Below are 72,089 nucleotides of genomic sequence, written 5' to 3'. Positions count from 1 at the left end.
AGCCATGCCAGCACGGAGGGGATCCATCCCGGATGAGGCCCGCGGGGACAAAGGAGCTCCGCTGGTGGAGGAGGTGCCGCAACGTGGTGGCCTCATGTATGACAGACCTCCATAAACACGCAGCAATCTGGAATGTTAATGTAGCCGCGCACTTAAAGCCCTGTATACTTAGTGCAAGAGCCAATCCACATGTTCTTCACAATTGACAATTTAGGGCATTTGGCAGACACTCGTAATCCAGAGCGACTTACAATAAGCAAGGTAATACGTCAATGCGTCAACATCACTGGGCATTCACCAAATTCGAATATCAAAGTCACTATTCGACGTTGTTCACCAAAGTCGAATATTCGCTCATTTTATTTTTCTATTGTTTTCTCTTTAAAAGAAATATATATTTATTCATGGTTTATAAAGCTTGGCTAGTAGATAGGAAGTCATAAGAACCCTGACAAGCACTTGGAATTGTAGGTATTACATTTAATGTTACTCGGTTCCGCAGATAAATATTGTGAAAATAGCAGATCTACATGCTCACAACGCCTCGCAGCGCGAGGCGTTGTGAGCATGTAGATCGGCTATTTTCACAATGTTCGCCTCTTGCTTACTTAATATCTGACAGTTTGGCCTGTTTGGCCAGTCCTGTCGAATATTCGACTATTCGAATACTTTGAGGTTGAATAATTAGAATACTAAAAAAATCACTATTCGTGAATGCCCTACTACAAAGTAATATACATCAATACAAAAACAAACATATATAAACTTATAAAGACGGCTATCTAAATTACATCTTAGATAGCAGTTCTTTAACTCACTGTTTCCCAAAGAGTGGATCAGGATCCATTTGTGGGTCACAGACCAATTTTATTTTCCTACATTATATAAATGTAGCCTATATATTTTAAAACAAACAAACAAACCAACGAAAGAAAATCCATTAATAAAATAATAAAAAATAATAAGTAGTGAAAATAGACGATCTAGATCTGGCAAATCTCTTTAGTTTGGGTCCCAGCCAGGCGTCTAATCTCTCTTTCGGGTCTCGACCTGAAACCTTTGGGATCCACTATGGGCTCTTCTTGAGCTCTTCCTAAAAGAGCTCCTTCCCAAATGTTAGTGTTTACCGGGAAGGTTTGTCCAAAAAACACCTTTAGTGACACTTCTTTCTATAAGTGCCAACGGCGTCCTCCTCGGCCGTCGAACAAAGCCCTGGTTCTGTCGTTGTGGTTTCGTGACGTGCCGTCGTGTGTTTCCTCGTGGTCGCCGCGGCGGCGAGGCGAGGCCCACCTCGGTGCCCGTACCAAAGGTCAGAGAGAGTAGCCATGGTGAGGGAATTATAAACACCTGTTGTATACCTTCCTCCTCACCCTGGCCCTGATAGCAAGCTTTGTGGCCACCTGGGTGTGTGGAGGGATTGATTGATTGATTGAAGACTTTATTGGAAGTTTGCATATAGGAAAAGGTAGCCTACAGTTTCATGACAGTACAGTTCACCGGTACAAGGTCAACTAAAAGGAGATTTAAGAAAGCCTACGGCTTATTTACACTGGAAAGTTTTTTTTTTTACTCATATAACATTGAATGACAGACAGATAGAACACAGTACTATGCAGAGGATATCATCGAGAGAAACAAAACTGTTGTAAAAACAAGATAAGAAAATACAAAATGAAAGGTATTTACCGTAGGAAGGGGGAGGTAAGGATAGGCATTGTCTTTTACCAGTTGCGAGTAGCAGCCGCCTGTAAGTGAGAGAGCGGTTTTAAAGGAAGTTGGGGATTTACACTCCTTTAAAGGGATATTCCGCTTTCAAAAAAACTTTTTGTCATTGTATAATCAGGCTTGTATGAACACCCTGAACAGTTTTTAATTTTCTTCATTCAGTATTTAGATATTTGATGTAAATGTTATTTGGCCCTCCAGGCTCAGGGCCTCTCCCCTCACACTCCATTTTAACCGTGATAGATTATTTAAAAACACACATAATTCTCATACTACCCTCCTAATACGTGAGCAGGCCGTATTTTTGGAGCGGTGAAAGCGCTCCCAATAGACAGGTATGTCCGTGGGTGGCTATGTCTCTGGGTGGCTATGTCTGTAGCCTGGCAATACCTTGAGTGGCCACACAAGTTAAAGGAGGGGCGCTGTTGTGCAGGCACACATACACACACACACACACACACACACACACACATGCAGCAACACTCACCCCCCCCCCCCCCCCCCCCCCCCCACGCACACACACACACGCACGCACGCACGCACGCACACACACACACACACACACACACGCGCACGCAGCAACACTCACCCCCCCCCACACACACACACACAACATCATGACACCCCCCCCCCACCCACACTCACGCAGCAACACTCACCCCCCCCCCCCCCAACACACACACAACAGCATGACACACACACACACACACCCCCCCACCCACACTCACTACACAAACGCACACACACACACACACACACACACACACACACACACACGCGCACGCACCAACACTAACCCCCCCCCCCCCACACACACACACACACACACACAACAGCATGACACATTAAAAAGCTAGCAACATCACTGCATTATAGATCTAGGACAGAATTCATAGATTTAAGAACACATAGAATCAAAAACATAGACCTGGAACTGCTCAAATTCACCCGCTCCACTTCGAACCAAGGTTTGATTTTTTCCATAACGTTTATCATGTATTTTTAATAATTCTTGGGAAAATGGAAAACAAATAATACAATAAAAATATATAAAAAATAAATGAAAAACGTTATGGAAAAAACACAGCCTGCTCACGTATTAGGAGGGTAGTATGAGTCACCAGAAAAAATAATGGGTGTCTATCATGGTTAAAATGGAGTTTGGAGTTACAATGAGTGTGTGTGTGGGGAGAGGCCCTGGGCCTGGAGGGCCAAATAACATTTACATCAAATATCTAAATACTGAATGAAGAAAATTAAAAACGGTTCAGGGTGTTCTTACAAGCCTGATTAGACCATACAATGACAAAACGTTTTTTGAAAGTGGAATATCCCTTTAAGGCTTTCGGTAGGGCGTTCCACATTTTAGTGGTACTGTAGGTATAGCAGGAGAACGAATATTGATCCTTTTTTAGATCTGGGTTGAACGTGATCTGGGGGGGTTGCCCTGGATTGGATTTGCCCCTTATATCAGTAAACCTTCCCAGGCCGTGACCCCCTCCAAAATAATCATATTTGAACTGACACCCCCCCCCCCCCCCCCCCACACACACACACACACACACCTCCACCATGACACGCACTTGGAATGTGGCAGTTGAGGCATTCAATTGTGTCTGACTCAGTTTGACCAGTTTAGTTAGTGCAGTATATTTTGTTCTCTTGGTCTTTTTTCTTTCCTTTCTTTTTGAGGTATTAAAAATATCTTAAAAGTCTTTAAATCAGGGGTCTTCAACAGGGGGTCTGGGACCCCTAGGGGGTTCTCACCTCAGTGTTACTACAGGGGGTCCTCCAAATCCTCCAATCCTTTTTATATTAACAACCTGAACCCTAGTGTCCATATTCTGAGAATTGTAGCAAAAAATAGCAGATCTACAAGCTGACAACGCCTCGCAGCACGAGGCGTTGTGAGCTTGTAGATCAGCTATTTTCGGCAAAGAGGTTTGGTGTAGAGGGGAAAAAGAGCAGACTAAGTACAGGTTGAAAGGTCAAGTTTATTAAGTATTGACGGTTGGTTAAATATCTGAAAACACAAATTGACATAAATCCAAAATACACTGATGATCGTGCTGTCAAACAATGAAACTATATGGAATCTATGAAAAGGTTGTGGGGGGTCCCTGCTTCATCTCTCTCTCAACTAAGGGGTCCTTGGCCTGAAAACGTTGAAGACCCCTGCCTCAAATTGTCATTTCAGTGTCCCCCCTCACCCCCCGCCTTATAGGGCCAGCGGAGAAGCCATCAATGAAGACTGCACTGAGGACGAGGGGACGAAATGACAAACGAGGGACAAACGACAACAGATTTAGCGGATTAGTGACGGTGGACGCAGTGTATGGACGAGGGAGGGACAGAGAGAGAGAGAAAGGGAGCGCGAGGGCGTTAGGGCCCTAGTGTGGCTTTGTTTGCTAATGGCTTAGGATGTGTCATTCCCCCTTTTTCTGAAACAGCCCTCAAGGTCTGTTTGCAAACAATTCAAACCATCAGACGGAGAGGATATGACCATGAGGATGCTTGATGTTTTAACTACTTAAGCCCTCTTTTACACACATGCAGGGCTACGGTACGTCTACAAACACGAAAATCCATAATCTGCAGCTATTTCAATCAAATGAGCTTTTGAATGGCAGCAGGCAACGGTACTTTGGCCATTCGAAAAGAGAAGCTCTACAAGCTCGCAACTTTGAGATTGTAGATGAATTAACAACAATGTGGTGTCGCGATAGACACCTGTGTGTTTCTCAATGAGCCACTTACTTACTTAACCACTTAAACCCTATATCCAGTACTTTAATTGACTGGGGTCCCCCAGGGCTCTTTAGTCTCCTCCTTTCTCCCTTCTCACCAAATCTCTTTGGTGAACATATAGCCGATCCACAAGATGCGGCGCGTTGTGAGATTTGCAAAGATCCATAGCGTGTGAGCATGTTGGGATCTCTTATTTTTGCTGGATGTTTGCCCTTTTTGTCCTGTAACCTTTAACTGCTGTACCTTCTGGGTAACTTAATTTCCCCCTTGGGATAATAAAGGTATCTATCTATCTATCTATCTATCTATCTATCTATCTATCTATCTATCTATCTATCTATCTATCTATCTTTATAAACCAGAACTAGGGACACTCGGGCTTACATGGTCAACACGGCATACAGGTCTTTATACTAGGATTGTGACGAAAAACGACATGAACATGTGTCAGCAAATGTTTCAAATTAAACTATTCATATGGTTGATGTCTCATTCATACAAGCTTTTATTTGTGGTGAAACATCTTTAATGTCTTTACCGGTAATTGCGACCGAAGGTCTCAGTATACCATGAGAAATGTCGTGGCTTGTCCGTCCTTCAGTAAAGGAAGTGATGTCACGTGACATCAGTCCTGCAGTCAGTCTTTCAGTCAGTACAGGAAGTGATGTCATGTGACATCACCTCATCAAAGATCAAACCCTGGATATCCATACTGTGTCAGTCAGTCAGTCAGTCAGTCAGTCAGTACACATTTTTACAGTCTATGGGTTGGTTCCCTTGTCACTGTGACATCACCTATGTAAAGGTCCATATATGGGTATCCCTTTTATGCACATATATAAAGATCCCTGATGTCACTGATATACATCACTGGCCGGATGACAAAGGCATGGCCCGTATCTGTGTGCCTGGTTCAGATAGGGATCTCCATGTATGGGCAGGAAATATATTGTATGTATGGATACATATATTATTAATACAAGATAAAATAAAATAAAAAGTCCATATATGGTCATTCCCAGGAACAAAATCCCTTTTATGCCCATATATGGAGATTTCTGAAGTCATCAATCCCAGGTCGCATGTCGCCCTGAGGCGTCTTACTAGTATTCATCTTCTGTGTGGATGACGTAGCAGTTATAAAAAGATATACAGTATATTTTCATGCTAAATAAATCAAAGGAAAAAGAGTGGATGTGGGTAAGGACCTTTACTTAATTAGTACTTACTTCACTCTTACTCTCTCACTTTCAAACATACTCTCTCTCTTACCTATATATACTTACTTACTTACTTACTTACTTACTATTACTTACTTACTTACTTACTTACTATACTTACTTACTTACTTACTTACTTACTTACTTACTTACTTACTTACTTACTTACTTACTTATTTACTTACTTACTTGAGTGCTAACTTACTTACTATAGTAGGCCTATATCGTATATACTCTTCAAACAATAGGATCAGGCATTGGTCATTCCACGACCGAGGGGCATTAGGACATACAGTTCCACACAGACGACCTGCACTTAAATTACACATTCTGTTTGTTTTGCTTTCCTCTCCTGGCACCGTCTTACATGTGAGCAACACGCATGACCTTTCGCCACGACCTTGCTGGCAGTCATCCCATCAGCGTATCCATCAGTGGGGTCCTTTAGGGCATGTTTTGCAAGTCAACAGTTGGCGTATAAAAGCCACCCCTGGGCTGAGCAGGGCAAATAGTCACTTATTCAGCCTTAAAAAAAAGAAAGAAAACCAGCGGATTAAGGAATCAGGAATTCTGAAAGGTCCGCGCATTGGACGCACACACGCACACGCACAGGGGTGTCACAAGTGGGGGGAAAGTGGGACTGAGTTACTAGGGCCCAAGGTGGAGGGGCCTTACTTATTTTATACTTTAGCTGTTGAAAAATAGCAGATCTACAAGCTCACAGCGCGGCACCGAGTGCCGCGCTGCGAGCTTGTAGGTCTGCTATTTTTGAAAAGTCGTGAAAATAAGTGCAAATCTTTGAACACATGTATTTTTTAACATTTATAACTCAAATGTTGCTTCTGGGAGGGTCCCCGGAACAAAATATTTTGAAATGGGGGTCCATGGCCAAATACATATCATTTTGGGGGTCCTTCACATGAAAATGTTTGAGCACCACTGACATAGAAACATAGTTTTTTCAAAAAACCTTAGAAGGAATTGAAATATTCAAAGACACTATTTTTCAGTCGTTAAAGCACAACATAAAGTGTAATAGTGCGTCCCCAGTCTAAATGGGTTAAACCCGTCCCCCTATGAAGAACATTCATGAGGAGAGCCCGCAGTGAATCCTTGTACCCAGGGCCCAGAATTTGGTGCGACACCACTGCACACGCACATGTGTGTATGCATGCGTGGACCTTTTAGAATTCCTGTGTGTGTGTGTGTGTTTGTGTGTGTGTGTGTGTGTGTGTGTGTGTGTGTGTGTGTGTGTCACATACACAGCCCCGGGACCCCGGAGTTGGTTGAGTTAAGCGCCTTGTGAACGCCACGCAGAGACTCCCACACAAAGGTAGCGTGTCACTCACGCACCAGAGAAGGGGAGCGCTGACGTCATCCAAGCTCATAAAAAGAGACGTTGAGCCTTAAAATATAACGGGGGGGCCGTGACACCCCCCCTCCCCTCTCTGCTGAGAGCCACTGGTAGAAGAAGTAGCTATAGGCTACTCTGAACTGAGATTCTTTACCCAAATAAATATATTAATACCACCAGAAATAGTCATGCGTTCAAACTATTACTTGAATAAAAAGCTCGTTGTACAAGTGGCATCAACCAAACATAAAACGAATGGTCCATTAGTAATGCATTACCGTGTTCATTACTTTGATGCTGCAGCTGTTACAGGTGGTTTTAACGACTTTATGCGTCACTGGGTAGATTAACCTGCAATATAAATGCATCATTATTCATCACTTAATGTATGTTTTGCATTATAAGCTACACCTGCAACGTAACTAGCAACCAAAGGTGTCACAATTACTTGTAGTGCATTAAAAAGTACAATATTTACCTCTGAGATTTACACAGTGGAGTAGAAGTAAAAGTTTTGGACGTATGTGACAGAGACAATGTGCTATATTAGGGAAATATAGTCTTCATAGGTCTGGGTACATTAGTATAATCTGATTTTCAGGTAGGAATTGAAGGAAAGAAAAATTGTCTCACATTAGGCAATGATAGTGTCTTCCTATATAAATACCGGTATATGCACAGTGTGATAGGTCAATATGTAGTGTGTTTGTATAGGTAAATATCGAGTGTGTTTGTGTATTAGGTACATATATGGTGTGTTCCTCCAACATGGGTGGCCTGTCCAGAAGAAGACACACACACACACACACACACACACACACACACACACACACACACACACACACACACACACACACACACACGCACACAGCCACCAGGGCGGCTGGTAGTGGTGTCCATGGAGATGTCCAGGACTCACAGAGGTATCCGGCTTACTGGAAACCTGCTTTATGGTTGACTTTCAGGAAGGGGAGGGGAGGGGGGGCTGTGTCTGAGGGCTGTGTGCGTGTGTGCGTGTGTGCGTGTGTGCGTGTGTGTGTGTGTGTGTGTGTGTGTGTGTGTGTGTGTGTGTGTGTGTGTGTGTGTGTGTGTGCGTGTGTGGATGGGTGTGTGGGTTTGTGCGTGCGTTGGGGTGGGTTGATAGTGTGGACACTAAACTGCGCATTCACTCTTTGTCACCTCTCCCAGGTCAGGTGTGGCCTCCAGTGCACATTATAATATAATAATATAACGAAATAACCCTGAGAGGATACAAATGTAACCAAACGGACCGCTTGCGGTCCAGTGTCTTTGCTAAAACATTTGATTAACACATTGGTAAATTGATGATGAGGATTTTCTCTCAGTGGTGTAAAAAGCATTCAATTTCTTTTAAGAATTACGGTAAATCAAAATGTACTTGAGTAAAAGTAGAATTGGCATCAAAATATACTTAAGGTACCAAAAGTAAAGGTACTCATTATGCAGAATGTCGCCAAAGGTTAAATAGGGCTGACATGGTCAACTTATGTTTTGAAATAATAATAAAAATCTACAAAAATTAACTAGTAACTAAAGATATCAAATAATTGTAGTTTGGAGTAAAACGCCAACGATACAGTGTTTGTCTCTGAGATGTAATGGAGTAGGGGAGAGCGGGGTAAACTGAGACACTTTTTACATTTTCTCCCCTATAGGCGAACTAAAAGATATATCAGTAAAAATTTACACATTTACCAGTAATTTGGGATGTTTTCTAACAATGGAAGTTATCAGAACATATTCAAGACAAAAGGCAGAGAAAATATGATTGTTTTAAAAAAAAGTGGTCTTGTGTCTCAGTTTACCCCAGGACCGGGGTAAACTGAGACAGACCAGAGAATCAACGGGGTAAAGTGATCCACTCACTTTTTTCACTTTAAAACTACCATAAAAACACAAAAACCCAGTTAACCAGGTTAAATATGCACAACACAAAAATGTACATAGCATAAAGTCTTTTAATAGGGTTTGTCCTGTCATTTCCACCCATGTGTCAAACAATGTGACACATGGGCAGAAAGAAAAAACTAAAACCCCTATAGAAAGTTGATAGAAGGGTTTACCAAACCTTCCTCAGTTGATCCTTATGTAATTTCTCCTGTAGAATGCATTTCTGCAAAGTATATTGTTGTATTGTGCATGACTAAGGAGATAATTAGCAAATTTAGTCCAATATGCTAATTATCTCATTAATTATGCACGGCAGTATACAAATATATATCAGAAATGGAATCTACAGGGAAAATTACATAAGAATCAACTGAGAACAGTTTGGTACACCCTTTAATCAGGTTTTTACAGCTATCTCCATGTCTATCATGTTGGGTTAATGTGAGATAGTGTCTCACTTTACCCCGAAGCAAATGTCTCACTTTACCCCACAGCCACATTTTGGGAAAAGTGATATATTTTATCAATTCAGGGTAATCTCCATCTAGCATCTATCACATGGATTTATAAGTTGGTAGTTCATCAACATGTATGATTTAAAATGTTGTCCCTGCATCAATTTGCTTTGACACAACAGTTGATTATGTGACAGCAAGAAAATTTACTTTTACATGCAAAAAACACATTTTTGTGAAAAAAGCATGTTTTCTACAGCACTATCAGGTTTCTCTCTTCATGGCAAGTGGGAAATTCAAAGGGCTTGAAAATATAATGGGCACATGACCACAAATGTGTTCCATTGCCAAGATAAATGGAGTGTCTCAGTTTACCCGGTGTCTCAGTTTACCCCGCTCTCCCCTAGAAGTAAAAGCATAGAAATATTGACAGATTGTATTAGGCCTACAGTACTTGAGTAAATGTACTTAGTTACTTTCCACCACTAATTTGTATTTGTACTGTGCAGGCGTGCAAAACATGCAAGGAAACAGACATGAACTCATCAGTGTTACTCACAATATTACAATTGTAGAAATACCCTCACAGTTACAAGCACAAGTCATATTTTGAACATTTGACTTGAGTGAAAATACATAAGTATTGGCACCAAAAGTAAAAGTACCCATTATTCACAATGTTCCATTTCATAACGCATAGTGAGATTTTACAATCTGATATTTTCAAATATCTGAAGTATATGTGGTTAATCTATGTTTTGTAATAATAATACAAATCTGTAAAAAAAAAAAACATGGTAACTATGCTGTCAGATATGTAGTGGAGTAAAAGTAGTCTGTAATGGAGTGTAGAAGAATAAAGCATCAAAGATTTGTTGTAGCTAGTGAAAGTAGGCCTACCTTAAAATGTAGGCTACTTTAGTAGGCTACAGCAGGCTACTTGAGTAAATGTAGTTTACTTTTAACAACACTGGAACTCATGTCACAATTAGCATACAGTCAGTGCTGCACTACACATTGTATAATTGACTTTAAACTTCACAATTGTGACATTATTTGGTGCATGGAATACAGACTTCTATAGAATGTACCACATAACAGAGAACACAAGAATGAAGAATTATTGCCATGAAATAATTATGCTTGTATTTTCATTCAAACTGGACTAGGCCTACTCCTCTTTCTGGATTTCAAACACTAGTTTACAAAGACTGTTCATTTTTCTTCCCTTACTTAAATATTGTATTGCATAGTGGTAATCAGCTACACATGTTGGGTATTATAGAGAAATACTTGCATTCATAATTTCAGTTAATTAATTCCTTTCTTTTCACCTTAAAACAGCCTGTTTGTTGAATCACTAAACTAATTAAATAGACAAAAAGAATAAATAATATGTGCAATCTGAATTACGTTCTCATAACCTTCAGAATCACGGAGACTACTTTAAAACCATGTTTTTAAAACGGCGAACCTTTAAACTATTGTAACATCCCTAGAATCAAACAGGTTGTTCAGTCATTCAGAGACTGTAAATCTTGTGCTTTGGCTCCCTCTAGTGACCATGTCTTGGTACCAAAATGAACACAGTTGAAGCATCCTGATATGAGGAGAGGAGACAATAATATTGAAATTAATTTATCTTCTGTAATTTATTTAAAACAACAACAACAATGAATGATGCAACTAAGAAATTAAAGAGGCTAAAAACGAGAACAGACTTCAAGTGAAAAGGACCTTTTCTTTGACGATGGCTATGGCTAGCCAGAAAGTATAAAATATACCTGAAAGTACACATGATGTTGTACATCATTGCCCCAAAAAGACTGGATATACTGGTTTTGTAGCAATTTGTAGAACATAGACCTTTATTTTCAAATGATAATCATCTTCTAATCATTTATATTTTACTTTGCTTAAAAGCATTTTTTTAACAACACAATATGGAGGGGAAAAAAAGAAAAGAAAAGAAAAAAAATCTTCCTTTTCCCACTGTATTCCTCAACACTCACTGCACTAGGACCCTGAGGAGAGTGGAGCAGTGAGAGGATCAACCCAGAGCAGTATAATCAGAGAGTGGTGTCACCGCGGGGTCAGAAACAGCGCTGGTCACGTGGCTCATTGTCACTTTACACCTCATAGACTTCAATGCATTTTGTAAACTTCCGGTTGGCCGTTTGTCACTATACGCCAATAGATGTGTGCGTAGAAGACCTGGCCCCATGAAGTGAACGGGAGTGACGCAACTCTCCATTCTATTCTAGGGCTCTGGATCAACCATGTAGGGATGGGATTTATGGTTCTATGAAGTGAGCCGGATCTGTGGGATCCGTTCCTTTCAAAGAGCCGTTCAAAAGACTGGCTCATTTGAGTTACTAGTTACTTTGTAGATTTTGATTTATAATTACTAATAACTTCAACCCTATTTATTTCTGACATACATTGGTTATATAGGCCTAATTGCCATTTGAAAATAGCCGAACTACAAGATCACAATGCGTCGCGTTGAGCTTGTAGATCTGCTATTTTCAAATGATTTTTCTACATTTTATTCTTTGGAAAACCTGTGAAACAGGACATTCTGCATAACGAATACTTTCTAATATTGGTACTTTGTAGGCTACTTTAATTACATTTTGATACCAATACGTTTGTACTTTTACTCAAGTAGGTCTATTAACGTTCCAAACTTCTGCTGCACCACTGTTCATTAGAAAGGAACGGCTCCCTGCTGCGAACCGGACCCGATCGTTCATTTCAAAGAGCCGTTCAAATGACTCGATTCGTTCGCGAACGTCCCATCTCTACAAACATGGCGGACCAAAACAAGACAGCAGCAGTGCATGCAGCTGAAGTGGAGTTCTACTCTGAGATGTTGAGGTACACATGTTCTATAACTATTATATAAACCTCACTGACACCTTATAAAACACCGTGGTGTGCATGGAACTGACCAGGGGTTTATATGAATGGCTTATATTTCGCATAACGTTACTCAAGTTAACTGTTGAAATCAGTGTGCTACAATACTGAAGCCTCATGCATAGGCAGCAGTTCTCAAACTTTTTCATGTCAAGGACCCCCAAATTGACTCTTATTAGCTCGCGGACCCCCATTTGAAAAGATATGACACAGGTAACGCCATAAAGTAAGATCTTTACGGCTGTAGCAGTGATTCTCAAACATTCTAATGTCAAGGACCCCCAGTTTGACATGCATTTTAGTCTGTGGACCCCCATTTAATTGTATTTCTATCTGAGACCCCACTTTGTCTTTGTGTTGTAAAAATCGATATTAATTTAACTCTGAGAGTGTACAAATGGAACCAAATGGACTTGATTCCATTTGTACACTCTCAGAGATACAGAGCCATCTTTAATTTAGCTGGGGACCCCCTGGAACTCTCTCAATGACCCCTGGACCCCACTTTGAGAACCAACGATGTAAGGTGTCGCTTGCCAAAAAGAACACATCTACTGTATATGCATTGGTAACTTGTTACAGTTCTGATTGATTGATTGATTGAATACTTTACGAGTTTATGTTGTACAGTGGGGACGTTATGTCCTATAAGGACCATAATGTTATTTTGACACTACAACTTGTAAAGTGATGCTCTATGGATTCTTTATGAATGAATGTTTTCTTGCAGGAATGAGGTCTATGAGTTGACATGTAGAATTACATTCAGTTATTATGTCAAGTAACAATGTTTACGTTTTGTGGGTTTTGGGAACTATCACATATTGCAAGGTCTGGGAGACTCGTGCTTGGCACGTACGTTTCAGTGACAACAAGCATAGTTGACACATTTTATGAGATTACACAACAAATTTTCTTCAAACGACCGCATCTAGAACTCTGTGTAGCAAGCAAACAACTTGGATATCATGATCAATCATCTATGTTCGTTTAAGTTTAAGTACAGTGACTACAGTCACAGTGCCAATATATTTATATTTCACATTTTTCAATATTGATATCTGCACACAAAGATTTCTCATCCTCAGGTTAATGAATGGTTTTATTTATTTATTTTGAGAAACAGAAAAAAAATGTTATTGCACGGAGCTGATCTACAAGCTCACACTTCACAAGCTAAAAGAAATGTGAAATAATTTTGGACGAGATAAATCGTCTATCGGGGTTCCCTCACTGGCACAAACATATTCTCAGATCGGGTTCCTCAGTCAAATACATATCCTAATTTGGGGGCCTGTGTCTGATACGCTCTGGATAAGATCGTCTGCTAAATGCTTAATTTGCAATAGTAAAAAGTGTGAGAATGGTTATGGTTGAACTTGTGTGACTGCAGTCCCTCGGAGCTTTTTGCGGCACGGGCGCGGAGCCATAAGATCCCGCTGCGCGGCCAGAAGGACTTCTTCCCAGACGACTCGGAGCAGCAGAGACGGCGCTTAGAGCAGAGCTTGGATGAACACTGGAGCCTGGTGTCGGAGGAGCGGGTGGAGAGACTGTGAGTGGACGGAGTTCTGTGTGCATGTTGGATTTCGAGAAACACACAATGCGCTGAACCACGTTGACGGCGACAATTTTGGCACGTGTGCTTCATCAACACCTATTATGAGGATTCAAAGTTTGGAACTTTACCGTAGTGTCACTAGTGTGAGGAACTACTGGTCGCTGCATGGCAATTGCTACTTGCACCTTTTTCTTATTCGTGTTGTTATCTGTCTTCATTTCCATATCGGCAAGTTAATATCTTATTTTACAACAGGAGTCTATTTGAGTGGTGTGATTCCCTCTAACTCTGGATGTGTCAAGATGTGCCTGATTTCGGGAACTGATCCTGATTTTGGAGAGTCCTAGAAAACCAATTAAAGAAATCAAATAATGGCTGATATGTTGTCCAAAGTGATATATCGGACGAGCTCTGAATGCTTTTCTCTGCGTTCCAGAGGTAACCTGGTGAAAGCTGTGTGGATTCCGAGGGAGAGAAGGGTGGAACTGCAGTCTCCTGCTGTGAGTACATCACACCATGATGGGAGAAGACAATCTCCTTCCTCTATTACCCATTCATCACATACGTTTTGTCAGATGCACATTGATAATTACTGCTTTTTTTAATCTAATCCACACAGGGAAAGTTTTGGCAGACGATGGGTTACTCTGCCAACGGGAAACAATATCTGCTCCCAGAGGAGGCTCTGTACCTGATGGAATGTGTGAGTGTCAAATACTGTGTGTGTGTGTGTGTGTGTGTGTGTGTGTGTGTGTGTGTGTGTGTGTGTGTGTGTGTGTGTGTGTGTGTGTGTGTGTGTGTCTGTGTCTGTGTCTGAATCAACATCAATATAACAACAGATGTCTGTGTCTGAATCAACATCAATATAACAACAGATAAGGCTTTCCCCTCATAGTGTATTAATCAGTCAGTTTGTTATTAGTTGACCAAGACTTTATTTTCCTCCCCCATGGACATGTGTTGTAAACTCTAGATAGAACCATGTAATTCTCCCAGTCTATAATATAGACCAGTGTCCACTAGGCATTGTTAAATCTACATTAGAATGTTCAGTTCTTAATATCACCTGAAAAGCCTGGTCTCTGCTAACTGGTTGATTAGTAGAGACATTCCTGTGACTTCAAGTCACAGGAAAGTCTTCAGTGACTGAGTAAGAGATTAAGGAGCGCTGTGTGCGTCCGTGATTATATCCAACTGAAAACCAGGGTGCTCTTTGAAGAGGGATGTACAGGTATGGTGAGATGTTAGCCTGATAAATCAGTCCGCACATCACCACCCCCTGTTGGTGGGTGGTGTGTAGTGTGGACTGAACCCGGAGATATTTTATTTTATTTCAAGCTCGTCCGAGGAGCGGGCGAATTGAATGGGCCAATCAGGGCTGTAGACTTGAGGCACGTGGTAGGCTGGTCCGGTCCCAGCCCCCCCCCCCCCCCCCCCCCCCCCCCCCCCCCCAGCCCCCTCCCTTCGGAGCTGTTCTGCCCACGTGAGAGTCCCTAGTGGACTCTTATTGGTGCTCTTGTGCCCACGTGAGCCGCTAGTGGACTCTGATTGGTCCGTGAAAACTGTCATGGCGGAGTCAGACTCGACTCTAATTCTTTTAATAAACTATACAATAGTGCCGTTTCATTACGTTTTAATACCATTTTGCACTAACGTAAACATGCAGTCATATAATATGTTATGAGAAATAACGTATATTCAGTAGGCCTGTCCTCTAAACATCGACGAATCGACGCGTCGTTTTAAGCCCCGGGAATCGACGCCAATTGTTTGAGTCGAGGCGAAAATATATATATTTTTATATCACCAGTTAGCCTACTACTGCGGTGCACTGCTGGACTGGTGTCATGTACTTCCTATGAGAAGTAGCAATTGGCGAACAGTTATTTATTGTCTCGCACCAGCGTAGGGGTGAAAGTGAGACGGAACGGCCAGAACGGTTCAGAACCGCGGCTTCGTTAAAACATTCGGAGCCGGGAAGGTGTTCCGTTAAGAGGAGGGAAGCACGCTGTCAAAATCCCATATTAAATAACCTGCCACAGCACAAACGCACGTCCACGAATTAAACAATCTTCTAAAGTCAAATTAACATACACAAGTGTAGGCTACAAGTTACATTTTCTAATTAAAGTGCTTCTGAATTGTTCCAGTGTTGTAATCCATGATGAATGATTATGTTTCGCTGTGTTTGCGTCCATGACCTGTCCACACTGCTGGCTCTAGCGGGAGCTGTGCCTCCGCCTGTTTATGATCCGTTTCTGAAATGAATCCGTTCTCGACACTGACTCATTACTCTGTCAGTGCTCTGTGTCCCGCGACTGCGGACTGGATCCCATCGTTCATTTAAAATAGCCGTTCAAGAGAGTGGAATCGTTCGCGAATGTCTCATCTATACTGCACGCTGCCGAGAGACGGGGCAGAGTTGAAACAGCGGAGATGTTTTATTTGTACTCTATGGTTGTACACTGCTATGCAGATAACATTTGTGCTCGCTCACCGATATCACCGAAAACACTGTGTATTCAATTCATCTTAATGTATTTATTGTATTATGTTGACGTGGTTTAAAGCAACACTTTTTTTTTTCTTTTTTTTTTTACACAAAGTAGACTATAAAACGATTAGTCGACGCGTCGGATTAACCCCTGCGACTCGAATCGACTTCATAAATCCTGAGTCGAGGACAGCCCTAATATTCAGTAATTAATTCAGTTTTTTTTAAGTGATGAATTGAAGAAACAAAGGTAGGGTGGAAACAAAGGCTTTATAATGCGATAGTCATTACTAGTGAAATATGTTTTTCATCATGCGTTATACCTTTTTGTAAAAACATTAAACCATTGTAAGAATTTCTTCAGTCGAGGATATTTCTAAAGAACAAATCAAAGGAAGAATATGAGTTGTAGTGAATTGATTGAATGAATACTTGATTAACAATTTGCAAACGGTACAGCAGGGATTGACACTAATGGTTGTCTGAATGCCCGGGGCAGGTAAATAAATGGTCGGGCAGGTGAAGTTTGCAGTGGCAGAGTGGCTGGCTAGCTGCTACGTGAGCTCCGTCAAAAACAGTCATAGCTAAAGACTTGTTTCCCCATTCACCTCACGTTCGCACAATGAGGCATGCCGCTTGACGTGAGATTCCAAGTGGCCAAGAGGGCAAGTAGAACATGACCTGTACTTGCCCGTTGGGCAAGTACCTCTGAGACCTTAGTGTCAACCCCTGCAACAGTAACCGAATATAATTATTTTAAATATTATTTTTTGTTGATTTTTTTATTACACAATAGGTTTAATTACCCTGACTCTTGTTTGAATCCTGCACCTGAAAAATAACCAAAAGTATTATACGAAAGAAACTCAAACTAACACTAAAACAATATATAATTAAAACGCGTTAAAAGCGTTTTAACAAAAATCAAAAACTAATAAAAACTCACAATAAAAACGAACTGAATTAGACTAATTAAACTAACAAAAATCCCAAACTATTAACCTTGATAGGGCGTCACACCGTTTGCTGGCTGGTGTTGGTAGGACTTTCCACCTCTACATTCTGAAGAGTGAACCATGAGGCCTGAACGGTTGTCTTGTGCCTTGTGTTTTCAGGGAAACCTGCAGGTGTTTTATCACGACCTTCCTCTGTCCATCCAGGAAGGATATGAGAGGTTTCTGTCCTCCAAGACACTCACACTGCAGGAGTACCAGGTATCAGGGATGAGGGGAGCTTGTGGGTTCAAATCCAGCTTTGTCGGGTGTGGGAAGCAGGGCTGGGAGGGTGATTTTGGTCACTGGATGTATTCCTAAGGGCGGGAACGAGGGAGAGTTTGGTAGGAGGAGTAGGGCGAAGGCCCTACATCCTCCCGGTGGGGGCTCCTCACTGGCAGGTGAGTCAGTAGGATGCAACAGCAGTGACAACAAAGAAATGTGTGTTGGCATAACGACTGTATCGGAGAGAAAACAGTTGGCTACTCTAAATAATAAAAAAAGAAAGGGATGAGGGGAGCACTGCTTATGTTAACAGCAAAGTATTTCCTCTCAACTCAACCTGATGTCACAAACCTTTTCATCACCAAGGTGTTTGGGCATTTGAAGAGACTCGGCTACGTCGTGAACCGGTTCGATGCCAGGTAAATGACTGCTTGCTAGTGACGCGTTCTTACAACGTCATGCTTGACCTTACAATGGGGGTTGTGGAGGAGTTGGAGGGGACAATGATTCTGGGTCTCTTCACAGTACGGTGTCGTCCTCATACGAGGACAAGCTGAACCTGCCGTCTTCGAACGACCAAGCAAGGAGGCATCAGAAGAGGAAACGCAGTGACAGCCCCTCCCCTGTGCCAAGGTACAGTAAGCACAGTGGATGTATGGAGATCTGCTATTTTCATGTATGTGTTTAATTTTTGGACGCTGTTGGTTAAAAAGCTGAACAAATCGGCTGCTGCATATAACTGCAGATGTTGTCGCCAAAAAGACAGATGATGAACAATACTGTATATCAGCCAAACTGATAATCTAAACATTATCATGTATTTAAATCTATGTAGGCCTATACATTATTTAATGTAAAACCATTGCTTACTGTATGTAAATAGAACTCCTGTATCTCCAGTAGAGAGGTGTTTACTGACTTAAACCTTTTGTGTCTTTTTTCAGCCAAACAGAAGCTGAGGAGGGATCCGTCTGTGACAGAACAGAGGTGGATGAACATGACAACACAGATGAGAAGGATGAGAAGACCCCAGAGTCTGCTGCAGACCCTCCAACCCCTGAGACCTCAGAGACCCAGAACCTGCAGCAAACTGACCCCAGTGTAGGCCTTTCACTACATCACATAATAGCCCGAGAGCAATTATTGTTTTGCATAATCGTCATAATTGGTTGTATTCAGAAGCTTCAGAAGGAAGATGAAAATATGTCTCCAAATGCGTTCCAACATGACACGTTTTTAGCTTGTAGATCTGCTATTTCTTTTTTAACCCATTAGGCCTAGGATTGTTGAATGCTTTAACTGTTGAAAAATAGCAGATATACAAGCTCACAGCGTGGCACCGAGTGCCACGCTGCGAGCTTGTAGATCTGCTATTTTTGAAAAAGTCATGAAAATGTGTGCAAATCTTTGAATATATGTATTTTCAAAGTGAACGTTTGTAACTCAAAATGTTGCTTCTGGGTGTTCCCTGGAACTAGATATTTTGAGATGGGGGTCCGTGGCCAAATACATATCATTTTGGGGGTCCCTCACATGAAAAGGTTTGAGAACCACTGACACAGTAGTCTCTCAAGAACAGACTAACTGAACTCCAGTTAAGTGAAAAGGACCTGGCTGGCCAGATTGCTGACATAGAAATACATAGGTTTTTCAAAAAATCTTAGAAGGATTCAAAAGACACTTATAGAATTGGGTAAAAATTCTAATTTTCACGATTTTTCAAAAATAGCAGATCTACAAGCTTGCAGCGCGAGCTTGTAGATCTGCAGCCGCGCTGTGAGCTTGTATATCTGCTATTTTTCAATAGTTAAAGCATAAAATAATGATACAAAATAACGTGTACCCGTTCTAAATGGGTTAAAGAATAACATTATTATATACATTTATTAAAACAATTCCAATGCTTAGTGCCAAAAACACAACACACACACACATGTATTACGCTTATTTATGTGACAATGAATCGTCATCTAAACTGTAACTGTGGTGCCAGGCCTGTCCCTGCAGCGAGGGCAGGAGTTGGTGGGAGACGTCCCTGTCAGCGTCCACAGAGCGGGGACCAGCAGAGCCTCCCCCCAGCAGGCCCAGGGCCTCCTGCTCCTCTTCTCCACGCTGGGACTTCCACTCCATTCCCTTCCCAGACCTGGGCTCCAGGTGGAGCTCCTCCACAAGGTTGGCCTCCCCGGACCCTTCCCTGCTGCCCGGGGCTCTGGCCGTGGGCCGCTGCGACGTCGCCCCCTGGCTGCACAGGCTGAACCTGCGCCAGGTGAGGACCAGTCATGGACAAAGTACTCAACCCTAGTACTGACTGAACCACAGTGCTAGAGTCAAAGTATAGATATTGTTGGTCAAATATTACTCGACTACAAGTGAAAGTTGCTCTGTTAAATTTGTTCTTGAGTTAAAGTACTGGAGTATTTACTTTCTAAATATAATTAACTCTTTTACCGCTTTGGACGTTCCCGTTCGCCCCATTTTTCATGGCGGCGCGATGCCAATTGTACGTTCTTTGGCTCGTTCTTTTGTACCTTGTTTTGATGTCTGTAAACTGATGAGGGGTCGCGCGGGTGTGTACCGTTAACACATCTCCCGTAAAAGTGCTCTCAAAAACCCACTGGACGTTAGCATCAATGGAGTAACAAAACACTTCCTTGTTATTTTCTCTGGGTCTATTGCACTGTAGCGATTCAGTGGTATGGACGGATGGCAGCCGGCCGCGGCCATTTCACATTAATTCTTGCATGAGGCTGCCCTCTACTGCTAGTATGACCAAAGTGCACTATGTAATGAGGAAAAAAAAAAAAAAAAAAAACGAATAGATCTTTGTCTATAACCTCGCAAAGGTAAGCTGCTTTTGCTGGCACAAGACCCAATAAATAAATAATAACATCTGGCAGTAAAACTGTTAAGCACTCAAAAGTACAAATTACAAAGAAAGTAAAATTTCTTTATTCTCCAAATAAATTCAAAGATCTTCCGTAATGTGAGCTTGTAGATCTGCTATTTCCACTATATTTGAAATGGAGCTTGAGTGATTAATTCCCTTTTTTCCCTAACATCACAACATCATAATTTTACATATTGTGTTAATTGTTCAGGAATCAGCACTAGTGTGTGAGTGGGCTCCTTTTCATACTGTTTCACAAATCACACATTAGGACGTGAGCAGGCCTGAAATGTCGTCATTTTAGGGGCAAGGCCACATTGGTATTGTCCATTGTTTGAGGACACAAAGGCCAAATGCCAGGGCAGGAAGGCCATCAAATAAAACAAGATTTTGGTTAAGATTTAACATTTTATATGTAGACTATCTGCTGTGAAATAAATAAATTGGTATTTACAATCTGATCCATGCTCAGCCCTGTATCAATCAAAGATACTGGATTGGTTTAAAAATTGGTTGTTGGGGACTCAACAAAAGACACTGGTCCACATGACAAGAACGATAGACTGGTGTCTACATGTTGGCAAGACAGAGGAGAAAGTGGTACTAGTACTGACTGAACCACAGTGCTAGAGTCAAAGTATAGATATTGTTGGTCAAATATTACTCGACTACAAGTGAAAGTTGCTCTGTTAAATTTGTTCTTGAGTTAAAGTACTGGAGTATTTACTTTCTAAATATAATTAACTCTTTTACCGCTTTGGACGTTCCCGTTCGCCCCATTTTTCATGGCGGCGCGATGCCAATTGTACGTTCTTTGGCTCGTTCTTTTGTACCTTGTTTTGATGTCTGTAAACTGATGAGGGGTCGCGCGGGTGTGTACCGTTAACACATCTCCCGTAAAAGTGCTCTCAAAAACCCACTGGACGTTAGCATCAATGGAGTAACAAAACACTTCCTTGTTATTTTCTCTGGGTCTATTGCACTGTAGAGATTCAGTGGTATGGACGGATGGCAGCCGGCCGCGGCCATTTCACATTAATTCTTGCATGAAGCTGCCCTCTACTGCTAGTATGACCAAAGTGCACTATGTAATGAGAAAAAAAAACAAAAAAAAAAACGAATAGATCTTTGTCTATAACCTCGCAAAGGTAAGCTGCTTTTGCTGGCACAAGACCCAATAAATAAATAATAACATCTGGCAGTAAAACTGTTAAGCACTCAAAAGTACAAATTACAAAGAAAGTAAAATTTCTTTATTCTCCAAATAAATTCAAAGATCTTCCGTAATGTGAGCTTGTAGATCTGCTATTTCCACTATATTTGAAATGGAGCTTGAGTGATTAATTCCCTTTTTTCCCTAACATCACAACATCATAATTTTACATATTGTGTTAATTGTTCAGGAATCAGCACTAGTGTGTGAGTGGGCTCCTTTTCATACTGTTTCACAAATCACACATTAGGACGTGAGCAGGCCTGAAATGTCGTCATTTTAGGGGCAAGGCCACATTGGTATTGTCCATTGTTTGAGGACACAAAGGCCAAATGCCAGGGCAGGAAGGCCATCAAATAAAACAAGATTTTGGTTAAGATTTAACATTTTATATGTAGACTATCTGCTGTGAAATAAATAAATTGGTATTTACAATCTGATCCATGCTCAGCCCTGTATCAATCAAAGATACTGGATTGGTTTAAAAATTGGTTGTTGGGGACTCAACAAAAGACACTGGTCCACATGACAAGAACGATAGACTGGTGTCTACATGTTGGCAAGACAGAGGAGAAAGTGGTACAGTCAGCTGGGGGCATTAAGGCCACTGTGGCCTTCATGGCCTCCCTGAAATTCCTGCCCTGGTCGTGAGATTGAATCATGAGTACTGTCCTCTACGTTCCTGTCCCTGACAGATGAAGATGTCTGCGGGGGAGCGGCGGAGGGAGGAGGACGGGGACAGGTACAGGCGGGACGTCAACGAGGACAGAGAGGTGAGACGCTGCAGCAACTGGACAGAGTACCACCAGCTGCAGGAGGGGAGGAGGAGGCACCGTCGCCACAGCAACAGACCCCCCCACCTATGGGAGGGCTCCGTCGTTCCCTTACACAACCCCAACCGCTACACCCCCACTGGTACGACCACACTCTGACCCATGTTAGAAAGACATTTTACACCCTGACTGGTACGACCACACTCTGACTCCATGTTAGAAAGACATGTTACACCCTGACTGGTACGACCACACTCTGACTCCATGTTAGAAAGACATGTTACACCCTGACTGGTACGACCACACTCTGACTCCATGTTAGAAAGACATGTTACACCCTGACTGGTACGACCACACTCTGACTCCATGTTAGAAAGACATGTTACACCCCCACTGGTACGACCACACTCTGACTCCATGTTAGAAAGACATGTTACACCCTGACTGGTATGACCACACTCTGACTCCATGTTAGAAAGACATGTTACACCCTGACTGGTACGACCACACTCTGACCACATGTTAGAAAGACATGACAGAGTTTCGATTACGATGAACAAAAGTTATCGTTTTCCTATTATGAGAGTGGGTCAGCAGCACTACAACGTCACCAGGTGTTTTGATGGTCTGAAATAGTTTATTAAATCTACTAAAACCGGGAAAGCCGTCCCGTGATGCGAGCTTGTACATCTGAAACATTTTGGAAAAAATCTTGAAAGTGTGAGAACTACTGGTTTTGTAGAATCGGCCTCAGGTCTTAAGTTACATTTCTGTGGCCCAAAATGTGAATATTATGCCCAGACCATGTCTGCACAAATCACCCGCTCACCATGTTATGCCTCAACATGGTTATGTCTGATATCAAAGGGAGAGATGGAGAGGGAGAGATGGAGAGTGAGAGTTTTTGCTTGTAAGATATGAATAAGAGAGTGACATTTCTTTGTCTCTTTTCTCAGCTGAGCTGCTTGAAAAAATCAGCGTAGTCAAATCATCCAACTTGCTGGATGGAGCATCCAGGTAATGTTTTTAACTTTTGATTTCAAATGTCACAATGCATTTCACTTTACATCCATTCTATTATAAAACAAAGCATTATTGAATGAACACTACAGCTACAGTATGAGTGTGTATTACTATGATTTCATGAACAGTATTTTACCTGAGTGACTTAATACATACAGTAATAACACAGTATTGGGAAAACAAGGTGACTTTGTGCTTTGTGTGTTCAGGTTGACAGCTGACGAGGAGTGGAGGATTAGTTTCAGTGTTTACCAACCCGACACGGTGGCCGACTTCAAGAAGAGCAACCCGGGGAAACCCTATTCCCGCCTGTGTGTCTGTAGGTAAGAAGTCTGCACTAACTGACACATGTGTGTCTGCAGGTAAGAAGTCTGCACTAACTGACACATGTGTGTCTGCAGGTAAGAAGTCTGCATTAACTGACACATGTGTGTCTGTAGGTAAGACGTCTCCACTAACTGACACATGTGTGTCTGCAGGTAAGAAGTCTGCACTAACTGACACATGTGTGTCTGCAGGTAAGAAGTCTGCACTAACTGACACATGTGTGTCTGTAGCAGTGTTGATTTTGTCGACTAAAACTATGACGAAAAATGTTCGTCGACTACCTTTTTTCACTGATAAAAACTAAATAAAAACTAAGCTATGGCGACTAAAACTATGACTAAATATATTGACAATTTTGTCAACAAATAAAAACTAGACGGACTAGTGGAGAAGAGATCCAGTAGAACTAAAAGACAAGTAATTTTATGTTTGGCTACAAGCTCACAACGCGTTGCATCGCAACGTGTTGTGAGCTTGTAGATTGGCAATTTTCAGAGTGCAACAAAGTGTGTAAAATCAGCCATTACGACACCATCAAGGCCCGCCAAAAATGTTTTGTCGGCTAAAATATTATGATATTCAGTCGACTAAAACTAGACTAAAACTAAAACTTTTCAGGTGACTAAATTATGACTACAACTAAGTGACATTTTAGTCAAAAGACTATGACTAAAACTAAATCTAAATTTGCTGTCAAAAACAACACTGGTCTGTAGGTAAGAAGTCTCCACTAACTGACACGTGTGTCTGTAGGTAAGAAGTCTGCACTAACTGACACATGTGTCTGTAGGTAAGAAGTCTGCACTAACTGACACATGTGTCTGTAGGTAAGAAGTCTGCACTAACTGACACATGTGTGTCTGTAGGTAAGAAGTCTGCACTAACTGACACATGTGTCTGTAGGTAAGAAGTCTGCACTAACTGACACATGTGTCTGTAGGTAAGAAGTCTCCACTAACTGACACATGTGCCTCTAGGTAAGAAGTCTGCACTAACTGACGCATGGGCTGTTTGCTCAAGATGAGCTTAACTGTAAACAATTGACACTAGTTGAACAAAATAAACATTGCCTTGGATTTAAGCGTGTGCTGCTTTCGTCTCATGGTTCATGTCCTGTTCAAAATGTGACTGTGCCTGGAAAATCTGGGTGGGCCTGAAGTTTTTTAAGATTAGATATTATAATTACGGGTCAGAGCATGTGAGCGGAGTGGAGCGGCAACGAAAGCCGCTCCGCGCTCCAGAGGGCTCTTGTCCCGCTCGCTCGTCACTCTGGTCGGCCACCGGGCCGCTCTGCTCTGTGCCGCTCCGTCGCTCACCTTGATTTGCGCATTTGACGCTCCGCGCTCGCTCCACGCTCCGCTCAGGGTCGTCAACAGCCAAAATAAAAAAAGTATTTTGCTACCATGCCCGAAACACTTTCTCCTTTGCTTTGCCACAAGTGTTCCCAACACAAATGCCTGCTGTAACGTGAGCCTTTGATGGAGAGCTGCCTTCAATGTTACACGCCATCTAAGGCATTGTATTTTTTAATAAGACGGGCAATATTAAATCCAGTTGGTTATTGATTAATCACCACATTCGAGAAGTAGGCGACTCGTGGTGTGTGTTTTTCATCAGTCTCACTTGCATTTCAAATCGTATCCTTTGACTGGCTGGTGATAGGCCTATATAACTTAACTGACACAAGGTAGGCTATTTATTATAAACATAGCCTGAGTGAAATCTTGATAAAGGTTTGCTCTCCTCTCCGCGCTGCTTTCTCCCTCCTGCAACATGGTTGCACTGCCATGGACTGCACTCGGCAGTCGGCACTGACACGTTTTGTTGGAAACATGCGGCGCGCTGCCCCAACAGGGTCGGCTAGGAGCGGAGGAGGTCGGCGTTCCAAGGAGCGGAGGAAAATCCTTGCTCCAAATGTGTGGATGTGTCCTTTGATCCTGATTCAAGTTGTTAAACTGACATCAGTCAATTCAAGGATTTGATTATTGCATCCACTAACATCAATGTAAACATTCTTCTTTTACATTTCAATTCAATGTAGGAATTTGACATAGTGTCAACTGAATAGGCCTACCATCCATACAAACAATTGAGTAAAAACAAAGTGACATTTCAAAAGTGCAATGTGACATATTTAGAACCTCCAAGTAAGCTGTTTTAATATTTTATTATGGTGTTATCATTTTATTAACACTGTGATTCAAATGAGTTCATAGTTTACCTCACCAATTTTATAAAAAGTAAAAGAAGAAAAGTATCATAATAATAGTTTGATGCATTTCACTAAAGTATCTCAATTCCTCAACATGAAGATTACTACTGAGTTTTTTTTTTTACCATTGAACCATTATCTCAATGGTAAGCCGGCCTGCTTGCTCAGGGGATAAATTGAATCTTGACCATCAGGTCAAACTTTGTGTCAGATCCTGTGTCTAGGTGAGACATGAACTTCGACATCTAAAATACAACCACCCCAATTGTTATATTGTATTAACATTTACCATACAGATTGGACAAAATAACATTTTATTCATACAAAGAAAAGTTACAAAATGCCGCTTTAACATGATGAATAGAAAGGATAATGTGAGAATAAAAGAAAATGCATTAATACAACACTGATCTAAGCTGTCTATGAAATCTATGAAAAAGTTTAATCTGCTACACAATTGTATACAATATGTAGTGGGGGTCCCTGCTTCATCTCACACTCAGTGAAGGGGTCCTTGGCCTGAACAACCTCAAAGACCCCTGTTCTAGGGTATAGAATGTGACTGTATTTGGAAACTTTCTTGCACAATACTGATAATAATACATGTCTTGTATAGTTGTATATGTTGTATAATAACAGTAATTTGTGGTTGACATACCTGGGCTTGACCAGTGTTCCTTGTTTGGAAGACACTGGTGTAGACAACACTAAAATGTCATAATTCATTCACTATGGAACATTCACACCACCATGCAGCACAGTATTGACAAATGAGTAAATAAGTGCAGAGCTCCCTGTATGAGCTATAGTGTTTTCTTTTTCTCACTTGTGTGCCTACAACTTGCATGTCCATAGTAAAACCTAACCAACTTAATAATGTGATTGTGTCCATGTGTCCACAGCTTCCAGGGTCCAGTTCCTGACCTGCAGACTGTCAAAATGCTGGCCTTCCAGAGCAGGGACGTTCCTGTCACCTTTGCTGTGGTGGACCATGGTGACATCTCCTTCTACACCTTCAAAGACTTCCATCTGCCCACTGACGTGTTCCCCTGAGGACAACAATCCTCTGGATGTTCTATGAGGACAACAATCCTCTGGGATGTTCTATGAGGACAACAATCCTCTGGATGTTCTATGAGGACAACAATCCTCTGGGATGTTCTATGAGGACAACAATCCTCTGGATGTTCTATGAGGACAACAATCCTCTGGATGTTCTATGAGGACAACAATCCTCTGGGATGTTCTATGAGGACAACAATCCTCTGGATGTTCTATGAGGACAACAATCCTCTGGATGTTCTATGAGGACAACAATCCTCTGGGATGTTCTATGAGGACAACAATCCTCTAGGATGTTCTATGAGGACAACAATCCTCTGGGATGTTCTATGAGGACAACAATCCTCTGGGATGTTCTATGAGGACAACAATCCTCTGGGATGTTCTATGAGGACAACAATCCTCTGGATGTTCTATGAGGACAACAATCCTCTGAGATGTTCTATGAGGACAACAATCCTCTGAGATGTTCTATGAGGACAACAATCCTCTGAGATGTTCTATGAGGACAACAATCCTCTGAGATGTTCTATGAGGACAACAATCCTCTGAGATGTTCTATGAGGACAACAATCCTCTGGGATGTTCTATGAGGACAACAATCCTCTGGGATGTTCTACCACACTGACTAGTACTGTACAAACTGTACACACTGTACAATACACACTGCATCTGAAATAACAGCTCCTTATGGTCTTATTCACTGTATATCTTTAAATACGTGCCTTTAACTACTTAAGACCTATTCAAAGACTTTCCAAAATAGCTTGTCTACTGTACAAGCTCCCAACATGTTGGGACAATTTTTGACAATTCCCAAGCAGAAGCATTGCACATATTGTAGTGTGGTCCTTCATATTGGAGCAGGAGGTATCAGGAGCTTTTCAAAGCACTGGGTGAAGGCAGCAACACAACTAATGGTTGTATTTGTTATGTCTGCCGTTCACAAACCACTGTATGTAGGAACTGAACTACTCTGATAAGTAGTGAGCATGGAGTCTCCTCAGTGTTTTGATGTTTTGACTTTTGTTGAAAATTATACTTTCTGTTTTACAAAATAAAATCTAAGAACACTGTTGTCCACAAAACTACGATCCTTTGCTGATGTCCACAAAGCTACCTCCCTCTTAAAATAAAGATACAAAGATAAAGCTATCTACTGGTCTCTATAGTGTTTATGATGTCCATGTTCTAGTAGTTTAAATCAACTAGTGATAGACATGTTGTTTATGACAGTGTAGAAGGACCTACAGTAGCTGTGTAGAACAGAGGTTGTATGAGCTGCATGTATAGCTTACTAGAACAAGAACACTACACCTTCACTGACACTAGAGGGAGCCAACAGCACACAAGGTGAGGCTGAGGACTGGCAAAATTTGAACACATTTTATTCTTGTACTCTTGTAAGAAATAGATTTGCACACAGTAGCTACATTTAATGTTTTTATAGACATCCTCCTGAGTTTGGAGGAGAAAGCTCTTCTTCAGACTCCAAAGTCAAAGTGCAGTAAGAAGACAACAATTATACTGATGAATTGGGCTTTGAAGTGTTTCTACTGTCAGTCAATGGTTCCCAAAGCTTTTAGCTCAAGGCCCAAAAGAGAAATTAGATGTTATGAATAGCAGATCTACAAGCTCACAATGTGTCGCTTCACGCCATGCCACGTTGTGAGCTTATAGATCTGCTATTTTCACTACTTCTTAAACATATTAACTCGGCACAAAAAGAAAGGAAACTTGACTTCAGTCCATATCTCCCCTTCAATAATACCAATTTGTATTGTGTTTTATATCATTTTTATTGTTGATTTGTGACCTTTACAAGGAGGTACAGTTTGTAAGCATCAGGCATTAGTGGAATGAGCACTACAGCCAAAAGTGTGGGTAGACCCAAAATTTCCATTTATCTCCCCTTTAATTATGCCAAATGGTGTTTGATATCATTTTTATCGTTGATTTGTCACCTTTACAACAAATTGTAAGGATCTGGCATTCGTGGAATGAGCAACACAGCCAATCGTGTGGGTAGCGCCCGGCGCCCCTCTAAAAATGGCCTGGCAGGCCTGCAGTACTGTTCTTTTGGTGTTCTCGGTCCGTGTACCTTTTGATAGTTTGTTATTGGATTTGGTTTTTAAGAACGAAAAACGAAAAAGGAGACAATTAGTTCTGGTTTGCCGTTTTTTGTTTTTAATTACCAAATCGAGGAACGGAATACCAATCCCGGACCGTCCATTTCCACTCTGTTGTTTACACGTGACAAAACCAAAATAGCCAATGCAAAAACTGCGAAACCACTCCGCGGTCCGTTCTGGGTCCTGCTTATTCCGTGTATCATTCTCATAATGAAAAATGAAAGAATGCAGAACGGAAGCAGCAGTGACGTAAGTGTCACGTGACCGGAAAATCTGTCGCGGTTGTAGTTCTTTCAGGTTTTTTCCGTCGTGGACTCGTGTACTATATTAAAAGCTTTTATTTGTAGTAGATCTACACATTGTGCAAGTAAGCAGTCATATGGAGTGTAATTTTATTATAGAATTGACCCGATAATTATAGGGGAGAGCCGGGGAGGGAGGGTAGAAACATGGGGGCTTAATCTATTAAGTGCAGCAGGCTAAAAGGTCAGAATTGCAACATTTGCAACACACGTTTCCACTGCAGTTTCAGATGATAATTATATTCATGGCCCTGACCCCTACAATATAATTATATTCTAGTAGTGTATAACAATATGGGCAACTATTCAGGCATTTAGCAGATGCTCTTAATCCAGAGCAATAAGCAAGGTCAATACATCAATCAAATGCATAGAAATAATATTCTAAGGAAAACAAACAATCCCCTTGTCATACAAATGAAGATAATTCTTACATAGTTTAACAATTTATTTAAAGTTTACATATTCTTTAAACTGATGACACATGGTAGGGTCTACATGTGTATAAATACATAACTGGGTGTGCACATTTAATTAGAGACAATAATCCCATTTAGACTGGGAACGCATCTTTTTATGTTAAATTCACCTCTTGAAAAATAATACAATATTAAAACATTTGAGCAATATTAATCTTAGAAACAGTTGTTCCTGAAAAACATTAGGATTTAGATTTAGAAGAATTCTTTGTCATTTTTTAAGCTCAAAGCTGTGAGCTTGTAGCCTAGATCTTACAGAAATAACAGGAATTTAAGAGACTTTTTTGTGTGGGCGCTCAAAAATGTAGCACATTCAAAAAATAATTTGAGAATATTAGACATATTCACTCATATAACATTGAATGACAGACAGATAGAACACAATACTATGATAGATATTTAACTCATATAACATTGAATGACAGACAGATAGAACACAGTACTATGATAGATATTTAACTGATATAACATTGAATGACAGACAGATAGAACACAGTACTATGATAGATACAGTATTTAACTCATATAACATTGAATGACAGACAGATACATGTAGAACACAGTGCTATGATAGATATTTAACTCATATAACATTGAATGACAGACAGAACACATTACTATGATAGATACAGTATTTAACTCATATAACATTGAATGACAGACAGATAGAACACAGTACTATGATAGATATTTAACTCATATAACATTGAATGACAGACAGATAGAACACAGTACTATGATAGATATTTAACTCATATAACATTGAATGACAGACAGATAGAACACAGTACTATGATAGATATTTAACTCATATAACATTGAATGACAGACAGATAGAACACAGTACTATGCATTATATATTTTAAATTTACACTCCCAGTAGGCTATAAAGTTAGCAACATTTGGCACATGTGGCCCATCAGAACACTGGTTTTCAATCTATCAATTTGGAATGATCAATCTGAATGGCATATTAAAAACTTATATGTATTTTTGACAAAATTCTGTGACACCATGTATGTACAATCAAGTCTATTGTGTGTCACCTATGAAGCACCACATCCGAAACATTACAAGAAATTAAACAAAAACAAGAAAATATAAAGTACAGAAAATGCTGCAACCAAAAAGGTCTCTATTTGGAAGGATGAAAACATAAATGACCAACAGCACTATTTTGATTGACAGGGAAGGTCCCGGATCCAATCAAATAGCTGCCGGATCCAATCAGAGACGACAGAGAGCTCAAATTAAGCACTTGGTATTTACAATAGAAAGGTCAGGGGAGGTCAAAATTAAGGCTGCCATACAGAGGCATGCAATACACTGACTGCTGAAGATGCTAGGCTCTACAATATATGATCACACATACTGTATGTGTATTTCCCAGTCAGATTTGTTTCTCAGATCATAAAAGTTGATTTCACTGACACTGGCCAGGAGTTGTACATTAGGGATTAAGGTGTCTGAGAGAATCAGTGTCAGTCTCTGAGCACCATACAATTAAAAAAGGGAAGGGCCTGACACTGTGGTTCCCCTGACACATCACTGTGACATCACATGTCACAGTGGGGAACCACAGTGTCAGGCGTTACAGAGATACGATTAAGCTGTGACCGTTCGCATACTAAACTGCGACCTACAGTCGCAATGACCAGAAACAAGGTTGGTAATCATGTTAAACAAGTCACTAAGGGCACATTTCCCCCTGATGAAACAATGTTACAATTGTCACCAAGTCAAAGTCAATCCACTTTTTGGAGAACAAGGCAAGAAGACACCCAACAGCAACTCACATTCATAGATTTTATAGCATTTCATGCTTTCATAGGGGCAGATGATGCTCTTGACATGTCAAAGCAACATCGCTGTACCTCAAAGCAGGTGACGAGCTAGTCATTTCACTGCAGATACTTTCTCATCATGCCACCGATACTGTACAGCTACTGTAATAGGCCTATTACTATACTTGTGAAAGTGAGCTATGCTGGCATCTGTCCTGTCCTGCAAAACCATGGCACAGGGTGACACATTTGACATCAACAGTCCCGTCCTCTTAGGACTCTATGCACTCTTTGTATTTTTGCATGTTGCCTACTATAATGTTATGTCTGAGTTATCTACTGTGAAGTGAATTATGTCCTGCCTGTGAAGCACTTTGATCTGCAACCCTGGATAAAGATGATTGTTCTAATCTAAACGGATAGTGCCAGACGATGCAAGTTTATCACTGGAAAGGACCTGGCATGTAACTTGGGTCTGTGCAACACATTAGGATCACTGATTTTGATCATTGACCACTGATGATTAACACCATGATAGTCTCTCTATTATATTGTATAACCTCGAAAAAATATGTTTATGAATTGAAATAGGTTTAATTGTTTGTAAATGTGCAAACATTTCTACCACATTCTTATTGTAATCCAAAGTATACTTTCCAAGACAATACACAGGAATGACGGTCCAGAATTAGCATGCTTTGGGGCCTACATCAGGGGTCTTCAACGTTTTTAGGCCAAGGACCCCTTGGCTGATAGAGATGAAGCAGGGACTCCCTGCACATATTGTATAAATGCGTGATGCAGATTTTCATTAATGTCATAGATAGATTCATAGACTTGTTAGGTGTCCGAGCCTATGTGAAGTCAGCTGCATTAGCGTTAGCTGCAATAAGACTTCCGGTGCCGATCTCTTCACAATAAGAGTACCCCCGAGGCAATTGAAACATGTTGAGCGAGTAATTGTCCCATGATATGCACATTCAAAACATAGATTAAGCATTTAAACGAACACACACAATGCTAATTATGTTTCTGGGTAAAAAGAAAAGTTTTATTAACATTAGAAAAACATTATAAATGGATAAATGCAGTTCGCTGGAGTGCATAGCCTTTACAAATTGGGCACTGGACAGGAGGCGGCTTTTTGTGTCGGCACTTTGAACACACGCACGCGTTCGGGGAGACCTCCTCTATCACACCACACTCTCCGCTAAGCAGGAGAGGTGTAAAATCTATTTCTGTTGGCTTTCCAGTGCAGCCACTCACTCAAAAAAGTGAAATTTTCAGACATTTTCAAACTCTAGTTGGCGCTGGAGAGCAGACGGCTCTTTGCGTCGGCACTTTGAACACACGCATGCATTCGGGGAGACCTCCTCTATCACACCACACTCTCCACTAAGCAGGAGAGGTGTAAAATCTATTTCTGTTTCCAGAACAGAAGGCTTTCCAGCGCAGCCACTCACTCAAAAAAGTGACATTTTCAGACATTTTGCTATGCATTCTGTATGTTATGACTCTAAGACAGGGTGGGCAACTTTGATGCTGAAAAGGGCCACTACATTTTCACACACACTCCAGAGGGCCACAATGCATATACCAAAAATAGAAGATCTACAAGCTCTGCTATTCTGCTATTTTTGCAAATATTTTAATTGATATCCTTAAAAGTAATTGTTTTATTTAATGTCAAATGCATGTACAGGTCAACTTATGTTCTTACTTTATGAACTTAATCACAAATGCATTTGACAAAAAAGACTAGTAATAGGCTACTAGTCATCAAGAAGATACTAATATACAGTCGACTGACATAATGAAAGTGGGTCATGTTTTACATTTGGAATTATAACAGCAGAAATCAATATTATATCAGTATTCTGATATTTGCCTGTGGGCCGCATTAAGTGTAGGGCCTGTATGCTCTAAGAACTCATTAATTCTCATTATACTGTGACATGGTTTATAATTAAGTACAACTTGATAGAACATCTGTGTAGAACATATTTAAAATAACGTTATACTTGATGTTTAACCACTTGATCCCAAATTGGGGGGAATATTAACCAAAAGTGTCCAATCTACTAGCTCACTGTAGATCTGCTATTTTGGCAAGGGAGCAGAAAGTGCATTCCAACTCTAGCCACATTTAGGGTACTACTTTGTGTGTGTGTGTGTGTGTGTGTGTGTGTGTGTGTGTGTGTGTGTGTGTGTGCGTGCGTGCGTGCGTGCGTGCGTGCGTCTGTGCGTGCGTGCGTGCGTGCATGCGTGCGTGCGTGCGTGCGTGCGCACCTGTGTGATGTAGCCCTTGTTTCATATCTAACAGGACTTAATATGGGAATGCCCATATACCGGTATGGAGGAAGACAGCCCAAATCTGTGTGGCTGGTTCAGACAGGGATCTCCATGTATGGGCATAAAATGGATTGTATGTATGATGTCAGATGTGATAGACGTCATAGGATTTTCACAAATAACTGAGTAAGCTTGTTTGGGCTCTCACATCATATCTATCATATCATATACAGTACATGGATCTCGAGTACAAGGTAACTGGTCCGATATACATCACTGGCCAGATGGCCAAGACATGGCAAGACTTCACCCTTTAGGGCGAGGTCGCTTGTCTCCCCCCGGGCGTCTTACTAGTTTTATTGGTTGGACCTTTAAGGAGGATTAACATACTGACAAACAGATATTTGTTCTCATTCAGATTAACATCATTATTTATCTTCATTTCGGAAACTATGTCACCGGACATGAACATTTTGTTCTTCCCTTTTTTAATTGTATGGTGCTCAGAGACTGACACTGATTCTCTCAGACACCTTAATCCCTAATGTACAACTCCTGGCCAGTGTCAGTGAAATCAACTTTTATGATCTGAGAAACAAATCTGACTGGGAAATACACATACAGTATGTGAGATCATATATTGTAGAGCCTAGCTGAGCATCTTCAGCAGTCAGTGTATTGCATGCCTTAATTTTGGCCTCCCCTGACCTTTCTATTGTAAATACCAAGTGCTTAATTTGAGGGGGAACATGTTCCCCCACCTCTCTGTCGTCTCTGATTGGATCCGGCAGCTATTTGATTGGATCCGGGACCTTCCCTGTCAATCAAAATATTTTCTGTACTTTATATTTTCATGTTTTTTTTTTAATTTCTTGTAATGTTTCTGATGTGGTGCTTCATAGGCGACACACAATAGACATATGATTGTACATACATGGTGTCACAGAATTGTGTCAAAAATACATCTAAGTTTTTAATATGCCATTCAGATTGATCATTCCAAATTGATAGATTGAAAACCAGTGTTCTGATGGGCCACATGTGCCAAATGTTGCTAACTTTATAGCCTACTGGGAGTGTAAATTTAAAATATATAATGCATAGTACTGTGTTCTATCTGTCTGTCATTCAATGTTATATGAGTTAAATATCTATCATATAGTACTGTGTTCTATCTGCCTGTCTTTCAATGTTATATGAGTTAAATATCTATCATAGTACTGTGTTCTATCTGTCTGTCATTCAATGTTATATGAGTTAAATATCTATCATAGTACTGTGTTCTATCTGTCTGTCATTCAATGTTATATGAGTTAAATATCTATCATAGTACTGTGTTCTATCTGTCTGTCATTCAATGTTATATGAGTTAAATATCTATCATAGTACTGTGTTCTATCTGTCTGTCATTCAATGTTATATGAGTTAAATACTGTATCTATCATAGTACTGTGTTCTATCTGTCTGTCATTCAATGTTATATGAGTTAAATATCTATCATAGTACTGTGTTCTATCTGTCTGTCATTCAATGTTATATGAGTTAAATATCTATCATAGTACTGTGTTCTATCTGTCTGTCATTCAATGTTATATGAGTTAAATACTGTATCTATCATAGTACTGTGTTCTGTCTGTCATTCAATGTTATATGAGTTAAATATCTATCATTAGTGTTCTATCTGTCTGTCATTCAATGTTATATGAGTTAAATACTGTATCTATCATAGTACTGTGTTCTATCTGTCTGTCATTCAATGTTATATCAGTTAAATATCTATCTTAGTACTGTGTTCTATCTGTCTGTCATTCAATGTTATATCAGTTAAATATCTATCATAGTACTGTGTTCTATCTGTCTGTCATTCAATATATGAGTGAATATGTCTAATATTCTCAAATTATTTTTTGAATGTGCTACATTTTCGAGCGCCCACTCAAAAAAGTCTCTTAAATTCCTGTTATTTCTGTAAGATCTAGGCTACAAGCTCACAGCTTTGAGCTTGAAAAATGACAAAGAATTCTTCTAAATCTAAATCCTAATGTTTTTCAGGAACAACTGTTTCTAAGATTAATATTGCTCAAATGTTTTAATATTGTATTATTTTTCAAGAGGTGAATTTAACATAAAAAGATGCGTTCCCAGTCTAAATGGGATTATTGTCTCTAATTAAATGTGCACACCCAGTTATGTATGTATACACATGTACCATGTGTCATCAGTTTAAAGAATATGTAAACTTTAAATAAATTGTTAAACTATGTAAGAATTATCTTCATTTGTATGACAAGGGGATTGTTTGTTTTCCTTAGAATATTATTTCTATGCATTTGATTGATGTATTGACCTTGCTTATTGCTCTGGATTAAGAGCATCTGCTAAATGCCTGAATAGTTGCCCATATTGTTATACACTACTAGAATATAATTATATTGTAGGGGTCAGGGCCATGAATATAATTATCATCTGAAACTGCAGTGGAAACGTGTGTTGCAAATGTTGCAATTCGGACCTTTTAGCCTGCTGCACTTAATAGATTAAGCCCCCATGTTTCTACCCTCCCTCCCCGGCTCTCCCCTATAATTATCGGGTCAATTCTATAATAAAATTACACTCCATATGACTGCTTACTTGCACAATGTGTAGATCTACTACAAATAAAAGCTTTTAATATAGTACACGAGTCCACGACGGAAAAAACCTGAAAGAACTACAACCGCGACAGATTTTCCGGTCACGTGACACTTACGTCACTGCTGCTTCCGTTCTGCGTTCTTTCATTTTTCATTATGAGAATGATACACGGAATAAGCAGGACCCAGAACGGACCGCGGAGTGGTTTCGCAGTTTTTGCATTGGCTATTTTGGTTTTGTCACGTGTAAACAACAGAGTGGAAATGGACGGTCCGGGATTGGTATTCCGTTCCTCGATTTGGTAATTAAAAACAAAAAACGGCAAACCAGAACTAATTGTCTCCTTTTTCGTTTTTCGTTCTTAAAAACCAAATCCAATAACAAACTATCAAAAGGTACACGGACCGTTCTCGTTTGTTGCTTGGTTCATTGAATGATTGCACTCTCCGACAGGAATTAGAAAAAGAAAAAACAGCACATATTGGCTATTTTTACACTTAATTTTAAGGTCAGTGTCAGGGAAGCCCAAAACAAGAGTAAATGCCAGCAGAACAGTAGGCCTATAGACAACATTCCTGGCCGATTGCAGGAGGGACGCCCCGCCCCCAAGTCGAAAGGGAACTTCCGGGTTCTCTCTGTCAGGCATGCATATAAACGTGTTGCCAAGTCAATTTATTTACCTAAACTATCTTGTTTTTTTTGCTTATTTATATTGCAAGAGTTGGCTTGTTTGGCTTATTTCTCTCACAAATTTTGGCAACACTGCCCAGCGCTGCAGTAAAAGATTATGACAATGAACTGAAAGGGTTAAACCAACGGAGTTTTTTTTTCCAGCTGTCAGATGGTGCGGTGACTGCGGTCATGGTCTCTTGATATGCAAGCGCACCGCTATCTTCGATGTTTTTATTCTATCTACACCAGTTAATAGTATTGATGACATCCTTAACATATCCTAAACTCAGCAAACTCCCCAGAGAAGCAGCACGACTCACAACAACAACAACAACAACAACAACAACAAGGTAAAACTCTCATGCTAGCTAATTAGCCTTGTTAGCTACGATCTTTTACTGTATGGGGACTACTCTTGTTACAACTAAGTACAAGTTATTTTCACTTGTGACAACACAACATTGATTATAATTGAAATACAAGCTCTTCGCTGTTGTGTTGTATCTGTGTATGCAATTGTTTTCTGTCTTTCAGACCTGTACTGTACGTCCAGGACCAATGAAGCCAGATGTGAGGGTCTCCTCATCATATTTATTGCAATAAAATATTTATACACACTTTTCTTTGACTTGTCCATGCCTTTTTTTTTAACTGTTGAGGGTTTCAAATGTACTGTATATTGTGTTATTGAGATAAGGAATGTTCCCAATGATGCTTTGAAGGAATGCTTTTAAACACTTGTCATTTTCAATTAATCCAGTTTGTTTTTGTATCTATTAAAGCCAAATGTATTCATTGTTTTGACGTGACAGTTTAGGATTTAATGATTAAATGAGCATTAAATATGAATGGATATTTATATTGCCTTGATTAGGATTAAATCGATGATTTACAGTGATATAGTGAAATGAACACAGCATAGGATGCACATAATAGGTGGGCTAATGTGTATTATGTCTATTCTGGAGTGGGTTGAGTTGTTGACAGGCCTATTTGTAAAAACATTAATGCATATCACACAACACAAGCCAACTGTGACTTCATCCCAGAACAGAGGAGAATGGAGATGACAACGTTTGACATGATCAACCAGCGTTCTGAAGGGAAAAGGTTTGCTAGCTAGAAATCATACAACATTCGCTTCCATGAAATACTGATTAGGTTCAATGCTTGCTTTCAAATACACAAATCTGTTTATTTGTAGGCCTATATCAATTCAATTCAAAGGAGCTTTATTGGCATGAGAAGACATGTTTATATTGCCAAAGCAAGTGTCAAATAAAATAAAAACTGTTTAAAATGGCGAACATATAATATGACATGCAGTTGGAGGGAGTACAGCATTGTGTAAAAAGCTATGTCGCATTGTGACATTTTATATATATATATACAGGGTATAAAGCTTTTGAAACAATTTAAATAGCGTTATTTTTTAAGAAGTTTGCATATGAAAAAAGGTAGTTTCATGACAGTACACTAGTACAAGGTCAACTAAAAGCATACGCCCAAGAAAGCCTATGGCAATTGTTTCAATTGAGATCTTTTTTTTCCCCTCCAACTCATAACATTGAATGATGGCAGAACAGGTGTGTATCGTCACAACTCATTTATTTATCAGCAGAGTGGATGAGTGTTGCCATTAAGTGACATTGTTAACATAAGTTACAAAGTAAAATTACAAAGTAAAACAATCCCGTCTCATTAGTTAAGAGGAGAATCAGATCAGATGAACGTAAACAGGAAATCGCGCTACGATCAAGCCCAAAAAAGGGCTTCCGGTCGGAAGTAGGGGGCGTGGCCAGGCATGTTGTCTATATTGCAAGCCATTTTGGCAACAATTTGGTCGGTGCTACCCACACGTTTGGCTGTGGTGCTCAATCCACGAATGCCCGATGCTTACCAAATATAGCTCCTTGTAAAGAAACCAATCGTTGACAAATCAATGCTAAAAATTATATAAAACACACTACAAATTGGTATTATTAAAGGGGGTTACACCCCGCCATTCCGAAACACCGCTATTCCGAACGTTGACTTCTAACCCTAACCCTACCCCTAACCCTAACCCTTACCCTAACCCTAACCCTAACCCTAACTAACCCTAACCCTACCCCTAACCCTACCCCTAACCCTAACCCTAACCCTAAACCTAACCCTAACCCTGATTCGGAATAGCGGTGTTTCGGAATGGCGGACTGTTGCCATTAAAGGGGAGACATAATGGACCGAAGTCAAGTTTCCTTTCTTTTTGTAGCTATTGAGTTTATATTTTTTTAATGGAAATTATTAGACTTTTTTATTTATTAAATACTTTTGAAATGCTGCTTTTAATAGTTGTTTTTACTTGATGAAAAGCTTGGAATTGTTTTTACTTGTTTCAACTCTCTTAAATCTTTTGAAATAATTGTATATATTTTTTCATGTAGGAACATATTATGGAACATAATATATTTACTTGCGACCATTTCTATGAATCCCCTAATATTAATTACCATTATTGTTTGCAATTGTACTATTAGTAATATTGTTAATACATTACATCATCATGATCATGATCATCATCATCATCATCATCATCATCATCATCATCATCATCGTGTTTAACAACATGGTTCCAGAGTTACACTGATCTTCCATGGTAACATCTTCAGAGGGACAGTACGACCAGTGGCAATGAATGGAAAGAGTGTTTCAGTGAAAGTGTGTGTGATGGTGTGTATGTGTGTGTTAGTATCAGGATCAGAGAAGGACAGCTTTCCTTTGTTCCAGTCCAGCTGGACTCTGATTTTCTTGGGGTTCTGCTTCACTGAGAGATCAGTGGATGACCCTGGTGAGGAGATTGCTGTGTATTTACCTTCACATAAATATATGCACCAGTATTGACCCCCTCCATTTCCCTTCCTCTGATAAGACTCTGCTGACACACCCAGTGCCCACCATGTGCTGTCTCCAACCTCAACATCCCAGCTGTGAGTCCCAGAGTTAAAGCTCTCAGAACCCAGGACACGCCCCCAGTAGTCAAACCTCTCTGGGTTGTCAGGAAGCTGCTGTGTCTCTCCATGTCTCACACTGGTCAGATCATCAGACAGGATGAGTTGTGGATGGGCAGTGTTGGGGTCCAGAATGACAGGAGTGTAGGAGACAATGTCCTTCATCTTGTCCCAGACTCTGAAGGTCAGGTTCTTCAGGTGTCTGGTCTCGTCTATCAGTGCTCCTGAGACCGGCTGTGGGTCCTGCAGTGTGAGCTGGACTCTTTCCACTGTGGTCTTGTAGTTCTGCAGGAATGAGATGTGTTCAGCTCTCAGATCCTCCTCTATGGCTCTGATTGTGTCTGAAAGGGTTGATATGTCTCTGTTCAGACCCTCAATCTTCTCCTTCATCATCTGAGTCTTCTGCTGCTCTTCCTCCCTCAGTGCAGTGATCCTGGCCTCCTCTTCCTCTTGTAGAAACTGATGCATCTTCTTAAACTGTTCCTTCATCTGCATCTCTGTGTGCCGGGCCTGGACCTTAATGTTTTTTGCTGTTTGGTCACAGTTTGTTTTAACTTTATTAAAGACCTCCAGTTTCTCCAGTAAAGGCTTCAGTAATTTCTGGACTTCCTCCTTGTGATCCAGTGCAGCTTCATCGATGGGTCTGAATCTGTGGTTGATGTGTTTTTTAGAATCTCGACACACAAGACACACGGCCAGTTGACATTCCAGACAGAACAGTTTGAGTTTCTCAGCATGCAGACTGCAGAGAACCTCAGACCCTGTTGAAGCTCTCTGATGTCTCTCCTGTATGAAGGCCTCACACAGGTTCTTCAGAGCCAGGTTTCTGGGTGGATCCACTGAATGTCTCTCCTTACAAACTGGACATTCTTTTATTAACTTCTCTCTCCACCATTCCTGCAGACAGGCTTTACAGAAGCTGTGGCTACATGACAGGATAACAGGATCTTTAAAGATGTCATGACACACAGGACAGGAAAAATCCTCTTCTGAGAAAGATGACTTGGATGCCATTTTGTCCCTGAATGAAGCAACAAACACTCTGCTCAATAAAGGAAATCAGCCAGTCAGTGGTGGTAAAACTCCCTCTAGAATGTTCCCTGAAGTTTACTTTCACTTTGAACGGTGGTTCTTATTAAAGTCCATTCAGCTTACATAGTCAGCAGCAGGTTCCAGTGGTCTGGGTCAGTATTCCCTCCTGTAGCTGTGGAAAGACTGTCTGTCCTCCTCACTGGAAGTTGTGTGCTTGATCTGAAGCTGAATCGTTTGTCTCTCGGTCTGTCGACAGAGAGGAGTGTGCTGCTGTGCAGTAAGTTTCTGTTTCCTGAGTTCTCTGAGTCAGATAGGGGTGGAGCTTTTACTCACCACAGATCTGTTGCAACACTCACACATGCAAGCACGTACGCACACGCACACACACACACACACGCACGCACGTGCGCAGGCACGCGCACACACACACACACACACACACACACACACACACACACACACACACACACACACACACACACACTTTTATTTATTATTCTTTTAGTATATAGTGGGGGAGCCAATCAAGTGATTCTGCTGGTTGTAATTTTGGAATGATAATTGTTGGAGACATGTATATCTTCATTCTTGGGGTTCTCACAATGCCAAAAAAACATGTCTTCAATTTTTCTTTTTGGGTTTAGCATGTGTAATTAGCATAATTAGCCAATTAATTGCCAAAAACGGGAAATGGCAATAACTTTGCTTCTAGGTAACTTATAAAGGTGATCTAAGAGTCTAAGTCCATGTTTGTGAGGTCCAGAAATTCATATGTTACCATTGTGAAGTCATACAACCTTTCATAATTAGCATAATCAGCTTAAATTATACAAAAACAAGTTGAAAATCAGGAAATCAGTTCATTTTTCACATTTAGCTGACTTTGGAGAGATAATCTGAGACTCTTATTGACTAATTGAGTATGTTTACATGTCCAGAAATTCCTATCCTGATGTAAGTAAATCATGCAACCTTTTGTCATTAGTACAATCTGCATACATGATTTATTAATTAGTCTGAAAGTAGGAAGTTACCTGTTTCTTTTTCTGTTAGTATATCCATAGATTAATTCTTGTCATAATGAGTCAAGCAACTGTGCTTCAGCTGTGAGGGATCACAGCTGATAAAGCTAATCATAGTTATTGAAATGGTGTTACTGATATACACTTTCATGCGTGCTACCCGTGATGGCCTCTGGGAACTTCATCTTTCTTCCCTGGATGAGCTATGCTAATACTTCTTTGCTCATGACAAGCAGAAGTATGCCCGGTTGGTTCCAGTCTACCTAGCAGAAATGAAGGCCCTGCAGACCACAGATCACACAAACAGCTACACAAAAGGAGCACCATGACTTGTCCATTGCTGTCTGGACAAGGCAGGAAAAGAATGTACTTCGATTGAAGCATGTGATCAAGTCATCTTTGAATCCTCTAACATATGATGGCAAAGACCTACCCAATATCATCACAAAAGTTGTGATGCCACCCCACGTGGAGAAAGATGTATGCAGCCAAGACGAAATTGGCCAGCAGAACTATGTTGCTTTTGTGAAAGCACGCAATAACAAAAATGAAGTCAGTGTCTGGGCCAGAATGAAAAAGGTTCAACTGAAGATGTGGAAGAGTGCAGGAAAAGTTGTGAAACACAAGCTCGCTGACCAGGTGGTGGAATTGAAGGATGACAGGTCATTGTTTGCTCGAATGCTGATTGTTGCTCGATCACGGTCAGAGATCAACCTCAAAGAAGCCATTGGCCAGCACGAGTTCACTGCCAAACCACGTGCTCTCTTCACAGTGACTGGTGAGCTTCGGCCCTGCACAGACAAGAGCAAGCTCATGACCATTCTCGAGGAGCTGCAGAATGAGAAGAGGACTGGTGACGTTGGTGTTGATCAGCAACCACAGAGTGCTGTCACTGACAGTTGTCCCCTGCCATCTAAGAGTGTAACTGTCATAGATGGAATGGCATTGGTACAGGCAATGGGAAAGCCATCATGGATCAAGATATGTTCCCAGTGGGCTGACCACTTCATAGCCATACTGGACAGGGAGACCAAAGAACATAGTGAGACCCATGTAGTATTTGACCGCTATGATATCGCATCTTCACTGAAGGAGGCCACGCGTAAGCGACGCCAGGGTGGCAAGCCCCCTACCACTTATCATGTGGAAGACAACACACTGATAGGGAAGGTGTCTGAAAAACAGTTCTTGCCAGGTATCCACACCAAAGATGAGCTGACTGTCTATCTTGTTAAGAAAGCCCTCCTACACTTCCAGGGGAAACCCAACGTTTTCATAATCACGTCAAGGCAAGATGTCCACTCAAACTATATCGATGTAAAACATCTCCACACTACAGCTCACAGGAAGAGGCTGACACAAGGATAATCTTGCACAGCCTGCTGTCTGAAGAGGGCAACACAGCTCTACATTGAGTCCCCGGACACTGATGTCTTTGTTCTTGCAATCCGACGGTACAATCAGCTGTGCAAGGACACCTATTTCATCACCGGTGTGGGAAACAAAAAACGTATCATCTCACTGGAGCCAGTAGTGCAGGCACTGGGTAAAACAAGGACTTCAGCCTTACCAGGGTTCCAATGCCTTCACTGGAGCTGACCAGACAGGCCATTTTGCTGGAAAGGGAAAGTTAACCTGTTGGCAAGTCCTACACCGGTGTCCTGTGGAGGTGGTATCTGCATTTGCTACTTCAAAAAAGCTCAGTTCTGACACAGAAAAAAAGATTGAAGCATTTGTTTGCCAGCTGTACGAGCCCGGTACAAATCTTGTGGATGTTGGTGATCTCAGTCTCAGGTGGAGGTTATTCACAAAGAAACAATTAGAAGCAGAGAAGCTGCCACCTACACAAGGAGCATTACATCAAGCCATTGCCCGTGCCCATTACCAGGCAATGGTATGGTATCAGGACCATGTACCTAACCCACAGATGCCACCAGCAACTGAATATGGATGGGAGGCTGAGGGAGATCATCTGGTGCCAGTCACAACATGGGATCCCCCAGCTCCAGCCACCATTACTCAACTGATCAAATGTGGCTGCAAGAAATCCCAGTGCATGTCACATTGTTCTTGTCGATCTCAAAATTTGAACTACTCTGAGATGTGCATGTGTGGGGCAGATGAAGAGGTGTGTTGTAATGTAAGCAAGGCGCAACTGTTGGGGATTGACGATGACGACGACGAAGATGGAGACCCTTCTATTTAAATGTGTTTACAGAACTTTCTGTACATATTAGTATAAACGATCTGATAATTCTGTGACCATTTCTCATATTGTTCTTTATTTTATATGAGGGATATATAAAGAAATTTAGAAATATATATTTCGGTGTGATTATTACATAATTATTACACAGACAAAAGGTTGCATGATTCATGTATAGGATAATAATAATTCCTGGACTTGTAGAGTCTGTGAGAAGCTTTCAAAGTTGACTAAAACAAAGAAATGCAGCAATTTGCTTATTTTCACCTCGTTTTTGCGTAATCTATGCTAATTATGCTAATTAGGAAAGGTTGTATGACTTCACAATGGTAACATATGAGTTTCTGGACCTCACAAACATGGACTTAGACTCTTAGATCACCTTTATAAGTTACCCAGAAGCAAAGTTATTGCCATTTACTGTTTTTGGCAATTAATTGGCTAATTATGCTAATTACACATGCTAAACACAAAAAGAAAAATTGAAGACATGTTTTTTTGGCATTGTGAGAACCCCAAGAATGAAGATATACATGTCTCCAAAAATTATCATTCCAAAATTACAAAAATTGATAGGCTCCTCTACTAATAGGAAACAATAGAGAGAATGTTTTTTTATTGTCTCAAACGGAACTGTGACTGTTCAAAGTAGGCTACTTTACAGTGTAGGCTAAACATGAACTCTTTCACACACTGACAATAGCGACAGTCCTGCTCATCAGGGGCAGTCAGGGGTTCAGTGTGTCGTTATAGTCTGTACAGTGGTTTGTAAACAGTTTGTGCCTACAAGCACATTTACTTAGTTCTAGGGCTTAGAATTTACAATTCAGGCATGTAGCTCTTAATCCAGAGCAATCTACAATAGCAAGGTAAAACATCAATACATCAAATGTTTAGAATCTAAGACAAACGTAGGAAGCACCTGTTCAGTAAAAACATCAACAGGGGGTCTTCATGGGTCCGCAAGATCTTTGTAATATGGGGAATATAAACCAGAATAATTTCCTGCGAACATAGCCTCTAAAGTTAACTGTAGAGGGAAGGTAACTGTCTGAAATGACTACACTAGTCCACTCTGAGAGTGGGCGGGGTCTATGGTCTGGAACCAGGCAAACACTATGTAACCCTAAAGCACTATGTAACTTTCCTCTTCTGTCCTGGATTTGAATTGTTTCTTTTTTACCATTGAACCATGAGCTCAATGGAAAGCCGGCCTGCTTGCTCAGGGGATAAATATAATCTTGACCATAAGGTCAAACTTTGCGCTTAGTAGTGCTGTCCCCTCACAGCTAGAAGGTCCTGGGTTCGATTCCCAACGGGGGATGCTATGGGTGCTGGGGGCGTGTTTTCTCCTTCGCGTCATCAGTGCCCACACCCGAGGTGGGGTTGGCGAAAGGGCCTTTCTGTGTTGAGTTTGCATGTTCTCCCTGTGACTCCTAGGATATGTACCCTCACAAAAACATGCAGTAATCCTGGTATCTATACTGCCTCCCCCTGGCCAGCCGGGGCGCCTGATGGAGGGGAAAGAAACTGGTTGGAATAACGTGTTCCTCCCAAGCTCCCCCTGTCAGGTGATAAGAAGTTGTATGTTGTATAATAATTTGTGGTTTTCACACCTGGGCTTGTTTCAAGGCAGACCAGTGTTCCTCGTTTGTAGACAACACTAACATGTCATCATTCATTCTCTATGGAACATTCACACCACCAGCACAGCGGTGCAGTATTGACAAATAAGTAAATAAGTGCCAAGCTCCCTGTACGAGCTAGTGTGTTTTATTTTTCTCACTTGTGTGCCAACAACTTGCATGTCCATAGTAAAACCTAACCAAATGTGTGTGTGTGTGTGTGTGTGTGTGTGTGTGTGGGTGGGTGGGTGGGTGGGTGTGTGTGTGTGTGTGTGTGTGTGTGTGTGTGTGTGTGTGTGTCCACAGCTTCCAGGGTCCAGTTCCTGACCTGCAGACTGTCAAACTGCTGGCCTTCCAGAGCAGGGACGTTCCTGTCACCTTTGCTTTGGTGGACCATGGTGACATCTCCTTCTACACCTTCAAAGACTTCCATCTGCCCACTGACGTGTTCCCCTGAGGACAACAATCCTCTGGATGTTCTATGAGGACAACAATCCTCTGGGATGTTCTATGAGGACAACAATCCTCTGGATGTTCTATGAGGACAACAATCCTCTGGGATGTTCTATGAGGACAACAATCCTCTGGGATGTTCTATGAGGACAACAATCCTCTGGGATGTTCTATGAGGACAACAATCCTCTGGATGTTTTATGAGGACAACAATCCTCTGGATGTTCTATGAGGACAACAATCCTCTGGGATGTTCTATGAGGACAACAATCCTCTGGATGTTCTATGAGGACAACAATCCTCTAGGATGTTCCGACACTGACTATATGTACACTGTACATACTGTACTTACTTTACATACACACTGCAGCTGCAATAACATCTCCTTATGTCTTGTTCAGGATATACTGTATATATCTTTATATACATGCCTTTAACGGTCCCATCCTCTTTTACAATACACTTTAAGACATAATAAGACATAATAAGACAGAATAAAGCCATAATAAGAAATAATGTGTTGGTAATTAGAGCTAATATATTTTATTAGACAGAAACAAAGACAGAATAGTAGAAAGAGCGAATACATTATCTGGCACTGGCACCTGCCGCGGAGCTGCAGCGGCAGACACTGCTGCACGACCGGCAGTTTGACCAGCAGTCGCACTGCATCGCCGGCGATAGGACCAGCAGTCCCGGCAGTAGGACCGGCGGCCGCCCCACGGACCGGCAGGTCCCGTAGCGGTAAACTGCCCGTCTGTGCGGTGGTGGCTGCCGCGGCAGTTACCAGCGATGCCGGTCCTACCTACCGTTCCGTGCGGCGGCCTACTGGCAGTCTGGCAGTCCCTACTGCCGGGACTGCCGGTCGAACTGCTGGTCCGCGCGGTGGCCGCCAGTTCTATCAGCGGCAATGCAGCGCGACTGCCGGTCGAACTGCTGGTCGTGCGGTGGTACCTGCCGCTGCCAGATAATGTATTCGCTCTTTCTGCTATTCTGTCTTTGTTTTTATCTAATACAATAATATTAGTTCTAATTACCAACACATTATTTCTTATTATGGCTTTATTCTGTCTTATTATGTCTTAAAGTGTACTGTAAAAGAGGATGGGACCCCTTTAACTACTTAAGCCCTATTCAAATCCTTTAAAAAATAGCCGATTTACAAGCTCCTAGCTATTTTTGAAATTATTTTTTACAGTTTTTGACATGCCCGAAATAGTGACACCAAGGTGATCAGTAATTAATATCCTGCTTTCTAAAATCTCCATTTATCTGCCCACAACTATATAGATTTTCTACTAAATTAGGGTTGTCAGTACATTGGCAGTGCTGCCAAACTGTTCAGTATTGTGAACATTGTCAGAATATTCCAGGTACATTTATCCCATTGTTGTTCTGAGATGTTGGTGTTCATGTAACCATAACCAGTGACTCTCTTGTTAAAAGTGCCAGAGCTCTCAGATTGCAGTTTATTTCTCCATATTAGTGCACATAAAGTGGAGACTCTCATCACAGCTGACAGGCCTCCTAAACATTAGCAGTGTTGTAGTCTCACCTACAGCCACACCATCACATTCAAAGCATGGAAGGAAACAATTCCCACAAGCAGAAGCATTGCACATATTGTAGTGTGGTCCTTCATATATTGGAGAAGGAGGTATCAGGAGCTTTTCAAAGCACTGGGTGAAGGCAGCAACACAACTAATGGTTGTATTTGTTATGTCTGCCGTTCAGAAACCACTGTATGTAGGAACTGAACTACTCTGATAAGTAGTGAGCATGGAGTCTCCTCAGTGTTTTGATGTTTTTTTTTTGTTTTTGTTTTTTTACTTTTGTTGAAAATATTGAGTTGACATTTACTTTCTTTTTTACAAAATAAAATCAAAGAAAGCACCAAGTTGTCCACAAAGCTACCTCCCCCTCTTAAAATAAAGATAAAACTATCTACAGGTCTCTATAGTATTTATGATGTCCATGTTCTAGTAGTTTAAATCAAATAGTGATAGACATGTTGTTTATGACATGGTGTGGAAGGGACCTACAGTAGCTGTGTAGAACAGAGGTTGTATGAGCTGCATGTACTAGTATAACCTACAAGACTGATATCTATTGAACAACACTACACCTTCACTGACACTAGAGGGAGGGGCAGGAAGGCTATCAAATAAAACAAGATTTTAGTCCATTGAACGAATGAATTCAATGTAAAGGTTAAGGTTGATTTTACTCTGCAGCTAAACAAATAAATAATGGTATTTACTTATCCATGCTCATCCCAGCACCAATTAAAGTCACTGGATTGGTTTTCAGTGTAAAGAAGGGTAAGAATTCAGAATCTCAACAAAACACTGGTGTCTACATGTATTCGGGCCACTGTGGCCTCAGAGCATGCCATTTATTTGAGGGACACATGAAGGCCAAACTGAGGGGCAACGACGGCCATGGCCTTCGTCGCCTCCATGAAATTCCTGTCCTGGTCTGTATTAATACTGGGGGATTCATGTAGAAATTAAATTATCTCAGCAGTAAACATGTTGAGGGATCTATATGCTTTACTATAAAATGTATCAGACTATTATTACGATACTATTACACTGATGTACTGAACTTGAACTGTACTTTTACGCGATTTCCTAATATATAATCACCATGTTGGTGGATGAATCTCTTTATGACATTATAAAACAGTTATACGATGGTTAGCAGAGGTCAGTATGATGTACCGGTATGTATCGTAAATATTAGTTTTATGGCTGAGGTAGACTATGAACCCTGCAGTCACTTGAATCACTGATAATAGCTTGGAGGAATTGTGGTTCTAAATATGTAACATATCCCTTTTGAAATGTCGCTTGACAAAACAGTTATGTGTTTTTAACTAAATTGTTTATCCCATTAAAACCGTGCGGCTTATGTAATTTAAAATTTTAGTGGTTAGGTCAGTTCTCAAAAATACCAGATATACAAGCTCACAGTGCGTCACCTTCATAATGTGCTGCAAGCTTGTACATCTGCATTTTAAAAAAATCTTTTGAAAAATCTCGAAAGTGTTTGAAAAACCCCGCTCCCCAATTTTGGGGGGACAAGTAAATATCACCTTTTGTTTTTTATTTCTACATTTTAAAAGTTATACTAATACTGTATTATTTCAAATGATTTAAGAGAGCTGAAACTAAAAAAAAAACAATCACAACTTCAACAATCAATTAAAACCAACTATTAAAAGAACATTTCATTCAATTCTAACATTTTCAATATTTCATAAATAAATAAAAAATATAATAATGTTTCAGAATAGTGAAAATGGCAGATATATAAGCTCACAAATGGCGCGAAGTGACATGTTGTGAGCTTGTAGATCTGTTAATTCGTAATGTCTTATTTCTCTTTAGGGCCTTGATCTAAAAGCTTTGGGAACCACTGACTGACAGTAGAAACACTTCAAATCCCAATTCATCAGTATAATTGTTGTCTTCTTACTGCACTTTGACTTTGACTGGAGTCTGAAGAAGAGATTTCTCCTCCAAACGTCACTCAGGAGGATGTCTATAAAACCTTTGAATGGAGCTACTGTGTGCAAATCTATTTCTTACAACTTGAACCTGAGCATTCCTTTTCTGAGGGGAACATTAACAGAAAATAGCAGATCTACAAGCTCACAACGTGTCGCATTGTGAGCTTTTAGCTGAAAGAGACAACAGAACCCCACTACATAATTGTATAACATTGTGTTGCAGATTAAACCTTTTCATATTCATAGATACAGTTTCAGTTGCTTCATACACTTGTATTGAAAATCATTACCCACTTTTTCTATTAATATGTTGGGGTTCCTGTTAATGTGTCTTTTCTGACATTTAACACTCTACCAAAAATAGCCGCTCTACAAGCTCAGAGGCCTGTTATCCCTGTTTTTTAAATGTTATAATAATTGTATCTAAATGGATGTGAAGTCAAACACATTGTTTTGCTCCATCCAGCAAGTGATTTGACTATGCTGATGTTTTCAAGGCAGCAGCTCTGCTGAGAAAAGAACATGAGAACAATGGGAACAAACTGTCACTAATCTACTGTCTGAGGAGACAGACCTACTATTATATTCTATTTTGGTTGACTCAGTCCTGGTCAAACACTCACACAAGCGTGCACACGCACACCGATACTTGAACACTATTAAATGAATGTAGGCCTACATGTATGCATTGTACATTTGACCACGTGTCTACATTAACTCAACATTGTCTATAATAACTTTGTAATTATTGATTATTGACAATAGACAATAAATATGAACCATAACATGTCATCGTCGTCGTCGTCATCATCATCATCATCCTCATCCTCATCATCATCATCATCATCATCAACAACTAGCTACATGGTTCCAGAGTTACACTGATCTTCCATGGTAACATCTTCAGAGGGACAGTACGTTGAGTGCCAATTAATGGAAAGAGTGTGTCAGTGAAAGTGTGTGTGAAGATGTGTATGTGTGTGTTAGTATCAGGATCAGAGAAGGACAGCTTTCCTTTGTTCCAGTCCAGCTGGACTCTGATCTTCTTGGGGTTCTGCTTCACTGAGAGAACAGTGACTGACCCTGGTGAGGAGTATGCTATGTATTTACCTTTAAATGACCATATGATCCAGTGTTGACCCCCTCCCTGTCCCTTCCTCTGAAAAGACAAGAATGTATTGTGTCCAACCTCAACATCCCAGCTGTGAGTCCCAGAGTTAAAGCCCTCAGAACCCAGGACACGGTCCCAGTAGTCAAACCTCTCTGGGTTGTCAGGAAGCTGCTGTTCATCTCCATATCTCACACTGGTCAGATCATCAGACAGGATGAGTTTTGGATGGGCAGTGTTGGGGTCCAGAATGACAGGAGTGTAGGAGACAATGTCCTTCATCTTGTCCCAGACTCTGAAGGTCAGGTTCTTCAGGTGTTTGGTCTCGTCTATCAGTGCTCCTGAGACCGGCTGTGGGTCCTGCAGTGTGAACTGGACTCTTTCCACTGTGGTCTTGTAGTTCTGCAGGAATGAGATGTGTTCAGCTCTCAGATCCTCATATGGCTCTGATTGTGTCTGAAAGGGTTGATATGTCTCTGTTCAGACCCTCAATCTTCTCCTTCACCATCTGAGTCTTCTGCTGCTCTTCCTACCTCAGTGCAGTGATCCTGGCCTCCTCTTCCTCTTGTAGAAACTGATGCATCTTCTTAAACTGTTCCTTCATCTGCATCTCTGTGTGCCGGGCCCGGACCTTAATGTGTTCTGCTGTTTGGTCACAGTTTGTTTTAACTTAACTAAAGACCACCAGTTTCTCTTGTAAAGGCTTCAGTAATTTCTGGACTTTCTCCTTGTGTTCCGGTGCAGCTTCATTGATGGGTCTGAATCTGTGGTTGATGTGTTTTTTAGAATCTCGACACACAAAACACACTGGCTGTTGACATTCCAGACAGAACAGTTTGAGTTTCTCAGCATGCAGACTGCAGAGAACCTCAGACCCTGTTGAAGCTCTCTGATGTCTCTCCTGTATGAAGGCCTCACACAGGTTCTTGAGAGCCAGGTTTCTGGGTGGATCCACTGAATGTCTGTCGTTACAAACTGGACATTCCTTTATTACCTTCTCTCTCCACCATGTTTGCAGACAGGCTTTACAGAAGCTTTGGCTACAGGACAGGAGAACAGGATCATTAAAGATGTCACGACACACAGGACAGGAATAATCCTCTTCTGAGAGAGACGACTTAGATGCCATTTTACAAACGCACTGCTCAAGACACAAAATCAACCAGTCATTAGTGATAACACTGCCTCTTCTAGAGTTTTCAGATGAAGTTCATTTTCGGTGAATCCAGGTTCTTGTTAAAGTTCATTCAGCTGACAAAGTCAGCAGCAGGTTCCAGTGGTCTGTGAGGAGTGTGCTGGAAGGTTTCTATTTCTGTATCCTATTTCTGTCTGCTGAGTTTGATGGGGAGTAGCTTTGGTACACAACAGAAGTTTTGCAAAGTTCATAGACATGCACGCACGCACACACACACACACACACACACACACACACACACACACACACACACACACACACACACACACACACACACACACACACACACACACACACACACACACACGTCACGCATCCAACAAGCTTTAAACTGAGCAGATTGGACCTTGCGTTCCAGAGATAATGGCCAAAACATCTTGAAAGCGGCCATTAAAATGATGATTTTGTTTTATTGTGGGCTCGCCTATAGGCGAGCACACTTTAGTTATTGTCATTATTGTGGGCTCGCCTAAAGGCGAGCACACTTTAGTTATTGTCATTATTTATTTATTTCTATACTAGATCAAGTAGACCAAAAACTTCGGTTCCGTTCTACTCCTACATACTTAGTGAGAAAATGAAAATAAAAACATCAATGTGTTCAGTTTACAGTGGCGAAGTGTGCTATTATTTTCTATAGCAATCGGCCAAATGGTGGCGCTGTAGGAAGCCTTCGAAAGTGCGATCTTTGAACAGGTATAGGTCATGCTGTGTTTGAGGTACAGCCATGAAACCTGTATACACGTATGCGTCTCCTCATGCCGAACAACTTTTACCCTCTAACTTTTGACCTCTGACCTTTAGGTCTCCCACAATTCGGAATAATATGAAAAACAGTAAAAATCTATCTCCTCCTGGGATTTTTGCGATACGCGCATGAAACTTTTTTCACATGAACTTTGGACCAATACGGTCAAACTGTCTTCACGGATTTCTTTTAAAGTGAAATATAATTTTTTAATAATTCAATCAATATTGCGGTTTTATGCAAATTATTCTTCGCCCTCTAAATCATACATGCAAAGTTACACGTTCATGGCATTTGGCAAAGATGTGGAGGGTTAGTCAAAGTATCACTGAAACCGATTTTATTCCAATCGGCCAAAGGGGGGCGCTATACGAAGCGTTTGAAAATTCAAACTTCAAACGGGCATAAGTCATGACTCGTTTTGTTTGAAGACACGCAACTTGTTACACGCGTGCTTTGACTCGAGCGGAAGACATCTGTGTCGTTGTTAAGTAAGCTCCGCCCTTTGATTTTCCGCCATTTTGAGCAGTTTGTAAAACGTGTAAACCCGCTTTTATTCTGGAATTTTCGCTCCACGTGCACAAAACTTTTTTTTACGTGAACTTTGGACCGATATCTAAAGATCTGGCAGATCGGATTTCTTTAAAATTGAAACATGCTTTTTTAATAAATCAATGAATATATCATTTTGAGCAGTTTGTGAAACGCTTAAACCCGTTAGGATTTTTTTTTGCAATTTGCATGAAAAATTCTACACACAATCTAAGGACCTTTATCTAATATGCCTATGAAGTGCACACACACAAAAAAATAATAATAATGAATATAGCTGCAAGCAGCGATAAAGTGGCCAAAGCCAAAAACACCTCAAATCATGAACACAGCCTGCAATGTGCGTGAAATCTTGCAAGCACATTCCCAATAGGTCAAGGAACAGATACCACCCTTCTTACATTGGCCTGTTATAGCGCCACCAGCGGGTCAACTTTTGCACAACACATTTTTGGAACAAAATGGACCGATCTTTGACGTCAGTAACGTCAAAGAGAGCACTGCCAGTGATCTTGACATTTTGTACTTTTATAGACATTGTTTTCTGGCTTGAAGCGAGCCCACAATTGTTTCGAAGGAACAATATTTTTCTAGTTATTTATTTATCTATCAGGCAAGCAGGCAATCAGTAGACGGGAACTTCGGTTCCTTTCTACTCCTACATACTTAGTGAGAAAATGAAAATAAAAACATCAATGTGTTCAGTTTACACTGGCGAAGTGTGCTATTATTTTCTATAGCAATCGGCCAAATGGTGGCGCTGTAGGAAGCCTTCGAATGTGTGAACTTTGAACAGATAGAGCTCATGCTCTGTTTGAGGTACAGCCATGAAACCTGTATACACGTATGCGTCTCCTCATGCCGAACAACTTTTACGCTCTGACTTTTGACCTCTGACCTTTAGATCCCCCAGAATTTTGAATTATATGAAAAACAGTAAAAATCTATCTCCTCCTGGGATTTTTGCATAACCCGCACAAAACTTTTTTCACATGAACTTTGGACCAATACGGTCAAACTGTCTGGTCGGATTTCTTTTAAAGTGAAACATTATTTTTTAATAATTCAATCAATATTGCGGTTTTATGCAAATTATTCTTCTGCCTCTAAATCATGCATGCAAAGTTACACGTTCATGGCATTTGGCAAAGATGTGGAGGGTTAGTCAAAGTATCACTGAAACCAATTTTATTCCAATCGGCCAAAGGGGGGCGCTATACGAAGCGTTTGAAAATTCAAACTTCAAACGGGCATAAGTCATGACTCGTTTTGTTTGAAGACATGCAACTTGTTACACGCGTGCTTTGACTCAAGCGGAAGACATCTGTGTCGTTGTTAAGTAAGCTCCGCCCTTTGATTTTCCGCCATTTTGAGCAGTTTGTAAAACGCGTAAACCCGCTTTTATTCTGGAATTTTCGCTCCGCGTGCACAAAACTTTTTTTTACGTGAACTTTGGACCGATATCTAAAGATCTGGCAGATCGGATTTCTTTAAAATTGAAACATGCTTTTTTAATAAATCAATGAATATATCATTTTGAGCAGTTTGTGAAACGCTTAAACCCGTTAGGATTTTTTTTTGCAATTTGCATGAAAAATTCTACACACAATCTAAGGACCTTTATCTAATATGCCTATGAAGTGCACACACACAAAAAAATAATAATAATGAATATAGCTGCAAGCAGCGATAAAGTGGCCAAAGCCAAAAACACCTCAAATCATGAACACAGCCTGCAATGTGCGTGAAATCTTGCAAGCACATTCCCAATAGGTCAAGGAACAGATACCACCCTTCTTACATTGGCCTGTTATAGCGCCACCAGCGGGTCAACTTTTGCACAACACATTTTTGGAACAAAATGGACCGATCTTTGACGTCAGTAACGTCAAAGAGAGCACTGCCTGTGATCTTGACATTTTGTACTTTTATAGACATTGTTTTCTGGCTTGAAGCGAGCCCACAATTGTTTCGAAGGAACAATATTTTTCTAGTTATTTATTTATCTATCAGGCAAGCAGGCAATCAGTAGACGGGAACTTCGGTTCCTTTCTACTCCTACATACTTAGTGAGAAAATGACAATAAAAACATCAATGTGTTCAGTTTACACTGGCGAAGTGTGCTATTATTTTCTATAGCAATCGGCCAAATGGTGGCGCTGTAGGAAGCCTTCGAATGTGTGAACTTTGAACAGATAGAGCTCATGCTCTGTTTGAGGTACAGCCATGAAACCTGTATACACGTATGCGTCTCCTCATGCCGAACAACTTTTACGCTCTGACTTTTGACCTCTGACCTTTAGATCCCCCAGAATTTTGAATTATATGAAAAACAGTAAAAATCTATCTCCTCCTGGGATTTTTGCATAACCCGCACAAAACTTTTTTCACATGAACTTTGGACCAATACGGTCAAACTGTCTGGTCGGATTTCTTTTAAAGTGAAACATTATTTTTTAATAATTCAATCAATATTGCGGTTTTATGCAAATTATTCTTCTGCCTCTAAATCATGCATGCAAAGTTACACGTTCATGGCATTTGGCAAAGATGTGGAGGGTTAGTCAAAGTATCACTGAAACCAATTTTATTCCAATCGGCCAAAGGGGGGCGCTATACGAAGCGTTTGAAAATTCAAACTTCAAACGGGCATAAGTCATGACTCGTTTTGTTTGAAGACATGCAACTTGTTACACGCGTGCTTTGACTCAAGCGGAAGACATCTGTGTCGTTGTTAAGTAAGCTCCGCCCTTTGATTTTCCGCCATTTTGAGCAGTTTGTAAAACGCGTAAACCCGATTTTATTCTGGAATTTTAGCTCCACGTGCACAAAACGTTTTTGTGAACTTTGGACCGATATCTAAAGATCTGTCAGATCGGATTTCTTTAAAATTGAAACATGCTTTTTTAAATAAATTCAATGAATATTGCAGTTTTATGCAAATTATTCTTCTGCCTCTAAATCATACATGCAAAGTAACATGTTCATGGCATTTGGCAAAGATGTAGAGTGTTAGTCCAAATATCACTAAAACCAATCTTACCCCAATTGGCCAATGGGGGGCGCTATATCATTTTGAGCAGTTTGTGAAACGCTTAAACCCGTTAGGATTTTTTTTTGCAATTTGCATGAAACATTCTACACACAATCTAAGGACCTTTATCTAATATGCCTATGAAGTACACACACACAAAAAATATATATTAATGAATATAGCTGCAAGCAGCGATAAAGTGGCCAAAGCCAAAAACACCTCAAATCATGAACACAGCCTGCAATGTGCGTGAAATCTTGCAAGCACATTCCCAATAGGTCAAGGAACAGATACCACCCTTCTTACATTGGCCTGTTATAGCGCAACCAGCGGGTCAACTTTTGCACAACACATTTTTGGAACAAAATGGACCAATCTTTGACGCCAGTAACGTCAAAGAGAGCACTGCCTGCGATCTTGACATTTTGTACTTTTATAGCCATTGTTTTCTGGCTTGAAGCGAGCCCACAATTGTTTCGAAGGAACAATATTTTTCTAGTTTATTTATCTATCAGGCAGGCAATCAGTAGACGGGAACTTCGGTTCCTTTCTACTCCTACATACTTAGTGAGAAAATGAAAATAAAAACATCAATGTGTTCAGTTTACAGTGGCGAAGTGTGCTATTATTTTCTATAGCAATCGGCCAAATGGTGGCGCTGTAGGAAGCCTTCGAAAGTGCGAACTTTGAACAGGTATAGCTCATGCTGTGTTTGAGTTACAGTCATGAAACCTGTATACACGTATGCGTCTCCTCATGCCGAACAACTTTTACCCTCTGACTTTTGACCTCTGACCTTTAGGTCTCCCACAATTTGGAATTATATGAAAAACAGTAAAAATCTATCTCCTCCTGGGATTTTCGCGTTACGCGCACGAAACTTTTTTCACATGAACTTTGGACCAATACGGTCAAACTGTCTGGTCGGATTTCTTTTAAAGTGAAATATAATTTTGTAATAATTCAATTAATATTGCGGTTTTATGCAAATTATTCTTTTGCCTCTAAATCATACATGCAAAGTTACACGTTCATGGCATTTGGCAAAGATGTAGAGGGTTAGTCAAAATATCACTGAAACCAATCTTATTCCAATCGGCCAAAGGGTGGCGCTATACGAAGCGTTTGAAAATTCAAACTTCAAACGGGCATAAGTCATGACTCGTTTCGTTTGAAGACATGCAACTTGTTACACGCGTGCTTTGACTCGAGCGGAAGACATCTGTGTCGTTGTTAAGTAAGCTCCGCCCTTCGATTTTCCGCCATTTTGAGCAGTTTGTAAAACGCGTAAACCCGCTTTTATTCTGGAATTTTCGCTCCACGTGCACAAAACTTTTTTTACGTGAACTTTGGACCGATATCTAAAGATCTGTCAGATCGGATTTCTTTAAAATTGAAACATGCTTTTTAAAATAAATTCAATGAATATTGCAGTTTTATGCAAATTATTCTTCTGCCTCTAAATCATACATGCAAAGTAACATGTTCATGGCATTTGGCAAAGATGTAGAGTGTTAGTCCAAATATCACTAAAACCAATCTTACCCCAATTGGCCAAAGGGGGGCGCTATATCATTTTGAGCAGTTTATGAAACGCTTAAACCCGTTAGGATTTTTTTTTGCAATTTGCATGAAACATTCTACACACAATCTAAGGACCTTTATCTAATATGCCTATGAAGTGCACACACACAAAAAAAAAAAAATAATAATGAATATAGCTGCAAGCAGCGATAAAGTGGCCAAAGCCAAAAACACCTCAAATCATGAACACAGCCTGCAATGTGCGTGAAATCTTGCAAGCACATTCCCAATAGGTCAAGGAACAGATACCACCCTTCTCACATTGGCCTGTTATAGCGCCACCAGCGGGTCAACTTTTGCACAACACATTTTTGGAAGAAAATGGACCAATCTTTGACGTCAGTAACGTCAAAGAGAGCACTGCCTGCGATCTTGACATTTTGTGCTTTTATAGCCATTGTTTTCTGGCTTGAAGCGAGCCCACAATTGTTTCGAAGGAACAATATTTTTCTAGTTATTATTATTATTATTTTTAACAAGTGGCTCTGCCCGCCTAATTAGCATACCCAAAACATCAGTGTAGGCCTAATGTAAATCAAATGAAAGAGAGATGTACTGTAGCTCTACTTACCAACTGCATCATTAGCCATTTGGTAGCTAAACAGTCTGGGTAATCTATTTTAAGTAGATGTAAGCAATTTACCCCGAGTGAGAGGACATTATGCTCTGATAATGTCCTGTGTTAGGGTGTTATCGGACGAGGCGAAGCCGAGTCCGATAACACCCTAACACAGGACATTATCAGAGCATAATGTCCGACCCCGAGTGGTAAATAGCTTTTCTACCACTTTTTCCCTTATACATGAAAGAAAACACATAGTTGTAACTTGCAAGGATCTTAAGTTACAATCATTATTGCCTATAAAACTTCCGCGAGACAGCAGATAGTTCCACCAACAACATCTTCTACTCACCAACAGATGGCGCCAACTCCATACTAATCCATGCGTCTAGCTTACAGCTAAGCTAACGTCAGTTAAAAGCACCGTTCCGGCCGTAAATAGAGGCTGTTCGCTTCCAGAAAGGCATAGGTTTAGAGAAAAGGGGCTTTAAAGTTGGCGGATTGCATTGGATCCAAATAAATCGGCGACGATAGTACGCACGTTAGTAAACATAGGACCGCTGCGACCTTCATTTGTTGGTTGGGGGAAAGGTGTTCCGACTACCTCCTGAAGTCCCCGGATGTACACTGAGGCGCATTGATCTCCTCACACAACTTTGCGGCAGTTGTCCTCTCATAACCTCCGGAATTTAGCCAATCAGAATCCAGTATTTGAACACGTGACTCGAAAAAGTGGTAGAATGTTGGATTTTATTTTATTTTCCTTCACCACTTTTCAACCTATGTTCATGTAATTGGTCCTCACTAATGTTGACGATAAAATTGCTTTTTTTTCTCAGAGGAGGGTTGTGGGCAGGTCAGAAACCCATCGTCTTGTGACATCATCGATTGGGAATCCAAGCTAATAGAAAATGCAGGATTTCTATTCCTGAAAAGTTGCAATGTTAAAGTGGAAGCCATTGTTCTCGCGATAATAAATGTCTAAATATTTTTTTCAAATATATTGATTAATTCTTTTTTTTTGGGGAAAATGATGATGTCACAAGACTATGGATTTCTGAACTTCCCACAGCTCTCCTAAGAGACTTGGACCCAGTAGAAAAGAATTGTGCTATTTTATTATGAACATTAGTGAGGACCTAGTATATGAAGATAGGTTGAAAAGTGGCAAAGTCCTCCTTTAACTATCTATTTTCACAAGTTTATTTTCTGTAAAAAGCCATTTGTGTTGAATGTGGGCCAAGTCATGAATAACATGATGTGAAGCAATTGAAAGAGAGATGTGTTCAACTATCTTTAATGTTATCCCACTTGATAGCAGGCAGGCAGATAGACAACAACCCAGACAAATAGCAGACAAATGTACAGTTTGTTTTAGTGTAGTGATTGTGTGGAATATGCTAATTGCACAACATAATTAAAAAGAGAGAAAATGTAGCAAATTACTTCTATTACAAATTGACATTGACAGAATATAAATGGAATTTATTCCAAGCCATAAAATAATGCACATTGCACTTGTCTTACATTATGTGGAAATTAAGCAATGTCATTTTATCAGCTGGCCTGTGGCCCCTTGACATTTTTGTAATGTGGCCCACTGGTTCAGAAGTTTGAGTATCCCTGGTATAAAGAAATATTTGACTCTTTTACGGTGTGAACAAATGTTATTTTTTCCCTATTATGAGAGTGGGTCAGCACTACCCCATCGCCAGGCAACAGAGATGGTGTTTTGCTGGTCTGGAATAGTTTATTAAATCTACTAATCTACTTAAATCTAAGAAAGCATCTGTGTCATATTAGATTTCTGGGTTGGCTTTTCAAAAATAGATCTACAAGCTCGCAGCGCTGCACGAAGTCCGCACCAGTGCGAAATGAGCGGTGCGGTCCGTGACATCAGCTGTGGTGATGGCGGTCTCTGCGTACTTTCTATGGCATTAGTCTCGTGTGACATCAGTCTCGTGCTCATATGGACATTCATACAGACCTACCCACAAAGCCAGACGTAGGAGCGGTTAGCATCGCTCAACAATGGTATCAAATCATCCAACTTGCTGAATGGAGCATCCAGGTAATGTTATGTATATAAAATGTCACGATACACTTGACTTGACATCCATTTCATTATAAGACAAAGCATTATTGAACGAACCTGTTTATTCCTATGATTTCATGAAGAGTATTGGGGGAACGAGGTGACCTTGTGCTTTGTGTGTTCAGGTTGACTGCTGACAAGGAGTGGAAGATCAGTTTCAGTGTTTACCAACCCGACACGGTGGCCGACTTCAAGAAGAGCAACCCGGGGAAACCCTATTCCCGCCTGTGTGTCTGCAGGTAAGAAGTCTGCACTAACTGACACATGTGTGTCTGTAGGTAAGAGGTCTGCACTAACTGACACATGTGTGTCTGTAGGTAAGAAGTCTGCACTAACTGACACATGTGTGTATGCAGGTAAGAAGTCTGCACTAACTGACACCTGTGTGTCTGTAGGTAAGAAGTCTGCACTAACTGACACATGTGTGTCTGCAGGTAAGAAGTCTGCACTAACTGACACATGTGTGTCTGCAGGTAAGAAGTCTCCACTAACTGACACATGTGTGTCTGTAGGTAAGAAGTCTGCACTAACTGACACATGTGTGTCTGCAGGTAAGAAGTCTGCACTAACTGACACATGGCTGTTTGCTCAAGATCAGCTTACCATAAACAACTGACAAACTAAACAAAATAAGCATCGACTTTGACTGAAGCGTGTGCTTCTTTCGTCTCACGGTTCAATTCAGTGATTGTTACAGAACGTTTCACACAGCCTGAAAAAATCTGGTTGGGCCTGAATTTTTAAACTTATAGATGTTATAATGACCGGTGGATGATGAAAACATAATTTTCACTGTACTATTTGGCTGCTTAATGGCACATGGAAAAAAAGTTTCATCTGCAACCCAGCTTTATAAAATATTTTGGGTCAATCAATAATCAGGATTAGATTTTTATATCCTTTAATATAATGTAAATGTTCTTCCTTTTCATTTCAATTCCCCATGGAAGAATTGCCATAGTGTCAACTGAATACTATCCATACATACATACAAAACACACTTATTTTGTCAAGCGACATTATAAAAGAGCAATGTGGCATGGCATATTTATAACGACGATACGTCCAAGTAAGCTGTTAACATTTTATTATAGTGTTATCATTTTATTGACAATGATTCAAGTGACTGCAGGTTCATAGTCTACCTCACTAACCCTTGTGGCTTCATAAAACTAATTTAATATTTAACATACTGACCTCTGCTAACCATCATATAACTGTACTTTGTAATAAAAGATACCTCAAATGTGATGATTCTATATTAGGAAATTATATAAAAAGTACAGTAAAGTTAAGTACAAGAGGAAAAGTATCATAATAATAGTCTGATGCATTTCACACGTACTGTATCTCAATTCCTCAACATGATACTACTGAGATAATTACATTTCTATATGAATCCCCTAATATGAATTACCATAACCTTAACAATCATTATAAATTATCCTGTAATTATTGTTGGCATTAGTACTATTTCTGATATAATTAATGCTATATTGAAAACTGATAGCAGTCAATAGACACTAAATATTATCTACAACTTTGGTAACCATTGATTATTACCATTGATTATTGATAATAAACAGTTGAAATGATCCATAACATGACATCATCATCATTATCATCATTGTTATCTACAGTACATGTTGTTCATTGCCCTCGACAACAAACCAATCATAGATAATAACATTTACTGGTATTACGCTTTAAGATCTCAATAGTTTGTCTTTATCATCATCATCATCATCATCATCATCATCATCATCATCATCATCACGTCTAACTACATGACTCCAGAGTTACACTGATCTTCCATGGTAACATCTTAAGAGTATCAGTAGTGTAACAGTAAATGAATGGAAAGAGTGTTTCAGTGAAAGTGTGTGTGAAGGTGTGTATGTGTGTGTTAGTATCAGGATCAGAGAAGGACAGCTTTCCTTTGTTCCAGTCCAGCTGGACTCTGATCTTCTTGGGGTTCTGCTTCACTGAGAGATCAGTGAGTGACCCTGGTGAGGAGTATGCATAGTATTTACCTTCATTTAAATATATGCTCCAGTATTGACCCCCTCCCTTTCCCTTCCTCTGATAAGACTCTGCTAACACACCCAGTACGCATAATGTATTGTCTCCAACCTCAACATCCCAGGTGTGAGTCCCAGAGTTAAAGCCCTCAGAACCCAGGACACGCCACCAGTGGTCAAACCTCTCTGGGTTGTCAGGAAGCTGCTGTTTCTCTCCACGTCTCACACTGGTCAGATCATCAGACAGGATGAGGTTTGGATGAGCCGTGTTGGGGTCCAGAATGACAGGAGTGTAGGAGACAATGTCCTTCATCTTGTGCCAGACTCTGAAGGTCAGGTTCTTCAGGTGTTTGGTCTCGTCTATCAGTGCTCCTGAGACCGGCTGTGGGTCCTGCAGTGTGAACTGGACTCTTTCCACTGTGGTCTTGTAGTTCTGCAGGAATGAGATGTTTTCAGCTCTCAGATCCTCCTCTATGGCTCTGATTGTGTCTGAAAGGGTTGATATGTCTCTGTTCAGACCCTCAATCTTCTCCTTCATCATCTGAGTCTTCTGCTGCTCTTCCTCCCTCAGTGCAGTGATCCTGGCCTCCTCTTCCTCTTGTAGAAACTGATGCATCTTCTTATACTGTTCCTTCATCTGCATCTCTGTGTGCCGGGCCCGGACCTTAATCTGTTCTGCTGTTTGATCATAGTTTGTTTTAACTTTATTAAAGACCTCGAGTTTCTCCTGTAAAGGTTTCAGTAATTTCTGGACTTTCTCCTTGTGTTCCGGTGCAGCTTCATTGATGGGTCTGAATCTGTGGTTGATGTGTTTTTCAGAATCTCGACACACAAAACACGCTGGCTGTTGACATTCCAGACAGAACAATTTGAATTTCTCATCATCATGCAGACTGCAGAGAACCCCAAACCCTGTTGAAGCTCTCTGATGTCTCTCCTGTATGAAGGCCTCACACAGGTTCTTCAGAGCCAGGTTTCTGGGTGGATCCACTGAATGTCTCTCCTTACAAACTGGACATTCTTTTATTACCTTCTCTCTCCACCATTCCTGCAGACAGGCTTTACAGAAGCTGTGGCTACATGACAGGAGAACAGGATCTTTAAAGATGTCACAACACACAGGACATGAATAATCCTCTTCTGGGCGAGATGCGTTGGAAGCCATTTGGTCTCAGTGTGTAGCTTCAAATATGCTGCTCAAGCCAGGAAATCAGCCAGTCAGTGGTGGTAACACTCCCTATACTCTAGAATATTCCCTGAAGTTTACCCTTTGAATGGTGGTTCTTGTTAAAGTCCATTCAGCTGATAGAGTCAGCAGCAGGTTCCAGTGGTCTGGGTCAGTATTCCCTCCTGTAGCTGTGGAAAGACAGTCTGTCCTCCTCACTGTAATTGTGTTTGATCTGAACGTGAATCTTATGGTCTTATACTGTATGAATCTGGCAAAGTCTGGGTGGAGCTTTGACACACAAGGAAACTCCTTCATATAGTCTGTGCCAGGTTCTCAAACTAGCATGTGACGTCTTCATCACATGCATGGCATTTTTGGGAAAGCAGGTTAGCCGAGGTGTGTGTGTGTGTGTGTGTGTGTGTGTGTGTGTGTGTGTGTGTGTGTGTGTGTGTGTAGCTATCATTGAGGAATCTAAATCTGCTCTTGACTGCAATTAAATCCTCAATTGTCACAGCAGGGTTATTTGCATTGACAACATGAGAATGAGAATTGAGATCGATGAGATACAGTTGAGATAGAGCACGTGTGAAATGCATCAGACTATTATTATGATACTTTACCTCTTTTACTGAACTGTACTGTATTTTTTATATATGTTCCTAATATAGATAACCACGTTGGATGAATCCTTTTATGACAAAGTACAGTTATATGATGGTTAGCAGAGGTCAGTATGTTAAATATTAAATTAGTTTTATTAAACCACAATGGGTTGGTGTCGTTGAGGTAGACTATGAACCCTGCAGTCACTTGAATCACTGTCAATAAAATGATAACACCACAATAAAATATTAAAACAGCTTACTTGGAGGTATCGTGGTTATAAATATATCACATTGCCCTTTCGAAATGTCGCTTGACAAAAAATGTATGTGTTTTTACTAATTTGTTAATTTGTTTGTATATAGTATTCAGTTGACACTATGTCAAATTCTTCCATGGGGAATTGAAATGAAAAGGAAGAACATTTACATCATATTAAAGGATGTAAAAATCTAATCCTTGAATTGAGTCATGTCAGTTTAACAACTTGAATCAGATCAAAGGGGAAGAAATAGATATAAAAGTGCAGTAACTAGTCTATTTATTTGTCTCAAAGCAAAGGTCAAATCATCGTTCATAATGACCCAGACATGGGTCCCAACCCACTGTTTGGGAACCAGTGCAGTAACACTTACAGCACTGGTTCTCCTCCAAACGTCACTCAGGAGGATGTCTATAAAAACCTTTGAATGGAGCTACTGTGTGCAAATCTATTTCTTACAACTTGAACCTGAGCATTCCTTTTCTGAGGGGAACATTAACCGAAAATAGCAGATCTACAAGCTCACAATATGTTGCGTTGTGAGCTTTTAGCTGACAGAGATACACAGCAAAATTGTGTTTCAGATTCAACTTTCTCATATTCATAGATACAGTTTCAGTATCATACACTTTTTTGTAAAGCCGCATTATTATGGGCCTGTTATCGCATATTTCGCATATTTAACTTTACTTTTATGACATGCCCACAATATGTGGTCAAATCGTACATTTTATAATAATTGTATTGAAATGGATGTGAAGTCAAACACATTTTTTTGTGTCCTTAAATCAAAAGTTTAAGATAAAAACATGACCTGGATGCTCCATCCAGCAAGTGATTTGACTATGCTGATGTTTTCAAGCAGCTCTGCTGAGAAATTAACATGGGAACAAACTGTCATTAATCTGCTATGAGGAGACAGACCTATCTATCATTATTTGATAGTTTGGTTGACTCAGTTCTGGTAAAACACACAAACAAACACGCACACACGCGCACAAATGCGCACACACACACACACACACGCACGCACGCACACACGCACACGCACAGACACACACACACACAGATACTTGAACACTATTAAATTAATACAATTGTACATTTGTCTACGTTGTATGCAATATGTGCATATGGACTCACACACTTACAGTGATTAATTATCAGGACAAAGGCAAGGACCAAGAATAGAGCCCTGAGGGACAAATGTCAACAAAGTAAAAGTTTTTTTTTCTTTTTTGGGAATGACCATATATGGATTTTATATATTTTATATTTTATTTTATTTTATCCTTTATTAAATAATAATATGTATCCATATACATACAATGTTATGCCCATACATGGAGATGGGCATAAAAAAACGTTAATTAGTAATGCCAAGCAGGGCCTTGGTGAGTTGGGCCTTGGCTTGATGCATGTGGATCTCCATATATGGGCCATATATGGTACCCTAACATTCTCATTTTCGACCTGGAATTTATGACATCAGAAATCTCCATGTATGGACATAAAAAGTTTTTTTTTCTTTTTCTGGGAATCACCATATATGGACTTTTATACCCTGAGAAATCTCGTAGCTTGTCTGACTGTCAGTACAGGAAGTGATGTCACATGACATCCTTTTTATCCCCATATATGAGTCATTGGGTACGGTCACACAGTCGGCTCTTTGGCTCGTAACCCCCATTCACTCCCATGTTAAGGGAAAATACGGACATGACGTATTACGCGCCGCCGGGGACGCGTCGGAGGCGTTTCCGGCCGAGCGTTTCCGGCCACGAGCTGGGGGTTCATGGTTCAGCACTGCTCTACTATCACCCGGCAGTGATACACACTATCCAATGGGACAGAACGTCCTGTGGAGCTGGTTTTTACCTTGTAGTTTTCTTTCATCACCCAGCTCTCCAAATACAGAGGGAATGTATGGAAAATAACTCAAAACAAACGGCCAGACATATGCATGAGTGTTTCAATAAATGTAAACATCCTTATTGTTGTTGAATTGCCAGACCAATTTCCACTCTTTCTCCCCTCTGAATAGCTTATGTGAGCATATTAGGAAGAACAGCAGAATGATATCCAAATATATATTTTTATTGCGACCGTCAGGTCGCAGTTTAGTACCAAAACCTCCACCGGCCGTCCGTCCGTCCGTCCGTCGGTCACACGTCACACGTCTCTTACTTAGGATGTATCCTTGAAGCTAATCTTTCCAGCGAAAAGATGACTTCAAAAGTAATACAAAAAATCAACCAACGAACTCGTTTCCTACAGAGGATCGCCCCAATGGTCAACTTCAACACACTGAAGACCATAGCTGGTGCAATAATCCAGCCCCTCTTTGACTACGGAGTCCACGTATGGTATCGTGACGCCCCACAAGCCCTTAAAACTAAACTCCAAACAGCCCAAAATAAACTAATTAGGGTCCTGCTTAACCTTCCCTATCAGACTCACCTCACCGCTACTCACCAGTTAAGAGTGGGGTGGCTCAGAGTAGATGACAGAGTACAGCAACTTGCAATGGGCCTGGTGTACAAGATACACTACACCACTATGATACCCAAGTACCTGTCAAAATACTTTATAAACGTTAAGGATGTCCATAATTACAACACCAGAGGCAGTGCCACAGATCACGTTCAACCCAGAGTCAACTCAAAGAAAGGGTCGAACTCGTTCTTCTGCTATACCACAAAAATGTGGAATGCCTTACCGAAGGCCATAAAGGAGTGTGGATCACTAGCATCCTTTAAAATTGCCCTGAAAAACCACTTACAGGCAGCAGCCGTTCGCAACTGGTAAAAAACCTAGCCCAACCCTACCCTCCCTGCCCCTTCCTTGTATATACTTGTATACTTGTATATTCCTTGTACATACTTACTGTCTGTTTAGATTTACTGTATCCCTTGTATATACTTACTGTTTGTTTAGATTTACTGTTTTCTTTTCTTTTTTTTCCCCTTTTTCTTTACATATCTACTGCATAGTACTGTGTTCTATTTGTCTGTCATTCAATGTTATATGAGATACTTAAATGGTTTCCTGTTGAAATAAGCTTAGTCTTTTCATGGATCTCCTTTTAGTAGACCTTGTACCAGTGAACTGTACCGTCATGAATCTGTACATTTTCCTATGCAAACTTCTAATAAAGCCTTCAATCAATCAATCAATCAATCACACGTCACACCTTTGCCCTGCTCATATCTCCGCATCAGTATGACATCACTCTGCTGACATCAGTATGACATCACACCATATATGGAGGGATGTGTTGGTTATCTCCATATCTGGAGATTCAACCTTCAACGATTTTGACATCTTGTTACTAATCTGTCGGTAGATAATGCCGGTCTTATATAAGGGTCATTTGTGTACGGTGTGATGTCACACTGATGTCAGCAGTGTGATGTCATACTGATGTCAGAAGCTATGTCTCTATATATGGAGTTATATGTTGTTCGTGTCCAAATATGGGGCTTGTGAGGTCAGACTTAGTGAGATTCGTCGGTTATCTCCATATATGGAGGGATGTGTTGGTTATCTCCATATCTGGAGATTCAACCTTCAACGATTTTGACATCTTGTTACTAATCTGTCGGTAGATAATGCCGGTCTTATAAGGGTCAGATTTAGGGTTTAGATTTACTGTATATTCCTTGTATATACTTACTGTTTGTTTAGATTTACTGTTTTCTTTTCTTTTTCCCCCCCTTTTCTTTACATATCTACTGCATAGTACTGTGTTCTATTTGTCTGTCATTCAATGTTATATGAGATACTTAAATGGTTTCCTGTTGAAATAAGCTTAGTCTTTTCATGGATCTCCTTTTAGTAGACCTTGTACCAGTGAACTGTACCGTCATGAATCTGTACATTTTCCTATGCAAACTTCTAATAAAGACTTCAATCAATCAATCAAGTCATTTGTGTACGGTGTGATGTCATACTGATGTCAGCAGTGTGATGTCATACTGATGTCAGCAGCTATGTCTCTATATATGGAGTTATATGTTGTTCGTGTATGGGGCTTGTGAGGTCAGACTTAGTGAGATTCGTCGGTTATCTCCATAATGGAGGGATGTGTTGGTTATCTCCATATCTGGAGATTCAACCTTCAACGATTTTGACATCTTGTTACTAATCTGTCGGTAGATAATGCCGGTCTTATAAGGGTCATTTGTGTACGGTGTGATGTCATACTGATGTCAGCAGTGTGATGTCATACTGATGCGGAGATATGAGCAGGGCAAAGGTGTGACAAGGCCCTGCAGAAAATGCATGACACGCTGCTGCGCCACACTCAGCACCCCTAAAAACCAGTACTTGGGATTTGTTGATGTAAATGTTCACATAGTGTAATAATTGGTAAAACAAACTTTTGGCCTATTTGTGGAGATAAGCGCCCGATTAGGGAGTCTTACTGGTTAACTCTGTCTCCAGTTACACATAATCACCCACATTTCTTTGACTGCTTTGTTTATATAAATCTTTACAAAAAATAGACAATCTACAAGCTCACAACACGACTCAGCGACACGTTGTGAGCTTGTAGATTGGCTATTTTTGCATATTCCCCCCCAGAATATGCATAGCTGGGGTTCATCTTTGGTTTGATTGATTGATTGAAGAATTTATTAGAAGGTTGCATAGGAAACAGTACAGTTCATGACAGTACAAATCACTGGTACAAGCCCAACTAAAAGGATACCATTGTAAGCTTTTAGGCTAATTTACACAGGAGCCACTTGTACTTGTACTCATATAACATTGAAAGAGACGAAAAAAACAGAAGTAACAAAAGGGGACAAATAAAAAAGCAGTCACAAAAATAAAATAACAGGGGAAAAATAAATAATAGTAATACATTGAGACATTTACAAAGGAAAGGGTCTATAGTTTCAGGTTGTGCACTAATGTTTATATTTGCTGGATAGGCCTACTGTGGATTTCATATTATTGTTATTGCACATGCATGTTTATGGGCATTGATATAAGTGCTCATCTGAGTCATCACACTCATCCACATTCCTGCTACCTGGCCGATCGATTTTCACACCTCACTCCCATAGAAATGCAAATGTAGGCACCCCATTGAATAGAGAAACATCAACGCCCATAATTATTGTTCTCATGTTGAGTACTGTAGGGTGGGCAATATATTCCTTGATCTGTCCTTCTGCAAATCGCGCTAGTCAAAAGAACTACACGTCCTTCTGACCAGCGCCATGTTGACTCTCCCATAATGCAGCTCGGGGCTCACAGGAACAGCCGAGGATGATAGGATATGGAATTACACCAGGCGCGAGTACGAGATCTCAACGAGCCGAAGAGCCGACTGTGTGACCGTAGCCATTCTGTACCACATCACTGTGACTCACTGACATCACACTGACATCACTTCCTGTACAGACAGTCAGACAAACTACAAGGTTTTTCAGGGTATAATGCGACCTTCGGTCGCAATAAAGACAACAGCAGTGTTTCTGTTTTTGTAAAGCACTTTGCTTTACAATGTACTGTAGGCCTCACACGGCATTGACAGCCATGCAAGTCACAGACCTGCACTGTCTTGTTCAAGGATGTTTCTACACACAGTGTCAGGAGGAGAGTTTTCATCATGATGCAGATGAAGACGAGATACATCAAGAAGAGAAGAGAGACAATCATTTGACACATTTTAAAAAGGGTTCTTTTACGACTTTGTAATGATATTAATTCAAAGACGAGTGTTGATTTATTGCTTTGAATCGTTTCTGTCGATACAAAACAAATTGTTAACTTTTAACTTGAACGGATTTGGATAATTGGCAAAAATGCCATTTTCGTTTTTTAACATTTACCCGAAATACAACTAATATGATAGTGGAAGAGAGTGACCTGGAGAATCTCCAGGTGGAGATATGATGATACAGTTCAACAATTCGAAACACAATGACATGAAAATGAAAAAAAAAGAATATATATTCTTTCTCTCTGTCTCTGTCTCTCTCTCTCTCTCTCTCTCGCAAATGGCTTTGACTATAAGGATACAGCATCAAACTAGTTATGACACTGCATTCCGTTAAACCCTGCCATGCCCTTCATTATCTAATCACTCATCATTCATCAGGTTCGTGTCAGTTATAGTGTTTAGCTAGTAGAACTTGTTTTCCTGTCCTCAGTAACACTGTCCTTAGCAGTAATCTGACTTTTAATAATAAGCACACACCCATCTTTGTAAGTAACTTGTATGCTAGATTGGACTTGAGTGGAAATTATGTAGGTGTCCCTTTTGTATAACAAAGATGGTCTTAGGGTTGTGTTGAATAATGAATAGTACAAGTGTGTGAGTCAGTGGGGTAGTGTACGATCATTAGTGTGTCCAAGGACACTAAAACCTGCAGCTGTAACACAGGAAGAACTATTTCAATTAGTTGATGTTTATACAGGAGCACAATAAACGTGAGTTTACCTTACAATGAATAATGTGTTGTTACTTTTTAACATTTTATTAATTATTCAAGTCTGCAATTCAGATCCCATTCTCAGAGGTGGAATGTAAAAAAAAAAAAAAAAAAAGAAAGAAAAAAATACATTGGCCTGGTCTTCATGTGTGGGATTACTTTCTATCATGTAGATTAAATTGACACCTGACCTGTGCAGATCCTACCTGGTGTGATTTCACCTGAGGTGGTTTTAAACGATCTTAAAACATTCCTTCCTGTTGCACGAACAGCACCTGTATTTCTCTGTACAAACCTATATGATGCTGTCTATCTATAAATTAGCCACATCTATGTGTGTCTGTGTGTCTGTGTTTAAGCCCTGTAGCCAATCACGGGCCACGGGCTGTGGCATGTATGCCCATAGCCAATCAGAGAGGGGCAAAGGGTGACATCATAATATCAATGCATATAGAGTATAAGGATACAA

At 40.5% G+C, this 72,089-nt stretch overlaps 2 protein-coding genes and 1 pseudogene across 3 annotated transcripts; 1 reads left to right on the top strand and 2 right to left on the bottom strand.

The window, feature by feature from the left end:
* Window positions 1-12,225: 12,225 nt before the first annotated feature.
* Window positions 12,226-27,092, top strand: tsen54 (TSEN54 tRNA splicing endonuclease subunit; the record flags this gene model as incomplete). The annotated part of the gene is made up of 13 exons (XM_080723699.1): window positions 12,226-12,293; window positions 13,729-13,887; window positions 14,330-14,393; window positions 14,513-14,596; window positions 17,503-17,601; window positions 17,971-18,023; window positions 18,130-18,237; window positions 18,549-18,705; window positions 19,598-19,870; window positions 22,400-22,619; window positions 23,434-23,494; window positions 23,710-23,823; window positions 26,942-27,092. 13 exons carry the CDS (start codon window positions 12,226-12,228, stop codon window positions 27,090-27,092), a joined length of 1,611 nt encoding a protein of 536 aa, XP_080579825.1.
* Window positions 27,093-39,996: 12,904 nt separating this feature from the next.
* Window positions 39,997-52,475, bottom strand: LOC308283074 (annotated as a pseudogene). Its single transcript has 4 exons — window positions 51,157-52,475; window positions 46,600-46,724; window positions 41,619-41,719; window positions 39,997-41,407 (listed from the first exon to the last, which is right to left on the bottom strand). The product of its transcript is annotated as an uncharacterized misc_RNA (transcript).
* Window positions 52,476-62,896: 10,421 nt separating this feature from the next.
* Window positions 62,897-64,303, bottom strand: LOC308283073 (nuclear factor 7, ovary-like; the record flags this gene model as incomplete). Its single annotated transcript, XM_080723464.1, has 1 exon — window positions 62,897-64,303. The coding sequence occupies one exon, from the start codon at window positions 64,301-64,303 to the stop codon at window positions 62,897-62,899; it is 1,407 nt and encodes a 468-aa protein (XP_080579590.1).
* Between the last annotated feature and the right edge of the window lie 7,786 nt (window positions 64,304-72,089).

Source organism: Nannobrachium achirus (genome assembly GCF_963921795.1).
Source record: "Nannobrachium achirus genome assembly, chromosome: 4".
NCBI classification, from domain to species: domain Eukaryota; kingdom Metazoa; phylum Chordata; class Actinopteri; order Myctophiformes; family Myctophidae; genus Nannobrachium; species Nannobrachium achirus.
This window is presented reverse-complemented; position numbering and strand designations above follow the sequence as displayed.